We start from the raw sequence: 72089 nt of genomic DNA on the forward strand, positions 1-72089 counted from the left end.
TGTGATAGTAAAGCCTAAATAAGAATGCAATTTGCTGAATTTCTGAATCCAATGAGGACTATATTGTAAATCCCATTCATATGCTGCGGAAACACGAAAAATATTCTTGTCATAGATTCCACATAGAAAAGCTGTGGATTGGTGAATTTGATTTCTGATGTGCCAGCCTCATGTTTCTGCTACAGATCCTCTTGTAAATACACATACTGTACACAATTCAGCCTTACACCTCTGCCTTAGATGATCCAATCCCAACTAAATGATAAGAAAATGCCTCTCCCTTCTCTGGTGGATCCCATCCCAGTGCTCGAAAGCTTTACTACTTTTCCATTATAGATCTATATCTGTATCACAATGGTGCATGCAGGATGGATACTTATATCTTTACGAAAAAGAGATTCACATAAATACATTAAACCCTTAAATTCAAAGCACTGAAAAATGAAAGGATCAAGATGTAAAACATAGGGTGTAAATAATTGTACTTTCTCATTATGCTGTTAGAAAGGGATAAGATGCAATGAACAATAAACTACACGCATGGAATTAAACCATTAGCGTCAAAGGGACATTTAATGCTCTGGAACTGAAGGGATTATCTTTTCTGTATTATAGGTTCAGCAGAAATATGAAAAAGATAAAGACAGCAGTGTTGAGGATGCTGAACGCATGTAAAGTAACTTTAGGCTGTAAGAGACGCGGAGAAGAGTTTGTCAAAATTGTACTTGCTATTGTACATAGATTAGTTGCTAGTACGCTCCTGTCGCCAATAGAGTTGAGCGACCTTGACCTTTTTAGAGTCGAGCCGGGTTTCGCGAAACCCGACTATCTCAAAAGTCGGGTCGAGTGAAATCGGCCGATTATGACGTAAAGTCGGGATCGACCGAAACACGAAACCCAATGCAAGTCAATGGGGCAGCATAGTCGGCAGTGAGTGGGGGCCAGGAAAACACCTAGAGTGCCCATTTTAATGTCAAAACCATCCATTCTTCTTAATGAAGCTTGTCAAGCGTAATTTACCTTATAATAATTGGAAGGCATTTGAAATTGGGGGTCATTTGGCTAAAGTTGTGGTGGGTAGGGCTGGTTCAAGTAATTAGTGGGCCCAGGAAATCTGGACCAAGTCACGGCAGTGGAGCAGGGAGAGGTAAGTATTTCAACTTTGCAAGTGCTGTGAACCTGAGCAAGCAGGGGGGGCCCACTCGTTGGCATTGGCACTGGCACAGGGCCCCTCAAAGTACAGCGGTGTGTTTGCACGGTGGGGGCGCCTCCCACCGGCAGCAACACTTTTGCGTACTATGAGAGGCCCTGTGCCAGTGACGTCGCCAACTAGTATTCCTCCCCCCACCTGATGAAGGAACCTGCACTTTCATCTGCACCTTCCTCTTTGTCCCCGTGTAAGGTGGTATGGTATGCGGGAAGAGCAACCTGACTTTCAGCAGGGTCACAATGTTGTTGTGTAGCGTGCATGGGGAATGTTGCATTATGGGTCAATGTACCAGCAGACTCATCTATCACTGGCTGGGCAATGGGCAGGATGAGGAGGAAACACAGATATAGGCCCAAAGAATAAAGTGGGCTAAATGCAGTTCAAAATTGGTAACACAGGAATAACCAGGGGGCATTGCAGTGGAGGACAACTGGAATGAGAGGCTGACACAGAGAGTAGGCCCAAATCAGTAAGTAGTCGAAATGCAGTTCAAAATTGGCAACCGTAGTAAACAGGCGGCACAGCTTTGTTCAGTGGAGGAGAACAGCAAGGAGTGGCAGACACCGATAGTAGGCCCCAACCCAACTAGTAGGCCAAATGCAGTCTAACATTAACAACTACTTAACGAGCGCCTGAAAACGGAATTTCAGGACAGGAAACCAGGAGAACAGCAAGGAGCGGCAGACACTGTTAGTAGGCCCCAAACCAACTAGTACGCCAAATGCAGTTGTTCCATTTAACCACAATTTAACGAGAGCCTGAAGATAGTAGCTCAGGAAAGGCAACCTGGAGAACACCTTGGAGTGGAACACACCATCTCTCTCCACCCCATACCCATTTTGTAGGCCTAATGCTGTGTAGTTTTCTACAACTACTAAACGAGAGTCGGAAGACCGAAGCAATGGCAAGGCAACCTGGGGAACACCTTGGAGTGTAACACACCATCTCTCAACACCCGATACCCATTTTGTAGGCCTAATGCAGTGTAGTTTTCTACAACTACTAAACGAGAGTCGGAAGATCGAAGCAATGGCGAGGAAACCTGGAGAACACCTTGGAGTGTAACACACCATCTCTCTCCACCCCATACCCATTTTGTAGGCCTAATGCTGTGTAGTTTTCTACAACTACTAAACGAGAGTCGGAAGACCGAAGCAATGGCAAGGCAACCTGGGGAACACCTTGGAGTGTAACACACCATCTCTCTCCACCCGATACCCATTTTGTAGGCCTAATGCAGTGTAGTTTTCTACAACTACTAAACGAGAGTCGGAAGACCGAAGCAATGGCAAGGCAACCTGGGGAACACCTTGGAGTGTAACACACCATCTCTCTACACCCCATACCCAATTTGTAGGCCTAATGCAGTGTAGTTTCCAAGAACTACTAAACGAGAGCCGGAAGATCGAAGCTCAGGAAAGGCAACCTGGAGAACACCTTGGAGTGGAACACACCATCTCTCTACACCCCATACCTAATTTGTAGGCCTAATGCAGTGTAGTTTCCAACAACTACTAAACGAGAGCCGGAAGATCGAAGCTCAGGAAAGGCAACCTGGAGAACACCTTGGAGTGGAACACACCATCTCTCTACACCCCATACCCAATTTGTAGGCCTAATGCAGTGTAGTTTCCAACAACTACTAAACGAGAGCCGGAAGATCGAAGCTCAGGAAAGGCAACCTGGAGAACACCTTGGAGTGGAACACACCATCTCTCTACACCCCATACCCAATTTGTAGGCCTAATGCAGCCTACTTTCCGACAACTACTAAACGAGAGTCGGAAGACCGAAGCAATGGCAAGGCAACCTGGGGAACACCTTGGAGTGTAACACACCATCTCTCTCCACCCGATACCCATTTTGTAGGCCTAATGCAGTGTAGTTTTCTACAACTACTAAACGAGAGTCGGAAGACCGAAGCAATGGCAAGGCAACCTGGGGAACACCTTGGAGTGTAACACACCATCTCTCTCCACCCGATACCCATTTTGTAGGCCTAATGCAGTGTAGTTTTCTACAACTACTAAACGAGAGTCGGAAGACCAAAGCAATGGCAAGGCAACCTGGGGAACACCTTGGAGTGTAACACACCATCTCTCTCCACCCGATACCCATTTTGTAGGCCTAATGCAGTGTAGTTTTCTACAACTACTAAACGAGAGTCGGAAGATCGAAGCAATGGCGAGGAAACCTGGAGAACACCTTGGAGTGTAACACACCATCTCTCTCCACCCCATACCCATTTTGTAGGCCTAATGCTGTGTAGTTTTCTACAACTACTAAACGAGAGTCGGAAGACCGAAGCAATGGCAAGGCAACCTGGGGAACGCCTTGGAGTGTAACACACCATCTCTCTCCACCCGATACCCATTTTGTAGGCCTAATGCAGTGTAGTTTTCTACAACTACTAAACGAGAGTCGGAAGACCGAAGCAATGGCAAGGCAACCTGGGGAACACCTTGGAGTATAACACACCATCTCTCTCCACCCGATACCCATTTTGTAGGCCTAATGCAGTGTAGTTTTCTACAACTACTAAACGAGAGTCGGAAGATCGAAGCAATGGCGAGGAAACCTGGAGAACACCTTGGAGTGTAACACACCATCTCTCTCCACCCCATACCCATTTTGTAGGCCTAATGCTGTGTAGTTTTCTACAACTACTAAACGAGAGTCGGAAGACCGAAGCAATGGTAAGGCAACCTGGGGAACCCCTTGGAGTGTAACACACCATCTCTCTCCACCCGATACCCATTTTGTAGGCCTAATGCAGTGTAGTTTTCTACAACTACTAAACGAGAGTCGGAAGACCGAAGCAATGGCAAGGCAACCTGGGGAACACCTTGGAGTGTAACACACCATCTCTCTCCACCCGATACCCATTTTGTAGGCCTAATGCAGTGTAGTTTTCTACAACTACTAAACGAGAGTCGGAAGGACGAAGCAATGGCGAGGAAACCTGGGGAACACCTTGGAGTGTAACACACCATCTCTCTCCACCCGATACCCATTTTGTAGGCCTAATGCAGTGTAGTTTTCTACAACTACTAAACGAGAGTCGGAAGATCGAAGCAATGGCGAGGAAACCTGGGGAACACCTTGGAGTGTAACACACCATCTCTCTCCACCCCATACCCATTTTGTAGGCCTAATGCTGTGTAGTTTTCTACAACTACTAAACGAGAGTCGGAAGACCGAAGCAATGGCAAGGCAACCTGGGGAACACCTTGGAGTGTAACACACCATCTCTCTCCACCCGATACCCATTTTGTAGGCCTAATGCAGTGTAGTTTTCTACAACTACTAAACGAGAGTCGGAAGACCGAAGCAATGGCAAGGCAACCTGGGGAACACCTTGGAGTGTAACACACCATCTCTCTCCACCCGATACCCATTTTGTAGGCCTAATGCAGTGTAGTTTTCTACAACTACTAAACGAGAGTCGGAAGACCGAAGCAATGGCAAGGCAACCTGGGGAACACCTTGGAGTGTAACACACCATCTCTCTCCACCCGATACCCATTTTGTAGGCCTAATGCAGTGTAGTTTTCTACAACTACTAAACGAGAGTCGGAAGATCGAAGCAATGGTGAGGAAACCTGGAGAACACCTTGGAGTGTAACACACCATCTCTCTCCACCCCATACCCATTTTGTAGGCCTAATGCTGTGTAGTTTTGCTACAACTACTAAACGAGAGTCGGAAGACCGAAGCAATGGCAAGGCAACCTGGGGAACACCTTGGAGTGTAACACACCATCTCTCTCCACCCGATACCCATTTTGTAGGCCTAATGCAGTGTAGTTTTCTACAACTACTAAACGAGAGTCGGAAGACCGAAGCAATGGCAAGGCAACCTGGGGAACACCTTGGAGTGTAACACACCATCTCTCTCCACCCGATACCCATTTTGTAGGCCTAATGCAGTGTAGTTTTCTACAACTACTAAACGAGAGTCGGAAGATCGAAGCAATGGCGAGGAAACCTGGAGAACACCTTGGAGTGGAACACACCATCTCTCTCCACCCCATACCCAATTTGTAGGCCTAATGCAGCCTACTTTCCGACAACTACTAAACGAGAGCATGAAGATCGAAGCTCAGGAAAGGCAACCTGGGGAACACCTTGGAGTGTAACACACCCTCTCTCTACATCACGGAAGGGCTGATTCTTAGGAAGGAAGGCTGTTGGAAAGAAGCAGGGCGCGTCCGAGGGTGATTATATTCTTATTAGGTATATACTCACCCTCGGACGCGCCCTGCTTCTTTATTTGTAATGAATGTTTATTTGCAATGTGGTTTTGACTTACTCTATTTTTTTGGTAAATAATGATTTTATTATTTTCATTGTTTTGCATCTTCTTGGCAATAATATAAAGAAGACGCGACAGGACAACACTCGGTGGATGCCATATCTGTGTTTTAAATTGAAAAAAACTTTCAGTTAACTACTTGCAGGAGAAAGTTATTGTAGCTGGTGGCCATTTTTAGTACTGTACCAGATTTTTGTTGTATGTGTTTGTTTTTAATGTTAAAATGTCTGCATTTGATATCTCTCCAGTATTTTCTTTTTTATAAGCAAAATACTTATTTTTATATTTTCTGATGTTGGTTCAAGGGGTACACGGGCAGCAGTAGACAGGTCAGTGGAGGCCTAGTGGAAGGAGGGACCGCAGACAGGCTTCGAAGCCCTAACATAATAAATTGGGCTGGCTGTAGGCAATTTAAAATTGGTTCCAGGGGATCCCGGGCAGCAGTAGACAGGTCAGTGGAGGCCTAGTGGAAGGAGGGACCGCAGACAGGCTTCAAGCCCTAACATAATAAATTGGGCTGGCTGTAGGCAATTTAAAATTGGTTCCAGGGGAACCCGGGCAGCAGTAGACAGGTCAGTGGAGGCCTAGTGGAAGGAGGGACCGCAGACAGGCTTCGAAGCCCTAACATAATAAATTGGGCTGGCTGTAGGCAATTTAAAATTGGTTCCAGGGGAACCCGGGCAGCAGTAGACAGGTCAGTGGAGGCCTAGTGGAAGGAGGGACCGCAGACAGGCTTCGAAGCCCTAACATAATAAATTGGGCTGGCTGTAGGCAATTTAAAATTGGTTCCAGGGGAACCCGGGCAGCAGTAGACAGGTCAGTGGAGGCCTAGTGGAAGGAGGGACCGCAGACAGGCTTCGAAGCCCTAACATAATAAATTGGCCTGGCTGTAGGCAATTTACAATTGGTTCCAGGGGAACACGGGCGGCAGTAGACAGGTCAGTGGAGGCCTAGTGGAAGGAGGGACCGCAGACAGGCTTCGAAGCCCTAACATAATAAATTGGGCTGGCTGTAGGCAATTTAAAATTGGTTCCAGGGGAACCCGGGCAGCAGTAGACAGGTCAGTGGAGGCCTAGTGGAAGGAGGGACCGCAGACAGGCTTCGAAGCCCTAACATAATAAATTGGGCTGGCTGTAGGCAATTTAAAATTGGTTCCAGGGGAACACGGGCAGCAGTGGCCTGGTCAGTGTAGTAGTAGTGGAAAAACGGGCCGCAGACAGGCTTCGAAGGCCTAACATAACAAAAATTGGGATGTAGGCAATTTACAATTGGTTCCAGGGGAACACGGGCAGCAGTAGACAGGTCAGTGGAGGCCTAGTGGAAGGAGGGACCGCAGACAGGCTTCGAAGCCCTAACATAATAAATTGGCCTGGCTGTAGGCAATTTACAATTGGTTCCAGGGGAACACGGGCGGCAGTAGACAGGTCAGTGGAGGCCTAGTGGAAGGAGGGACCGCAGACAGGCTTCGAAGCCCTAACATAATAAATTGGGCTGGCTGTAGGCAATTTAAAATTGGTTCCAGGGGAACCCGGGCAGCAGTAGACAGGTCAGTGGAGGCCTAGTGGAAGGAGGGACCGCAGACAGGCTTCGAAGCCCTAACATAATAAATTGGGCTGGCTGTAGGCAATTTAAAATTGGTTCCAGGGGAACCCGGGCAGCAGTAGATAGGTCAGTGGAGGCCTAGTGGAAGGAGTGACCGCAGACAGGCTTCGAAGGCCTAACATAACAAAAATGTCAATACAATGGTATTGACAGTGCCAGGCATTGAAGGATGTCAGCGCATAGACTAAACATTGGTGGAGCTGTGAGAGAAAATTTTGCAAGTGGTAGAGCACTGTTTGACCTGGGGGGGGGACTGTCTTGTGGCCGGCGGTACAGGCCCAGGGCCCATCATATTACAACGGTGTGTCTGACATTGGGTGCGCACCACCACCGCCAGACACTTTATTGTACTATGAGGGACCTAGTGGCAGTGCCGTCGACCAAAAGCGGGCACACCCACCTCTTCAGACAAACAGTACTCTCACGGGTGCTGGCGCCAAGTGGCGATACCACGGCCCCGTGTGGGGACTTTGGCCATTTAGGGAGGTGTTAACATGTCGGATGCTGGACAATCAGGTGCTGCAAATTACGAGATTGGAAAAGTCGTTCAGAATAGTCCACAGGCAAGACCTTTACATAGGAAACCTAGGTGTCAGCCGGGCAAGGTGGGGCAAAAGATTTCGAAATCCAGTTGTGGTTCATTTTTAATGAAGGTTAGATCATCTACATTTTGGGTAGCCAGACGAGTCCTTTTTTCTGTTAGTATTGAACCTGCAGCACTGAATACTCTTTCTGATAGGACACTAGCTGCCGGGCAAGCAAGCTCCTGCAATGCATATTCTGCCAATTCTGGCCAGGTGTCTAATTTTGATGCCCAGTAATCAAATGGGAATGACGGTTGAGGGAGAACGTCGATAAGGGATGAAAAATAGTTAGTAACCATACTGGACAAATGTTGTCTCCTGTCACTTTGAATTGATGCTGCAGTACCTGTCCTGTCTGCGGTCATAGCAAAATCACTCCACAACCTGGTCAGAAAACCCCTCTGGCCAACGACACTTCTGATTTCTGCCCCTCTAACACCTCTGGTCTGCTGGCCCCTGCAGCTCGTGTTAGAACGATCACGGGCGCTGTGTGCAGGGAATGCCAGAAGCAAACGGTCAACAAGAGTTGATTGTTTGGTTGCTAATATTAGTTCCAAGTTCTCATGTGGCATTATATTTTGCAATTTGCCTTTATAGCGAGGATCAAGGAGGCAGGCCAACCAGTAATCGTCATCGTTCATCATTTTTGTTATGCGTGTGTCCCTTTTGAGGATACGTAAGGCATAATCCGCCATGTGGGCCAAAGTTCCAGTTCTCAAATCTGTGGTTGTGCTTGGTTGAGGGGCAGTTTCAGGCAAATCCACGTCACTTGTGTCCCTCCAAGAACCAGAACCCGGCCTTGCCGCGCCAACAATTTCCACTGGCCCCAGAAAAGCTTCCTCATTAAAAATATAATCATCCTCCTCGTCCTCCTCCTCCTCTTCGCCCGCTACCTCGTCCTGTACACTGCCCTGGCCAGACAATGGCTGACTGTCATCAAGGCTTTCCTCTTCCTCAGCTGCAGACGCCTGATCCTTTATGTGCGTCAAACTTTGCATCAGCAGACGCATTAGGGGGATGCTCATGCTTATTATGGCGTTGTCTGCACTAACCAGCCGTGTGCATTCCTCAAAACACTGAAGGACTTGACACATGTCTTGAATCTTCGACCACTGCACACCTGACAACTCCATGTCTGCCATCCTACTGCCTGCCCGTGTATGTGTATCCTCCCACAAAAACATAACAGCCCGCCTCTGTTCACACAGTCTCTGAAGCATGTGCAGTGTTGAGTTCCACCTTGTTGCAACGTCTATGATTAGGCGATGCTGGGGAAGGTTCAAAGAACGCTGATAGGTCTGCATACGGCTGGAGTGTACGGGCGAACGGCGGATATGTGAGCAAAGTCCACGCACTTTGAGGAGCAGGTCGGATAACCCCGGATAACTTTTCAGGAAGCACTGCACCACCAGGTTTAAGGTGTGAGCCAGGCAAGGAATGTGTTTCAGTTGGGAAATGGAGATGGCAGCCATGAAATTCCTTCCGTTATCACTCACTACCTTGCCTGCCTCAAGATCTACAGTGCTCAGCCACGACTGGGTTTCATTCTGCAAGAACTCGGACAGAACTTCAGCGATGTGTCTGTTGTCGCCCAAACACTTCATAGCCAATACAGCCTGCTGACGTTTGCCAGTAGCTGCCCCATAATGGGAGACCTGGTGTGCAACAGTGGCAGCTGCGGATGGAGTGGTTGTGCGACTGCGGTCTGTGGACGAGGTCTCGCTTCTGCAGGAGGACGAGGAGGAGGAGGAGGGGGTGCGAATGGCTACAGCCAACTGTTTCCTAGACCGTGGGCTAGGCAGAACTGTCCCAAACTTGCTGTCCCCTGTGGACCCTGCATCCACCACATTTACCCAGTGTGCCGTGATGGACACGTAACGTCCCTGGCCATGCCTACTGGTCCATGCATCTGTTGTCAGGTGCACCTTTGTGCTCACAGATTGCCTGAGTGCATGGACGATGCGCTCTTTAACATGCTGGTGGAGGGCTGGGATGGCTTTTCTGGAAAAAAAGTGTCGACTGGGTAGCTCGTAGCGTGGTACAGCGTAGTCCATCAGGGCTTTGAAAGCTTTGCTTTCAACTAACCGGTAGGGCATCATCTCTAACGAGATTAGTCTAGCTATGTGGGCGTTCAAACCCTGTGTACGTGGATGCGAGGCTAAGTACTTCCTTTTTCTAACCATAGTCTCATGTAGGGTGAGCTGGACTGGAGAGCTGGAGATCGTGGAACTAGCGGGGGTGCCGGTGGACATGGCAGACTGAGAGACGGTGGGAGATGGTATTGTTGCCACCGGTGCCCTAGATGCAGTGTTTCCTACTACGAAACTGGTGATTCCCTGACCCTGACTTCTTTGGCCTGGCAAAGAAACCTGCACAGATACTGCAGGTGGTGCAGAAAATGGTGGCCCTACACTGCCGGAAGGGATGTTGCGTTGATGACTAGCTTCATTGGCCGAGGGTGCTACAACCTTAAGGGACGTTTGGTAGTTAGTCCAAGCTTGCAAATGCATGGTGGTTAAATGTCTATGCATGCAACTTGTATTGAGACTTTTCAGATTCTGCCCTCTGCTTAAGGTAGTTGAACATTTTTGACAGATGACTTTGCGCTGATCAATTGGATGTTGTTTAAAAAAATGCCAGACTGCACTCTTTCTAGCATCGGATACCTTTTCAGGCATTGCAGACTGAGCTTTAACCGGATGGCCACGCTGTCCTCCAACAGGTTTTGACTTTGCCACGCGTTTTGGGCAAGATACGGGCCCGGCAGATGGAACCTGTTGTGATGTTGATGCCTGCTGCGGCCCTTCCTCCTCCGCTTCAGAACTGCTGCCGCCTGCACCCTGTTCCCCCAATGGCTGCCAATCGGGGTCAAGAACTGGGTCATCTATTACCTCTTCTTGTAGCTCGTGTGCAACTTTGTCTGTGTCACCTTGTCGGTCGGTGGTATAGCGTTCGTGATGGGGCAACATAGTCTCATCAGGGTCTGATTCTTGATCAGCACCCTGCGAGGGCAATGTTGTGGTCTGAGTCAAAGGACCAGCATAGTAGTCTGGCTGTGGCTGTGCATCAGTGCACTCCATGTCAGATTCAACTTGTAATGGGCATGGACTGTTAACTGCTTCACTTTCTAAGCCAGGGACGGTATGTGTAAAGAGCTCCATGGAGTAACCCGTTGTGTCGCCTGCTGCATTCTTCTCTGTTGTTGTTTTTGCTGAAGAGGACAAGGAAGCGACTTGTCCCTGACTGTGAACATCCACTAACGACGCGCTGCTTTTACTTTTACCAGTTTCACGAGAGGAGGCAAAAGAGCTAGAGGCTGAGTCAGCAAGATAAGCCAAAACTTGCTCTTGCTGCTCCGGCTTTAAAAGCGGTTTTCCTACTCCCAGAAAAGGGAGCGTTCGAGGCCTTGTGTAGCCAGACGACGAACCTGGCTCCACAGCTCCAGACTTAGGTGCAATATTTTTTTTCCCACGACCACCTGATGCTCCACCACTACCACTACCCTCATTACCAGCTGACAATGAACGCCCCCGGCCACGACCTCTTCCACCAGACTTCCTCATTGTTTTAAAAACGTTACCAAACTAACGGTATTTGTTGCAGTCACACAACTTACACGGTGAGCTATAACTTCAGTATGATTTAGCTACCCCTTTACAGGTGGGTGAGACCACAACGAAAATCAGGCACAATGTTACACACTCTGTTGTTGGTGGCAACAAATGAGAGAGATGCCACACACGCAGGACTGTCACTGAAGCGCAAATGTAAATATTAATCTCCCACTGATTTGTGTTTTTTTTTTAAAAAGGAGACTTTAGAAAAAAAAAAAAAAATGATTTTTTAAGGAAGAATTTATAAACCAAATAAAATGAAATGATTTTTTCAGGGAGAATTTAGAAAACAAATAAAACATAAAATAGCCTTTCTAGGGCCTAGTGAGTGAGAGAGGACGCACACAGGAGTCAGGAGTGGCACACAAGCCCAGAGGCCAATATTTATCTCCCACTGATTGATTTAGTGATTTTTTCAGGTAGATTTTGGAACCCAAATCAAGCAAAAAAATTAATAGGCTTTCTATGGCCCACAATTGGAGAGAGAGAGATGGCACACCCAGGAGTCAAGACTGGCACACAAGCAGAAAGGGCAATATTAATCTCCCACTGATTTGATTTTTTTTTTTTTTTTCAGGGAGACTTTAGAAAAAAAAATACAAAAAAATGAATTTTTCAGGAAGAATTTAGAAACAAAATAAAATAAAATGATTGTTTCAGGGAGAATTTAGAAAACAAATTAAAAAAAATAGGCTTTGTAGGGCCCACTGAGTGAGAGAGGACGCACACAGGAGTCAGGAGTGGCACACAAGCCCAGAGGCCAATATTTTTCTCCCACTGATTGATTTAGTGATTTTTTCAGGTAGATTTTGGAACCCAAATCAAGCAAAAAAATTAATAGGCTTTCTATGGCCCACAATTGGAGAGAGAGAGATGGCACACCCAGGAGTCAAGACTGGCACACAAGCAGAAAGGGCAATATTAATCTCCCACTGATTTGTTTTTTTTTGTTTTTTTCAGGGAGACTTTAGAAAAAAAAAATACAAAAAAATGATTTTTTTTCAGGAATAATTTAGAAACCAAATAAAATGAAATGATTTTTTCAGGGAGAATTTAGAAAACAAATAAAAAAAAAATAGGCTTTCTAGGGCCCACTGAGTGAGAGAGGACGCACACAGGAGTCAGGAGTGGCACACAAGCCCAGAGGCCAATATTTATCTCCCACTGATTGATTTAGTGATTTTTTCAGGTAGATTTTGGAACCCAAATCAAGCAAAAAAATTAATAGGCTTTCTATGGCCCACAATTGGAGAGAGAGAGATGGCACACCCAGGAGTCAAGACTGGCACACAAGCAGAAAGGGCAATATTAATCTCCCACTGATTTGATTTTTTTTTTTTTTTTCAGGGAGACTTTAGAAAAAAAAATACAAAAAAATGATTTTTTTCAGGAATAATTTAGAAACCAAATAAAATAAAATGATTTTTTCAGGGAGAATTTAGAAAACAAATAAAACAAAAAATAGGCTTTCTAGGGCCCACTGAGTGAGAGAGGACGCACACAGGAGTCAGGAGTGGCACACAAGCCCAGAGGCCAATATTTATCTCCCACTGATTGATTAAGTGATTTTTTCAGGTAGATTTTGGAACCCAAATCAAGCAAAAAAATTAATAGGCTTTCTATGGCCCACAATTGGAGAGAGAGAGATGGCACTCCCAGGAGTCAAGACTGGCATACAAGCAGAAAGGGCAATATTAATCTCCCACTGATTTGTTTTTGTTTTTTTTTTCAGGGAGACTTTAGAAAACAAAATACAAAAAAAAATGATTTTTTTCAGGAATAATTTAGAAACCAAATAAAATAAAATGATTTTTTCAGGGAGAATTTAGAAAACAAATAAAACAAAAAATAGGCTTTCTAGGGCCCACTGAGTGAGAGAGGACGCACACAGGAGTCAGGAGTGGCACACAAGCCCAGAGGCCAATATTTATCTCCCACTGATTGATTTAGTGATTTTTTCAGGTAGATTTTGGAACCCAAATCAAGCAAAAAAATTAATAGGCTTTCTATGGCCCACAATTGGAGAGAGAGAGATGGCACACCCAGGAGTCAAGACTGGCACACAAGCAGAAAGGGCAATATTAATCTCCCACTGATTTGTTTGTTTTTTTTTTTTTTCAGGGAGACTTTAGAAAAAAAAAATACAAAAAAAATGATTTTTTTTCAGGAATAATTTAGAAACCAAATAAAATAAAATGATTTTTTCAGGGAGAATTTAGAAAACAAATAAAACAAAAAATAGGCTTTCTAGGGCCCACTGAGTGAGAGAGGACGCACACAGGAGTCAGGAGTGGCACACAAGCCCAGAGGCCAATATTAATCTCCCACTGATTGATTTATTGATTTTTTCAGGTAGATTTTGGAACCCAAATCAAGCAAAAAAATAAATAGGCTTTCTATGGCCCACTGAGAGATGGCACACACAGGAGTAAGGAGTGGCACACAAGCCCTGAGGCCAATATTTTTCTCCCACTGATTGATGTAGTGATTTTTTCAGGTAGATTTTAGAACCCAAATCAAGCAAAAAAATAAATAGGCTTTCTATGGCCCACTGAGTGAGAGATGACACAGACAGGGATGGCACTCTAGCAGCCAATCTTAATCTCCCACAAAAGAAAAAAAAAAAGGAACTGTCCTTCAATTACTATCTCCCTGCAGTAATCTCAGCCAGGTATGGCAGGCAGCAATAAGGAGTGGACTGATGCACAAATTAAATAAAAAGTGTGGACAAACAAACAAGATAGCTGTGCAGAAAGGAAGGAACAAGAGGATTTGTGCTTTGAAAAAAGCAGTTGGTTTGCACAGCGGCGTACACACAGCAATGCAGCTATCAGGGAGCCTTCTAGGGCAGCCCAATGAGCTACAGCGCTGAGGGAAAAAAAAAAATTTAGCTTCCACTGTCCCTGCACACCGAAGGTGGTGTTGGACAGTGCAAATCGCTACAGCACAAGCGGTTTGGTGGTTAATGGACCCTGCCTAACGCTATCCCTGCTTCTGACGAAGCGGCAGCAACCTCTCCCTAGGCTCAGATCAGCAGCAGTAACATGGCGGTCGGCGGGAACGCCCCTTTATAGCCCCTGTGACGCCGCGGACAGCAAGCCAATCACTGCAATGCCCTTCTCTAAGATGGTGGGGACCAGGACCTATGTCATCACGCTGCCCACACTCTGCGTTTACCTTCATTGGCTGAGAAATGGCGCTTTTCGCGTCATTGAAACGCGACTTTGGCGCGAAAGTCGCGTACCGCATGGCCGACCCCACACAGGGGTCGGATCGGGTTTCATGAAACCCGACTTTGTCAAAAGTCGGCGACTTTTGAAAATGTTCGACCCGTTTCGCTCAACCCTAGTCGCCAATATTTACTCATTCATCCTGGAAAAGATTTTTAAAATACAGTATAATAAATAAGCACACTATAGAATTCTACGAGGAGTGTAATCATATGCACGCCGGACGCATGAGCAAAAGGAAATCCGGTGCAAATGAAGAAAAAAGACAGGAAAGTAAAAACCAAATGTAATTGCTCAATGCATGTGTCCATTCGCTCCATTGCAGTGATGTGACTGCCCTAAATAGTCCACGCCTATCATATGTGACCTGTGGAATAGAGGATCCATCACAAAACATCCCTTTCTCCGCTGTAGTTAAACTCCATGCTTTTATCTCCTCTCTCCTACAGGGGTATTCTTAAGTTTGACTGCTTGAAACTGCACCAATCCTAAAGACACCATGTGAATGGAGCAATTGTCAATCATGTGCACTGCCGCTCCATTTATTCTTACGGGACAGCTGTGCTCGGAAATCTCCGGTAGTCCCTTTAAGAATGAAAGGAGCAGCACTGTGCATGATGGACCACTGATTCATTCACAGAGCCCAAGTTTTTTGAATGGGTGCATCCCCAGCAGTTAAACACCCAGTGATCATGAAGTTATACCTTATCCCATGGATAGGGAATAACTTTCAGACTTGAGAATACTCCGGATTAGATTGTACCAACTATTAAGTAATTATCTATCAACAGAATAGGAAAGGCTTACGATTGGTTGTCCCACTGCTAGAACCTTTACTGATCCTAATAAAAGGGCTCAGAAATGCTTAGGTTGTGCTTGTGTGGCACCAGTCTATATATTGTCTATGGAACTGTGCTACGTAGACTTGGCTATCTTCAGCAGTCACACTTCAGAGCCCTGTTTTCATGATTGGTGTTTGTCTCACCGGTGGGATCCCAAGCCTCCAGCAACTTATCACATACCCTGTTAATATGTGACCAATTGCTAATTTGGGAAATCTTTAGGTTTGCTAGAGGCCCGCAGCCTACCCTTTGGCTCATGGAACCTATCTGATTCCTATGAAAACCACATTCAGGAGAGAATCCAGTATATTTCAGTGGTCCGACTCCTCACCACTAAAGCCTATGGGAGGTGTAAGAGCAGCCATGATGAAGGCTTCCTTAATGGGTTGTCCAATATCTATAATGACCTTTGTAATTATCTATCTTTAAGCGCTAAAGGCTTATATAATTTGCTTTATTATAAAACTCCCTACTATTCTCCCTGATGTGCTTTTTATCTTAACCTTTTGTGATGTTTCTTTTGAAGCGAGTCTCAAAAGGGATGTCAAAGGAGGATGGGCCTGCAAGCCGCTTCTCTGTAGCTGCTATCATCCCCCTGACACAGAATATCATCAGGGGTGGTGGTGCGGTCACTTACCATAACTTCTGTCCCCTCATGATGTCCTGTTTTTCAGGGTTGCTAATGGAGAACCACAGCTTCTGTCCCCATTGCCTGCTGCTTCAGTGGACTCTGCCACAGTCCCTGCTTCTGACACTGCCTCCTCTTTCTCTGAAACAAACCAACAGTGAAAGAAGCAAGGTGAGTGACAGCAGCACCGCTCCACAGCTTTTATAACCACCATCAACAAAATAGTCATTAGGCAGCGGTGGTAGTAGCAGGATGAGTGACCATAGTGCAGCCCCATGGTAATGATCTGGTTTGAGGGCTGTGATAGCAGGTGTGGATCACTGCCAGAGTCACTCACCCTGCTTCTATCACTGCACCTGTTTGATGAAACATTTCAGAAAAAGGGGCAGATGATGTTACCAATGAAGATGAGGGCGACGGAGACAGAAATCACTTCTTCATCACCCTAGATGAAACATGCCCTGTTTCAGAGGAGGTGATAGAAGCTGCAGAAAAGCAGGACCATCCATCCACCTGTTACATCCCATTTGAGACTGCCCTCAAATGAAACATTACAGGAAGTAAAGAAGATAAAGCACCTATAGGAATTAGTAGGATAAGGCGAATGGTAGGGAATTTTATAATTACATTAATTCCAAAACTGGTTAAGAATTACATTAATTAATTAATACACCTTGGAGTAAAAATAAGTTCCACAATTGGATATGTTAAAAAAAATGCTCCTGCACTGAGATAATCTTATCAATGTTCCCCTGCTATGTACTATGTAATAGCTTTGTCTCTCCCTGCACAGCCCCTCCACTTCATGGTCTGGGAAGAAGGAAACAAATATACAGACAGAACAGCACAGGATAGCAAATTATTCTTTCTGTGAGGTAAAACAAGTTTTTTTACAGTCAGGAAAATGTTTTACCTCACAGAAAGCAGCATCCTCGATCATTGAGCACTCATTTGCTTCCTCTCGTGGCCAGGAGATGTGGTATGATCAGACCATGTTTCTGCAAGGTCAGACACAGCTATTACACAGTACATAGCAGGGGCACATTTATAAGAGAATCTCAGCAAAAGAACAGGTTTGTTTTTTTTAACAAATCCAGTTGGGGAACTTTTTTTTATTCTGATATCTTTTGATTTAAAGTTTACTTTGTGAGACAACCAATATATATACTTATAAAAGACATTAGAGGTATTGAACCACCCCTTCAAGACTGAAAAAGAGATTATTTTTGTTTTGCACAAGCCATTGAACATTATATTAATTCCATATAAAATAACATATTATCATGGTTTTGCCAAAGTATATAGTGCAAAAAAATTGTGTGCTAAGTGCTAACATATTATGCAACTCGACTACAAGAAGATATTTTCCCAACAGGAGCTTACAATGTTCTGTAAATATGAGCATAGAACATGTACAGGTACACAAATAATGTATATTTAAGTTAAAATGTGTCTTTTCATCTGGAATAGACTGCTGTAAACTAGAAGTAAAATCTTTTAAAGCTTCCATTTAACTATCTCTGTATGTCAACTTTCCAATATATTTCTTGATCGGTTGCTGTTTGACAGTCAAGACATCAAGGTAAAGTATTAATAGATGTCTTTTCTAAACACACTTATCCAGGCCACTTAGGAATAGTGCTACACAAGCAGATTTCAGGCTGAAGTATATTCATTACATCAAAGATCCACAAATTGAGGTGCTGACAAGATAATGTATTTAAGACTAAAAAAGTATTTTCCAGAAAGCACATGGGAATATGTTTTTATATTTTCATTAAAATAAACATTTTGACTCCAATATAATTTATTACATCTTTTTACCATCAGGCATGTGAAATAAATTGCATATTGAAGGACAAGCAGAAGGTTTAGCATTATATGAATAGCTGCTAGCTCTTAAATTATAAGAGAACATGCAAATAATTCTCATTGAAAAGGAAGGACGCCGCTTCTAAAGGTACCGTCACACTAGACGATATCGCTAGCGATCCGTGACGTTGCAGCGTCCTCGCTAGCGATATCGTCCAGTGTGACAGGCAGCAGCGATCAGGCCCCTGCTGTGCTGTCGCTGGTCGGGGAAGAAAGTCCAGAACTTTATTTGGTCACTGGACTCCCCGCAGACATCGCTGAATCGGCATGTGTGACACCGATTCAGCGATGTCTTCGCTGGTAACCAGGGTAAACATCGGGTAACTAAGCGCAGGGCCGCGCTTAGTAACCCGATGTTTACCCTGGTTACCATCCTAAAAGTAAAAAAACAACACTACATACTTACCTACAGCCGTCTGTCCTCCAGCGCTGTGCTCTGCACTCCTCCTGTACTGGCTGTGAGCGTCGGTCAGCCGGAAAGCAGAGCGGTGACGTCACCGCTCTGCTTTCCGGCCGCTGTGCTCACACAGACAGTACAGGAGGAGAGCAGAGCACAGCGCTGGAGGACAGACGGCCGTAGGTAAGTATGTACTGTTTGGTTTTTTTACTTTTAGGATGGTAACCAGGGTAAACATCGGGTTACTAAGCGCGGCCCTGCGCTTAGTTACCCGATGTTTACCCTGGTTACCGGCATTGTTGGTCGCTGGAGAGCGGTCTGTGTGACAGCTCTCCAGCGACCAAACAGCGACGCTGCAGCGATCCGGATCGTTGTCGGTATCGCTGCAGCGTCGCTAAGTGTGACGGTACCTTAAGGTGCCATCCTCAATAAATACTTTATATAGCTCTTGGAGCTATTTTATAACATAATTCAGGTGCCTCCAAACCAGAGAAGAAGAATGCAGCTAGACATGTAAGGTACAGGGATGAGCAGATGATGCAAATTTGAATTTGCCTGTTCACACATTTTTTTTCATGGAAAATTCAATTCATGGGGAAGTTGTTCTCTCTGAATGTAGTAACCCTCACTATGCTGTGGGGTCTTTCCAGACACCAGAGTATAATAAACATAAGATGTAACAAATAAGGAAATACTTATATTCAACTCACCTTCACCCTCCAAGGCCCTCGAAACATCTTTACATCACCACCTCTGAAATCACCAGGCCTCTTACGCTAATGTTGATGAGATCCAAAATACTGAAACAGTCTGTTAGGTGTCGAGTTCCCGCCTCTGCACAGGGGGGGATCTCAAACCATCTCTGCTGCGGTCTCCCATTCTTCTCCAGCCACAGTGGAGCCTGCTCAGTGGAGACGTCGGTCCCAGCGTTTTGCTCAGTCCCACTCTGTACAAAGAGTTACTGCTGCTTTTCCGGCTTCTGCCATTGAAGTCAGTGCTGGGCAGCAGCGAGCAGACGCTTCTGGGACTAAGTCCTGCTTTTCTCGTTCTGAGGATGCCCTGAGTAAGATCTCTCAGTGGAGATCGAGGGTCACATGGTCAGATACTGCAGCTAAGTCCATTGGTCCTTTCAGGAAGGTCCTTTAAGTGCTAGGACTAAGTCCTGCTTTGCACACACTGAGCATGCCCAGGGCAAGATCTCTCAGTGGAGATTTAGGGTCACATGCTCAGGTATGGCAGTCTCTCATTGGTCCTTCTAGGAAGGTCTTTTACTTGCTGCAGCTATATAAGGCTCGCATGGCCGCACGGCCATGCGCTAGTGTACATTTGTATACGTGTGTTTGTTGTGAGTGCAAGTCGTTCATTAAATACCCCTACCCTATTGTATGACTGTTCGCGTAAGGAGTATGGCTGCTACCTAGCGCCCGACTAACCACTCAACGTGTTACACACGAAACAGCGCCTACTGCTGTGACCGCCAGTACGGTGCCACGTGCCATTAGAGCGCTTCTTTAACCCTAGTCAGGGTGGTTAGTGGCGTCCGCCAGTATGGCACAGCTCGCACTCTCGTGCTATTCAATTATTAGTTTTGTTACGTGCGGTACTGCGGCCCTGTGACTCAACAGGGTTTGCTTCCTTCACACAGGGAGAAGTTAACCCGTGTGTGTATTTACATTGTACCGCCATATAGTCCGTCATTACTTGGCAGCAGGTTCCATCTCTGCACGGTGGACCCCGGGCTGCGAACGCACCTTTCTCTATCTGTCTTATTATTTGGTGCGTTCCGCTAGCCCTAACACAGTCTGTTAATATCTACCATTAATGTACTCCTATGAAGAAAACACTTGTGAAAGCGTAAAAGCCATCCCAACAGTGCCAAGGTGTATCCAATCGAGACGGTCCTAACCTCTCTATTATTAAAACCTCACCATGTGTCCCATGTTCTTATTGAGGTCAATTTTGACACATGGTAAGGCTTTAATACTAGAGGTTAGGACCGTCCCGATTGGGTACACCCAGGCACTGATGGGATGACTTTTATTAGTTTTTCTTCAAAAATATTGTTTACTAAGTCCCCTATGTTATGTCTATGCACTATTGTTTGGTACTTAATTACAGCAGGGTATATGTTCATTTTGTTTCTATCGTAGGTTTTTTTATGTTTAAGGAGAGACTTTTCAGTCACTGGCAAAGGCACCGGGAAACTATCTGTCCGATTAGTCTCCAGGGCGTTCATTTATTTTTCCCAGGAAACATTTTTTCAAATCGACTTTACCTTCCTACGACTTCTAACTTGCTAATCCTGTGAGCTTAAAAGGTTATAATAAGTAAACTTTATAGGCAAGTATTACATCATTCAGACAGTACTTCTCATTTCTTTCTTATGTTCAGTATGTAACTTAGGTATTTGGTATGCACAAGTAGTTTTATGTTTAATTTATTTAACTTTGGGTCTTCAATCATTAGTTCTCTGCTTTTTCTATCTTGTTAGCCTACCTCAGCAGTTCTCCTCTTGCATACAGCACACTAATTATAGCTGCAAATAAAAGAAGTGACATCACAAACGAGCGAGATTGTGCAGCCAGAACTATAGAAGTCATGATTAGGTAGGAGCTCGAAACAGTGCTTTAATAAGGAGAGGTGAAAACAACATTGGAGCTCAATAAAGAGCACGGTATAAAGGACAAGCACGTCATGCCAATAGTCAACATGATGATACAGGGTTTTTTAAGTTTGGTTATTTTAATTTAATGTTATAGATGTGAGGAATAAATACAGTATAATACATGCACGTCACAGCGGAGATCATATGGGAAAATTATTGTGGAATCCAAGTAAATCCTATGATATAAAACTTAAAATCAAGAAAATTTATAACATATGGGGACACTTGTTTGTTCTTCTTACTGAAAAGGAATCTGTCAGCAGGATCCAACCAATCCAATTTATGTGGTCTGAATGATAATGTTATCCCCATTTTACTTTTACAATCTGGTGATTTGAGTGAGAAATCGTTGTTTTAATTCCTATGCAAATGAAGCTTAAGTGCTCTGGGAGTGTCAAAGCACTTATAAAACCTTTGCCTCCACGGTTCTATTCTCCACAGAACCCTACATTTCTGTGCTTAACAGCTCACAGGGGTCATGCTGGTGAGCTGTCCATCATACAGAGGAAGGTAGGGCTGGGCGGGGAATAGAGCTGGGGAGACAGAGGGTTGGAAAGTGCTTTGACACTCCCAGCCTTATTGTATATTAATTAAAACCAGTGTTTTCTTTCATTCAGATGTGGATTGCATTATCTTTCATAGAGCAACATGACCATATGAGAAGTTGTGGGGATTAAATCATGCTGACAAATTCCCTTTAAATAAATGTTTTTGTCTATGCAAATTGCCTCTTCTGAGAAAAAGAGGACTTAACTCTATAGAGCCACCTGTTGGAAGTAGCGATCCTACAAGTCACAATCAACTCTTTAACGAGTCGTGCAATATGACTTAGGATAAAAGCCAAATTAGTATCTCAATTTGCAGACAATGTTTTTGTCTAGTGTTTTTGTCTAGTGTTTCACAATAATTATGCTCTTAGTGTGAAAAACAAGATAATCAACAAAAAATGCAAGAAGTGATCAAAATGTCATATCTATCACTAAAATGATTTCAATGAAAATGTTTCAATTGCAAAAAAAAAGCTCTCGCATAGCTTTATCAACAAATAAATGATATCATTATGCGTCTTGGAAAAATGGAACACAATAAAAAATATTTTATTTTTATTTTGTTTACAAATTTCAGATTTTTTTTTTTACTGCTAAAATAATAAAACCATAATCGTACTGAAGAGCAGAATCATATTGCCAGGTCATTTTTACCACACAATGTATGCTGTAAAAGAAGTTCCCAAAAAACAATGTCATAATTGCGTTTGTTTTGGCTTTTTTTTTCTTCTTCACAATTTCACTACACTTATAAATTTTTCCAGGACACCATGTGGACAAAAAAAGGTATGATTCTAAAGTACAATTCATCCTGCAAAAAAGGATCTAGTTTATTATTTTTATATTTTGATAATTCAGACTTTTCTGAACTTGGCAATACCACATAAGTGTATTTTTTTATATCTTTTTTTTTATGGGGAAAAGGGTGATGATTCAAACTTTATTTTTTTAATATATTTTTTAAAATTATTATTTTTTATATACTTTTCACCTGTTAGTCCCCTTTGGGGACTTAAAGCTGCGATCATCTGATCGCTTGTAGAGTATACAACTGTGCCACAGCATCTCTGAATATACCGGGGGAATAAGTATTTGATCCCTTGCTTATTTTGTAAGTTTGACAAAGACATGAACAGTCTATAATTTTAAGGGTAGGTTAATTTTAACATTGAGAGATGGAATATCAAAAATAAAATCCAGAAAATCACATTGCATGGACTATATAAATTTATTTGCATTTTGCAGTGAGAAATAAGTATTTGATCCTCTACCAACCGTTAAGAGTTCTGGCTCCTACAGACCAGTTATAGATGCTCCTAATCAAATCGTTACCTGCATTAAAGACAGCTGTCTTACATAGTTACCTTTATAAAAGACTCCAGTCCACAGACTCAATCAGTCAGACTCTAACCTCTACAACACGGGCAAAACCAAAGAGCTTTATAAGGATGTCGGGGACCTGCACAAAGAAGGAATGGGCTACAAAACCATAAGTAATATGCTGGGTGAGAAGGAAACATCTGTTGGTGCAATAGTAAGAAAATGGAAGAAACACAAAATGACTGTCAATCAACATCAATCTGGGGCACCATGCAAAATCTCACCTTGTGGGGTATCCTTGATCATGAGGAAGGTGAGAGATCAGCCTTAAACTACACGGGGGAACTTGTTAATGATCTCAAGCTGGGTCCACAGTCACCACGAAAACAATTGGTAATGCATTACGCTGTAAAGGATTAAAATCCTGCAGTGCCCGCAAGGTCTTCCTACTCAAGAAGGCACGTGTGCAGGCCGTCTGAAGTTTGCCAATGGATGATTCTGTGAGTGATTGGGAGAAGGTGATGTGGTCAGATGAGACAAAAATTGTCTTTGGTATTAACTCAACTCACCGAGTTTGGAAGAAGAGAAATGCTGCCTATGATGCAAAGAGCACCATCCCCACTGTCAAGCATGGAGGTGGAAACATTATGTTAAGGAGGTGTGTCTCTGCTAAGGGCAAAGGAATCATTCACTGCATTAATAGGAGAATGGATGGAGCCGTGTACCATAAAATCCTGAGTGACAACTTCCTTCCCTCTGCCAGGACATTAAAAATGGGTCATGGCTGGGTCTTTCAGCAAGACAATGACACAAAACATACAGCCAAGGCAACAAAGGAGAGGCTCAAAAAGAAGCACATTAAGGTCATGGAGGGGCCTAGCCAGTCTCCAGACCTTAATCCCATAGAAAACTTATGGAGGGAGTTGAAGCTCCGAGTTGCTAAAACGACAGCCTCAATCTTAATGATTTAGAGATGATCTGCAAAGAGAAGTGGACTGAAATTCCTCCTGACATGGGCGCAAACCTCATCATCAACTGCAAAAACCGTCTGACTGCTGTGCTTGCCAAGGGTTTTGCCAACAAGTATTAATTCTTGTTTGCCAGAGGTATCAAATACTTATTTCTCACTGCAAAATGCAAATAAATTTATATAATTCATACAATGTGATTTTCTCAGTTTTGTTTTTGATATTCTATCTCTCAATGTTAAAATTAACCTACCCTTAAAGTTATAGACTGTTTATGTCTTTGTCAGTGGACAAACTTAAAAAAATCAGCAAGGAGTCAAATACTTATTTCGCCCACTATAGCAAGAATGACGGTGTCCTTTGAAGCCCGGTCACAGGCAGAGTTTCACTTGAGCTCCATAATGACAAGCAAGGGGGACTTCAGCAGATCCCCATCTGTCATAGCAACACATCTACAATCACATCATGGGCAAGCTGATGGGGCATGGAATAAGGTGCCTTCATGCCGCCGCATGTTAAATGCCTCTGTCAGAACTTAACAGCAGCATATAACAGGCTCATAATTGCAGCCTCCACTCTACCCACTCTACCCACGATTGTCAGAGGCAGGTCCGGGCTGTAACACACAGCCATGATCTGCCAGGCTTGCTCCATACACCCACTTCCGACTTGCACCGTACATGTATGTGGGATGTTGTGAAGGGGTTAATAATCTCTTTATCCTGATGATGCAGATCCTGTTAAAATTGATAAGTACCCAAATGACCCACTGTTGGACTGACCCTTCTGCCATTTGCCAGATGGCCTGTCCGGAACTAAATATGGCAGTATAGCAGTTTTGTGCACATTTATTTGACTGATATACTTAGACTCTGATTGGGTATATCCATGGGCAAGTATTTTTTTTTATTCATATACATGATATTTGTCATTAAATCGCTTATCATTAATAGTCCTGTTACAAATATGTATACATTATTTATTCTGGTATATAATATTTATGCCATTTTGTATTTTATAAACATAAGGATGAATGACCTCGGGGAGATCAAAACATCCAACACCACGGAGACACCATCACGTGTTTCTCAACGATGTGATCCAGAACACTGCTCCCATCCCTTATGGGAAATATGCAAATGCATGTAGAAAAGCCGCGGAGACACCATCACGTGTTTCTCAACGCAAGCAATAAATAGCCAGGTCTTTCACCGGGAAGGAACAACCACGGGAAGGGCAGCATCCAAAAAGGAAAACCACCTCTGCCAAAACATGGTATCCATCCACAGACAGCTGTTTCAGGGTATTTGCCCCTCATCAGTGTGGAGTAAGAAACTGGCTATTAGGAGCAGTGCCTAGTAAAAGGACTATAAACATAAGGATGAATGACCTCGGGGAGATCAAACATCCAACACAACAGAGACACCATCATGTGTTTCTCAACGCTGTGATCCAGAACACTGCTCCCATCCCTTATGGGAAATATGCAAATGCATGTAGAAAAGCCGCGGAGACACCATCACGTGTTTCTCAACGCAAGCAATAAATAGCCAGGTCTTTCACCGGGAAGGAACAACCACGGGAAGGGCAGCATCCAAAAAGGAAAACCACCTCTGCCAAAACATGGTATCCATCCACAGACAGCTGTTTCAGGGTATTTGCCCCTCATCAGTGTGGAGTAGGAAACTGGCTATTAGGAGCAGTGCCTAGTAAAAGGACTATAAACATAAGGATGAATGACCTCGGGGAGATCAAACATCCAACACCACGGAGACACCATCACGTGTTTCTCAACTCTGTGATCCAGAACACTGCTCCCATCCCTTATGGGAAATATGCAAATGCATGTAGAAAAGCCGCGGAGACACCATCACGTGTTTCTCAACGCAAGCAATAAATAGCCAGGTCTTTCACCGGGAAGGAACAACCACGGTAAGGGCAGCATCCAAAAAGGAAAACCACCTCTGCCAAAACATGGTATCCATCCACAGACAGCTGTTTCAGGGTATTTGCCCCTCATCAGTGTGGAGTAGGAAACTGGCTATTAGGAGCAGTGCCTAGTAAAAGGACTATAAACATAAGGATGAATGACCTCGGGGAGATCAAAACATCCAACACCACGGAGACACCATCACGTGTTTCTCAACGCAGTGATCCAGAACACTGCTCCCATCCCTTATGGGAAATATGCAAATGCATGTAGAAAAGCCGTGGAGACACCATCACGTGTTTCTCAACGCAAGCAATAAATAGCCAGGTCTTTCACCGGGAAGGAACAACCACGGGAAGGGCAGCATCCAAAAAGTGTTTCTTACAATGTTCTGCTGGAATTTTAGACCATTCTTCTTTGGCAGACTGCTCCAGGTCCCTGATATTTGAAGGGTACCTTCTCCAAACTGCTATTTTTAGATCTCTCCGCAGGTGTTCTGTGGGATTCAGGTATGGACTCATTGCTGGCCACCATAGAAATCTCCAGTGCTTTCTCTCAAACCATTTTCTAGTGCTTTTTGAAGTGTGTTTTGGGCCATTGTCCTGGTGGAAGACCCAGCTTTCTCACACTGGTCCCTACATTATGCTGCAAAATTTGTTGGTAGTCTTCAGACTTCATAATGCCATGCACACGGTCAAGCAGTCCAGTGCCAGAGGCAGAAAAAGCAACCCCAAAACATCAGGGAACCTCCACCATGTTTGACTGTAGGGACTGTGTTCTTTTCTTTGAATGCCTCTTTTTTTCTCCTGTAAATTCTATGTTGGTGCCTTTGCCCAAAAAGCTCTACTTTTGTCTCATCTGACCAGAGAACATTCTTCCAAAACATTTTAGGCTTTTTTTTAGGCAAACTCCAGCCTGGCTTTTTTGTGTCTCGGGTAAGAAGTGGGGTCTTCCTGGGTCTCCTACCATACAGTCCCTTTTTGTTCAGACGCCGACGGATAGTACGAGTTGACACTTTTGTACCCTCGGACTGCAGTGCAGCTTGAACTTGTTTGGATCTTAGTCGAGGTTCTTTATCCAACATCCACACAATTTTGCGTTGAAATCTCTTGTCAATTTTTCTTTTCCGTCTACATCTAGGGAGGTTAGCCACAGTGCCATGGGCTTTAAACTTCTTGATGACACTGCACACGGTAGACACAGGAACATTCAGGTCTTTAGAGATGGACTTGTAGCCTTGAGATTGCTCATGCTTCCTCACAATTTGGTTTCTCAAGTCCTCAGACAGTTCTTTGGTCTTCTTTCTTTTCTCCATGCTCAATGTGGTACACACAAGGACACAGGACAGAGGTTGAGTCAACTGTAATCCATGTCAACTTGCTGCAAGTGTGATTTAGTTATTGCCAACACCTGTTAGGTGCCACAGGTAAGTTACAGGTGCTGTTAATTACACAAATTAGAGAAGCATCACATGATCTTTTGAACAGTGCCAATACTTTTGTCCACCCCCTTTTTTATGTTTGGTGTGGAATTATATCCAATTTGGCTTTAGGACAATTCTTTTTGTGTTTTTTCATTTAAGACATATTAAAAGAAGATAATAATAACAAAGAATTTGTGTTTGCAATCATTTTCACAAAGAAACTGAGTATTATCTGACAGAATTGCAGGGGTGTCAATACTTTTGGCCACAACAGTATATATATTGGTTGAATTACATGTTCAGAAAAGTTTAACTTTGGAAAGACCTGCATAACAGAGCCAAATAGTAAATACCGTAATTGCTGTACTGATGTGACATTGCAACTATTAGGCAATATTCCCACGTTTTTTACTGCTTTTTTGTGCAGAAAATTTGCTTTGTCTTAACTGTCCAAATAAAGCTGATGTGTTTCCATGCAAACTCCCCTGCCCACTGTACATTTATAGACATTGCTGAACTGTGTTTTTGCCACATTTTCTCTCTACAGGCTTCTATTGACACCCTGACGAAGCTGTATGCGAAACGTGCATCGTGGTACTGGCCAGTGAAGACCATTAATTGGTGCACTTATGATGGCACATGTTGGTGGGTATTGGTACAATTACACTAATGCACATTATTTGGAGCTTTGGTTTTGAGGGCTTTTTTAGGATTCAGTTTCATATTTATCAGTGGGGCAGAAAAAGCTCTCTGTTTCTGTCACAACATCATTAGACCCTACAGTGCCAGGACTACACACTTGGGGCTATGGGTGAAGTTTTAAAAAAATGAAAGTATATTACTAAGTAAAAATTATTATACATTTTCAAAACATTCAATTTTTTGTCATTGGGTATCTTCATTAGCTGGGGTGTACATGGAAAATTTGACCACGAAAACTATAATGAGACCAAAGTTCATAAATATTACTGCTACCTAGCTGTGCAATAAATCAATAAAAGTGATTGGTTACAAGAAGTCCAGCAGCATCAGATTTTGGTGACATACTAATCGAGGTAGCAGTACCCTTGGGGATTGCAATAGAACCCCATTCACTTGTATTGCACTGAGAAGTAACAGCAACACCTGGAGAACTTTGGTTGCGCACCAGAGATCACACCAGGGATAGAGTTTAGCTCCAGCCTTCAAGGGACTCTTTCAGCTGAGTCAATCATTTAAATACGCCTTCTTACCTACTTGTTTTCCCTCAATCTCCTGTATTTGGGTTGAACAGTCCTTCTGTGCTGACAAAGTCCCTTTAATCTATCAAGCAGACCAGAAGCAAAGCATGACCGCCGAGACCCGAGCCAACCACCGGAAGCTCCCATGCAATGACTGACGCAACAACCATCAACTTGAAACTCTGTAATTTTATTTTCTTTTAACATCAGTAAACAAAACTTAATTTTCTTTTTTGGCAGGAGCCGGTCACAGCATGAAACATACGGCCCAAGGGGCCTATTAACTTGCCATGAAGCACTTTGCCCCCAGGCAAGATTGCTTTTGAAAGGATTATTGGCACCATCAAACCGCTGTATCTTTTAACTTATGCAAACAAACGAAGACCTATTTGAACCTGCTCCGGCTCTCAGATGACGAGAGAGACTGGAAGCCAGGTTGCTGCAGCTTTATAAGGAGGGGGAGGGTCCCATGCTGGGAAGAGGGAGCACACCAGACACACATGTCACTGCAATGAGTTAACCCCAGCATGACCAGGACAGGCCCGGCGGTCAGGGGTGCATTGGCAAATATAGCCGAAGTGCCCCACAAAGGAGCCAATCTCATTTTGGAGGATTCAAAACAACCATGCATATCATTAAAGAATGATGATGCAGCTTTCTCTCCGTGTTGGATTTGCTGTCAGATGTCCCCACATATTATTGCTTATTTAGTAAAATCCGCAGTTTATTATGAGGGAGCCCTGTTGCAAAAGCGTATTGGCCAAAGTTGGAATTTCTCTTTAAAAAAAGATGGCCTTAGTGTCTATGTGACTAGAGCACAAAAGTCACAAATTCTAAATGTACTATTATGTACAATAAATCACAAGAAAAAGATATTTACAACTTGCCGTGGTAGAGTTGTGTAGAATACTTATGCAGCAAGGTGCTGTACATTGGGACCAATTTAATATCTTTACCTACAGGGGTTTCAGGCTATGACTGAAGTGCTCCCGAGTGGCCTACAAACTGCTGCTTCCTGTCTACACCGCCTGCAGCAATAACTATCCACTCCAGCTATGACACTAATATCTGTATTATCGCTGGAACTGAACCCTATTTAATGCAGCCAAATTCACTTTTTAGAAATTAACTGACTATGATGTAATTGATGCTGGTTAAAAGTATTATTTAGTGTAAAATTCTGTTCTTCTGTAATTGAATATTCACATATAATCCTTAAATGTCGAATCTAGGCTGACTGCTTCGTGTTTGATATGAAAATACAATGAAATCTTGATAAAAGTATTATTTCATCTTCAAATGACTTTTAATTTAATGACTAATTAGCTCCTGAAACATTTTACAAAATTTACATTTCTTTTTTTTGTTTGTGTTGTCCTAGTTATGTCATATGGCATAATTGTATTTCTCTGCCCTTGGACTTGACACAATATTCCTCATAGGATATACTTGTATTCTGTACAAAGGGGACACTGGAGCAATGTCATAGCTGACGGCCTAGTTTTAATGCGGCAGTCAAGTTTATGACGACTTTTATGTGCCCACTGTGATACAGTACTTGGCAGTCAGCCGGAACTTCTGCCATATTCTAGAATATGGTGGACAGGACATAGGTGGATACATATGTCAAAAGCAAGAAACTTGACATAACTTCTCTATCACTAGATTCTTTAGCAAATCCTTCACTGGAGTGCCAGCATCTCAGTATTTCTAGATCAGTAATAATGAGCCATGGGAATCATTAATACAGTCTCTTTCATGTAGTCTAGTAGTAGAAAATTGAAACCCTTGCTATTTTCTATTTAAGGTGATGAAAGGGGGTCTTGCCTGCAGGGACCCTGTGCAGCTGCCTAGGGTGCACACATGATATGACCGCCCTACAGGAATCACATTTTACCAAATTTATAAATGTGCTGCAGTTTTGACCCAAACAAAATACATAACAAAAATGCTGGTTGATTTTTTTTTTCTGCTGCTTTATATCTGCATTATTCATGTAGGTATCCACTTCAAAATATGCAATAACAATCTGCTTTTATTGTTGCATAAATGCTCATTTTTTAATGTTTATTCCTTTTTACTTGATGTGTGTTTACTAGAAGCAATGTTTTTAATGTGTTTTTTTTTTAATGCACAAAAGCTTTGATTTTGTGCATAAAAATTTGATTGCATTTTTGCATGTGTTTTTTTTAGTTTCCCCATAGTAACCTATAGATCTATAAAGGACTCACCAAAAAGAATATTCAAATAAAAAATAAATAAATGCCAAAAATCCATATACATAAAGTATAAATTTTATTAATTACAATAAATTATATACACAATAATTAGAAGGAAAAAAGTAAATTAAAAACACCCAAAAAAAACAGAGTAAAAAAAGCAAAAAGTATTGTGGACATGGGTGTATCGCATCATGACTAAAAACAAATAATAAATTAATATCAAACACAATAACTTAATCGTAGAAGAAGTCACAAATTAAGTGTAGTCAGACACAGTGTCGGACTGGTTTGCCAAGGGCCCACCAATAACCAACTCCAGGGCCCCACTTTTTAGCTACATGCAAATATAACATTATCCTCAATCACAAAAATATGTAACATTGAACTGGGTAGATTAAATGAATGAGATGCTGCCTAATTAGTGATTCAAGTATATTGTGCCAAGTACTGTTCATATAAGAGGGTGGTGGCCCATTCTTGCACAGGGGCCCACCAGAGGATTTTACAGGCCTCCTGTGGCCCAGTCCAAGCCTGGAAAGGTATGATTGCGCAAATAAATAGCATAACCATTATATAAAGGACACAATTCATACATTGATTAATCAAAGGGACTTGGAGCAAAATAGGATAATAAATAATTATTGTTATTGTTCACTGTTCTACATATTTTCAAAATTTGCCAGGTTCAGTTATGAAATGAGCCATTTTTTATGATTTTGACCTACTTAATTCAAATCTGACAATGAAAATGTTTAATTGTCTCTTCTTTCTATGATATCAAAGAGTTTTCCTTTTACTGCTACATGTAATTAATGCATAAAAGTTTAATTTCTTTGAAACATTATTATTATTTCATTATAAAGATCCAGACTATTTTGCTATTCTGATATTTATTTAGAGGAAGCTGAAACTGAATCTGAGGTCCAATAAAGACGCCTTCATTTTTCTTTGCATCACTCAGCCTTGGAGAATTATCAATGAGATACTTGAATGCTGTTACATTTGGATCCATTCCATTTACAAAGTTCTTCATTAGGCCCAACTTTATATGCGATGGCGGTAACAAAATCTTATGTGGGTCAACAAGTGCTGGATGCAGAACATTTTTACATCCTGGCTGAAGTGAATGTCAGAGAGGCTAGTCTCTTCTGTTGTAGTGATATTCTCTTGCATGACTATCCCACTCACACAGAAAGCAGCAGTACTGTGTGTATCCACCCTGGAGATCAAGTAAGACGGCCACCACCTTTAAGTCACCACAGAGGGGCTACAAACATTGGTCATAGTTCAGGAACCTCAATAGCTGCTTTATGTTGTCATAGGTTTCTTTCATGTGGACTGCATAACCAACTGGAATGTAAGGTAGCACATTGCCATTATGAAGCAATACGGCTTTTTGGGTTATTTTGGATGAATCGATGTAAAGCTTCCATTCCTCTGGATTACAACTTATCTTCCGAGCTTCCATTAAACTGCTGATCTTGTTGCATGCCACAAGATTACCCTCCATAAAAGAAGTATTGGACAAGATCTTTATCACGGTTGTGTAGCAAAGAAATCCGAACATTGCCCGCTAGGAGATTCCACTGCTATATCCTGGAACCTAAGAGCTCAGCTTTAGGGCTTGTTTTCACTGTGAGAAACACGTCCGTATCTCGCATGTGAAAACCAAGCTCTGGCGCCGGCATTTGGGAGCGGAGCGTGCGGCTCCATGTGTTGCTATGCAGCCGCACTCTCCGTTCTGGAGTGCCGGCGCCACAGCTTGGTTTTCACAAGCGAGATACGGACATGTTTCTCGCAAGTGGAAACAAGCCCTTAGGGTACCGTCACACTATATGATTTACCTACGATCACGACCAGCGATATGACCTGGCCGTGATCGTAGGTAAATCGTAGTGTGGTCGCTGGGGAGCTGTCACACAGACAGCTCTCCAGCGACCAACGATGCCGAGGTCCCTGGGTAACCAGGGTAAACATCGGGTAACTAAGCGCAGGACCGCGCTTAGTTACCCGATGTTTACCCTGGTTACAAGCGTTAAACTAAAAAAGACCAAACAGCTCATACTTACATTCTGGTGTCCGTCAGGTCCCTTGCCGTCTGCTTCCCGCACTCAGTGACTGCCGGCCGTAAAGTGAAAATGAAAGCACAGCCGCTGTGCTCTGCTTTGCTGCTGAAGCGGAGAAAAGTATTCTCATTGTTAATGCAAGAACGAGGCATATCTGAAAAAAAACAAATAGAAGCTTGTCAATATGCTAAGTAACTAAGCTAAGAAATCCTAAAACTGTATACCTTACACAGAGAGCATTTAAAAAAAGTAGGTGAAGCAACTGTAATTGGGATTACATCATCAGAGCTGAGTTGGTGTTTTTTGATTGGTCATCCTAAGATGATAAAATACTGAAGGCTCATTCACTGTGAATCCATTCCAGCTGCTGGAGACAGACAGATTAAAAAACAGATAACAGTGGCTGTCCCATAGTAGGTTGCTCCCAGCTGCTACTCCTTTTCCAAGTGGGCCATCCCTGCCCTGCACAGACATGTGGCAAATCAAATAAGGTGTACACTGCGCAACGCCATCAGTAACAAGGTCCCCATAACCACTGACAGGTGGACCAGTAAGCAAGGGCAGGGACGTTACATCTCCTAACTGCTCACTGGGTAAATGTAGTGGTGGCTGAGCCAGAGGCAGAAGGGATTGTAGCACATGCTATACCACCAAGGAGGGTTGCTGGACATTCCTCTGTCCAGGTTGCCTCTTCCTCCTACTCTGCTCCCTCCATCACCTCCTCATCCAGTCACAGTGAGACCTGCAAATGAAATAATTATACAAAGGGTGCACTACTCTAAATATTTTCTATATTCTCTAAAGCTATTCAGTGGGGTGCAATACCTAGCCTGTAGAAAATAGAACCATGAACGAAGAGAGAAAAGACTAGACTAATATGGTATGCACATCCACATGATAAAATTAAAGAAACCTTTATTACACCTTGAACACAATAATTTTAAAAACATTTAAAATGCAACACACAACCCAATAACCATCACCCCCACAACAGTAATGGACTAAACGGACCTATAAATAGAGCCCATACATGCAACTAACCCACAAATATGATGAGTCATGCCCATAACATATATAAAGTGCACTATAGCGATCATAAATGTTCCATCTCAATCATGGAATATTAATAGAGCTGAATGATATATGGAAAACAAGAAACATACATACATATGTGTGTCCCTACACAAAACCAGACCTGAGTTGACCCATGAGATATACTCATATTGCTACAAAGAAAGAGGATACATATTCCCCAAGACCGAACTAATTAGGCAGAATTAAAAAATAAACCCAAAGAGTCTCCTAATCTAATATAGCCCCAAATGAGAAGGGGGGAGAAACATTATAAGTATGTAGCCTAGTATCTAAAACAGGGTCCTGCAAGGAAAGGGCACTATAAGATCTAAAATAGCTATAAGGTCACAAGTACAATCACCACATAGTCACCATATCACCAGCTCTGCACGAGCAAAAAAGAAGCGGTCATAAGTGGAAGCGCATGGATAAAATGTCCTGATAGAAAAGAAGGGGGGTGAGGCGACAGCCCTACGTGTATCGCTGCTAAAGGAGCATCTTCGTCAGGAGAAGTAAGTCCAAGGAGAAATAAACTGGTTTTATATAGACACATTGGACACATACTGGTGTGTGGACATAATGCGAATTGGTGGATGCAAGGCCTGGCCACCTGGAACTGATGAGCATGCAAAGGCACAGTCTTTGGGACTGGATGTAAACACTGTTGCCATGGCAACCATCGCACAGGCGTTGCCGCTTGACACGCCATGCACCGCTAATGCGCAGCGTCACCGTGAAAACAGCAAAACAAAGCAAAAGCGCCCGTTCTGGTACCAGCTGTCAGCAGATCCAAAGTGCAGGATCTGCCAGCGTCTTCTGAATTGCACATGTGCAGCCAGGATCTTCAACAAAAGAGGGGAGAGAGGAAGGGAGGAACCAGTGATGATCCCAGTATAGCATACCCATGTCTCTCAAAGATAAATGGCAGATTAGAAAAACATGTACAGATGAACGTCACAGTGAGACCTGCAACACCAGCTTCAGCTGAGACGGGATAAATAGCAGCAGTTTTTTCTAAAACTGATCTGTTTGAGGGAAAAATCCCACACCACGCAGGACCTATGGATGGGGATCAAAGAGAAGACAGATGAGTGGTTGGTGACGCTGAACCTCAAGCCCGGCCTGGTGGTGGGCGATAAAGGGTTAAGTTTCATAGCAGCACTGGGCCTAGCTGGTTTGATGCACATCCCTTGCCTAGCACATGTGCTGAATTTGGGTGACTTCAACATCCCCAATGACACTTCCCTCTCAGCTGCCACTAAACTTCTATCTCTCACTTCCTCCTTTGGCCTCGCTCAATGGTCTTCTGCAGCCACTCACAAAGATGGCCACACATTGGAACTCATCTTCACCTGCCTCTGCTTCCTTTGTAGCCTCTCTAACTCATCCCTTCCTCTTTTTGACCACAACCTACTCACATTTTCTTCCCTCTCCACTCGCCCCATATCACTTCACCCCATGCCTCAAAACTACTGGAACAACACATCCATCTTGAACTGTCCTCCCACCTCTCTTCCTGCTCACTCTTCGACCGCTTTCAATCTGGCTTCCGGACGCATCACTCCACTGAAACTGCCCTAACTAAAGTCACCAATGACCTATCAACTGCCAAAGGCAAGTGACACTATTCTGTCCTCCTCCTCCTAGACCTATCTTCTGCCTTTAACACAGTGGACCATTCCCTACTATTACAGACCCTCTCATCTCTTGGCATCACTGACTCGGCCCTATCTTGGATTTTGTCATACCGAACAGACCGGTTATGAGAAGAAAAAAAGGCGCACTCTCACTTAAATCAATAAAACAATAATGAAACCATAGATAACATATTAGGGTGCAGGGCCGGACTGGCATTTGCTAGCGCATTCAACTATACCGGCGTCCATGATGCCGGTACAGTTGAATGCAATGATGGAGGAGAGAGCGTCTGCTGTCGCTCCCTCTCCCATCATTCCCCGCTCTGCCTATGACACTGCGAGTGCGCGATGATGTCATATCATCGCGCACCTGCTGTGTGTCGGCGGGCAGACTGCAGCTGCTGAGACCGGAGCCGGGAGCAGCGCGGGGCACGAGGAGAAGTGAGGAGAATTATATATTTAAAAAAAAAGAATGAGTGATAACTGTATGTGGGGCTATTGGGGGGGCTGTATTACATTCTATGGGGGCTGTGCTGTATTGCATTCTATGGGGGGATTTATTACATTCTATGGGGGCAGGCTGCATTATATTCTATGGGCGCTGGCTGCATTATATTCTATGGGGGCTGAGCTGCATTATATTCTATGGGGGCTGTGCTGCATTACATTCTAAGGGGGTTGTGCTGCATTGCATTCTATGGGGGCTGTGCTGCATTACATTATATGGGGGCTGTGCTGCCTTACATTCTATGGGGGCTGTGCTGCATTACATTCTATGGGGGCTGGCTGCATTACATTCTATTGGGGCTGTGCTGCATTACATTCTATGGGGGCTGTGCTGCATTACATTCTATGGGGGCTGTGCTGCATTACATTCTATGGGGGCTGTTCTGCATTACATTCTATGGGGGCTGTTCTGCATTACATTCTATGGGGGCTGTTCTGCATTACATTCTATGGGGGCTGTCCTGCATTTCATTTTATGGGGGCTGGCTGCATTACATTCTATGGGAGCTGTGCTGCATTACATTCTATGGGGGATGTGCTGCATTACATTCTATGTGGGTTGGCTGCACTACATTCTATGTGGGCTGGCTGCATTACATTCTATTGGGGCTGTGCTACATTACATTCTATGGGGGCTGTTCTGCATTACATTCTATGTGGGCTGGCTGCATTACATTCTATGGGGGCTGGCTGCATTACATTCTATGGCGGCTGGCTGCATTACATTCTAAGGGGGCTGGCTGTGTTACATTCTATGGGGGCTGCCTGCATTACATTCTATGGGGGGCTGGCTGCATTACATTCTATGGGGGCTGGCTGCATTACATTCTATGGGGGCTGGCTGCATTACATTCTATGGGGGCTGGATGCATTAAATTCTATGAGGGCTGGATGCATTAAATTCTATGGGGGCTGGCTGCATTACATTCTATGGGGGCTGGCTGCATTACATTCTATGGGGCTGGCTGCATTACATTCTATGGGGGCTGGCTGCATTAGATTCTATGGGGGCTGGCTGCACTACATTCTATGGAGGCTGGATGCACTACATTCTATGGGGGCTGTGCTGCGTTACATTCTATGGGCGCTGTGCTGCGTTACATTCTATGGGCGCTGTGCTGCGTTATATTCTATGGGGCTGTGCTGCATTACATTCTATGGGGCTTGTGCTGCATTACATTCTATGGGGGTTGTGCTGCATTACATTCTATGGGGGCTGTGCTGCGTTACATTCTATGGGGGCTGTGCTGCGTTACATTCTATGGGGGCTGTGCTGCGTTATATTCTGTGGGGGCTGGCTGCATTACATTCTAAGGGGGCTGGCTGCATTACATTCTATGGGGGCTGGCTGCGTTACATTCTATGGGTGGCTGGCTGCATTACATTCTATGGGTGGCTGGCTGCATTACATTCTATGGGTGGCTGGCTGCATTACATTCTATGGGTGGCTGGCTGCATTACATTCTATGGGGGGCTGGCCGCATTACATTCTATGGGGGCTGGCTGCATTACATTCTATGGGGACTGACTGCGTTACATTCTATGGATGCTGTGCTGCGTTATATTCTATGGGGCTGTGCTGCATTACATTCTATGGGGCTTGTGCTGCATTACATTCTATGGGGGTTGTGCTGCATTACATTCTATGGGGGCTGTGCTGCGTTACATTCTATGGGGGCTGTGCTGCGTTACATTCTATGGGGGCTGTGCTGCGTTATATTCTGTGGGGGCTGGCTGCATTACATTCTATGGGGGCTGGCTGCGTTACATTCTATGGGTGGCTGGCTGCATTACATTCTATGGGTGGCTGGCTGCATTACATTCTATGGGGGCTGGCTGCATTACATTCTATGGGTGGCTGGCTGCATTACATTCTATGGGGGGCTGGCCGCATTACATTCTATGGGGGCTGGCTGCATTACATTCTATGGGGACTGACTGCATTACATTCTATGGGGGCTGGCTGCATTACATTCTATGGGGCTGGCTGCATTACATTCTATAGGGGAGGGTTTTATTACATTCTATGGGGGCTGTATTACATTCTATGAGGGCTATATGACATTCTCTGGGGCTACATTATATTCTATGGGGGCTGTATTATTATGTTCTATGGGGAGGTGGGCTGTATTACATTCTATGGGGGGCTGTATTACATTCTATGGGGTGCTGTTTTATATTCTTTGGAGGGGCTACATTATATTCTATGGGGGACAGCATTATGTTCTATGAGGGGGCTATCATATATTATATATGAAGGGGCTGCATTATACTATATGAGGGGGCTGCATTATATTTTCTGGGGGTTACATTATACTAAGGGGGCTACAATATATTCTGTGGGGTGGCTGCATTATACTCTGGGGTGCCATCATTATACTATATGTGGGCTGCATTATACTGTATCGAGGACTATGGGGAATACATTACACTATGAAGAACTATGGGGTGCATTATACTATGAGAAGTGAATTGTACTACATGGATGACAATGGCGGGGAATTATACTGTTTGGAGCACTATGAGGAATGTTTTATACTATTTGGAGGACTGAGGAGTGTATCATACCATATGGAGGACTGTGGCAGTACATTATACTATATGAAGGACTGAAGAGTGTATTATACTATATGGAGGAATTGCAGTGTATTTTAATATATGGAAGACTATGAGGAATGTATTATACTATATGGAGGACTATGGGGAGTGTATTATACTATATGGAGGACTGAGGAGTGTATTATACTATGTGGAGGACTGAGTAGTGTATTATACTATATTGAGGACTGAGGTGCGCATTATAATATATGGAGGACTACGGGGTGTATTATACTAAACAAGCAAAATGCTGCCTATTCATCGAGTGATTGGATTGTTTATTTGCGAACAGAAATCCTTGTTCTCAGCAGCACATCGCCGGTGTAAACTGTAGTTGTGCTGCTGATAACATGATACTGTATGAGCACAGATTGATCTAATTGTGATTGTTCTGTTCCCGTCTTTCTTTCTCAGTTGGTGTAAAGAGGTCGGGAAACAAGAAAACTTCAGTATTGTCATCACACTCGTTTAGTGGCCTGAGATCAGTGCATGTAAATACAGCAGAAGCACCCGACGCCTGGGAATAGTGCTAACTCTACTGCTTTTCCCAGCCACCAGAGCATTTAATTCTGGTATGTGTAATGATTTTTAGGGTTGATGTCAGCTGCGTAATGTCAGCTGCTATCAATCCCTGGTGTATTGTAAGTAATGGAGAGGAGTCTATCAGACACCCCCACTACTAGCCCAGACCTGGCGAGACCCAGGGACTCTGAAGAGCGGTGAGGTGACGGTAGTAACAATACCGCTCTTCACAGTCGCCGAGCTCAAACGTTTGTGCTCATCACATCTCATTAAAGGTATCAACCACTGAGGACTCTCAATTCTAAATATTTTTCTATCTACTGGCTAACATGGTACCGAGAGATATATCTTTCCTGTGCTCATCACAGAAGCCAGATTCACGTGCTACTGTCAATGTATTCCAGCTGACATGCTGAGCAGTCTCATTACTGATGTCACTGCTCAGCACTGCATCTGGATGTAGCAAAGTTTGGGACTGTTGTGGAATGTGGGATGGATTTAAGGAGGACCCCTTTGGATTATTTTATTTTTTAAAAGGTGATAAATGGGTAAAAGAGGGTCAGGGAATGTTTTGTACAATTGAAGGACTTTTCTCTGTATGTGTGTTTATTACTTTTGACTACGGTGTTAGTAATGGGTGTGTATGATAGATGCTTCTCCATTACTAACCCCTGGGCTTGATGTCAGCAAATCCCCTTGGCTTGATGTCAGCAGGCATTACGCAGCTAACATCAACCTTAATGCCATTACCTTGCTTGCCAATGCACCAAGGCAAGTGGGAAGAGCCAAGACTAAGCATCAGAATTGTTGCATCTAATATATGCGCCTTTTCTGGGGTGGCTGAGAGCTGGTGTTATTAATCTGGGAGTGGGGCAAGATCCATGGCTTCTTTCCAGCCTATTAATATCAGCCAGCAGCTGTCTGCATATCCTATGCTGGCTATTAAACATAGGGGGGGCACCACCTCATTTTTTCCAGGATGCCTACTTTTTAATAACCAGTAAAGGCTATGCAGACAGCTGTGAGTCACTTGTGGGGGTTGCTGCTGTTTTGGTACCTCAGGGGCTCTGCAAATGAGACATGGTGTCTGCAATTTATTCCAGCTAAATTTACATTCCAAACACCAAATGTCACGACATCCCTTCCGAACCCTGCCAGGTGTTCAAGCAGAACTTTTTGACTACATGTGGGGTATTTCCACTCTCAGAAGGACATCGGTAGCAAGCTATGCGGTCCACTTCATGTGTTACTTCTTGAAAAAGTGAAAAATTTGGCACTAAAGCAACACTTTCATGAAACAATAATTGAATTTTTTTTCAATATGATGACCTAGTATTTACAAATTTTGTATAGTACCTGTGGGTTCACAATGCTCACTATAACCACGGGTAAAATCCTTGAGAGTTGTAGCTTCCAAAATGGGATGAGTTGTGGGGTATTTTATTGCGGTTTGAGAACCTTAAGGGTCCTGCAAATTTGACGTGGCATTCATAGAATATTTCAGCCATATTTGTGTTTCATAATTCATCTGGTGCTCCTTCCAGCTGGTGCTCTTTCCCTTTCCAAGCCCTGACGTTTGTTCAAACCCCACATGTGGGGTATCAACACACTCAGAATTAACTGGTTAACAAATTGTGGGTTTCATTTTCTCATGCTATGCCTTGCAAAAGTGAAAAATTTGGTGCTAAAGTAACATTTTAGAAGGAAAAGAACATTTTTTCTTTTTTTCATCTCAAATTGCATTATTTACTGTGTAGCACCTGAAGGGCTAACAAATTTCCTCACAGCAGTTTTGAAGTATCTGAATGTGCGTTTTTTTAAAATGGTATTACTTTTGAGGTGTAACCAATATATAGGCCCCTTGAAGTTAATTTAAATAGGTCCCTAAAGAAATAGGTTTTTATAAATTTCTTGGGAAAAAATAAAAAAAATTGCTGCTAAACTTTTAACCTTCTAATATCCTAACAAAATAAAAAGATGTTTGATACAAATGTAAAGTAGACATGTGGGAAATGTTATTTTTTAATAATTTTTGTGCCTTATGACAAACTGGTTTAGGGATCTAAAAATTGACAATTGCGAATTATTCAACATTTTCCTAAAAATGCAGATATTTTCACTTATAAGTGCGAAACATATCAACCTAAATTTAGCACTAACATAAAGTACAATGTGTCACAAATAAAATCTCAGAATCACTAGGATATGTTGAAGAGCTCCAGAGTTATTACCACATTGATTGTCCCTGGTTAGAATTGCAAAATTTGGCTGTCCCTAAAGGGGTTAAACAAGTCAGGCATTGCAGTGGTCTTTCTGAAGTGAATGGTCTTGAGGAAAAATATTTAGAATTGAGAGTCCTCAGTTACATATTTTTCTATCTACTGGCTAACACTGTACCAAGATATATTTCTTTCCTGTATCAATATGGTCTTGAGGAACACATGCTCTTCTGTCAGGTTAGAGCTGACCATACCATTAAATTTGGAGGAGCAGCATGCACAGTCAAATCCAAATAACAGAATGTATGACATTTTGTGACAGTGAACTGAATCATAAGATGACAAATATAATACGGAACTTAAAATTGAATGGATAAATTATTAATTGTTGGACATTTTCTTTTAATAAAACTTTACTGTCAGCCATAACGACACATTCATAGCTCATAGTCTATAAGGCTTTAAGCTAACGTCAGCTAGAAAAACAGGCCGATTTTCAGGACAGTTCATCCACTGACAACAAGCAGAGCATTTCAACCCCTCCACCCGCTACGACAACCTTCCAGCTGCTTGTGGCTTTGTTGTGCTCTCTTAATGACATCTCTGAGGACTCGATTGTGCGAGCGATCCTCATATTCTCCTGCAGCTGCTAACCCACACAATAAATAAATAAAAATATTGTTCTGAATCTTTCTTCCTGTGCCTATAGATAAACCGTATCCATAAGCTGCCTGTGTGTGCCTGACTTCTTACGTAGCACAGTTAAGCATGCAGTAGAACTTTGGATACTTCCCCAGAGCTAAAGTCTATTTATACAGCTACATGAAAACCTCTTTACAAAGCAGTATCTGCCCTCATAGATTAACGGGCCACTTTAAATTTAAGTGAATTTTAAATGTCACCGTACAAAATTCCGAAACATTTCCGATGTATTAACTTGCGGATTCACAAATTCATCCTCATTAAATGGCAAAATTTAAATTAGTGCATAATTTAGGGGTTGTTTTAATGGTTGTTCCCATATGCCTCTGGGAATCACGTGCTTATTTACTTCAATTAGAAAAAGGAAAAAAATAATCCACATTTCATGATATTTTCCTACTAAAGTAAACTGCTTTTTTTTAATTATTATTATTTTCACCAAAGACATTGCAAGGTAATTATTTGTGCACAAAATAAACCCAGAATTGGGGAAAGATAATTATTTATACAGCTATATTTAGTCGCTCTTAGCATTTGTGATGCTGATGTGTAACACGGGTTAAGGCAGGCACCTTGCATTATTACAGGGACTTACCAATTAATGTTGTAAAGCAGATGACGCTGAGGCTCAAATCCTGTTAAGAACTTCATATCTGTCAATCATTAACCCCTCTGTGACCTTAGACGTACTATCCCGTCGAGGTGCCCTGGGCTTATCTGACCCTGGACGGGATAGTACGTCATAGCCGATCGGCCGCGCTCACGGGGGGAGCGCGGCCGATCGCGGCCGGGTGTCAGCTGCTTATCGCAGCTGACATCCGGCACTATGTGCCAGGAGCGGTCACGGACCGCCCCCGGCACATTAACCCCTGGCACACCGCGATCAAAGATGATCGCGATGTGCCGGCGGTGCAGGGAAGCACCGCGCAGGGAGGGGGCTCCCTGCGGGCTTCCCTGAGCCCCCCGCAGCAACGCGATGTGATCGCGTTGCTGCGAGGGTCTCCTCACCTCCCTCCCTGCTCGAGCCCCGGATCCAAGATGGCCGCGGATCCAGGTCCTGCAGGGAGGGAGGTGGCTTCACAGAGCCTGCTTAGAGCAGGCACTGTGAAGTCTGCAGCGCTGCATGTCAGATCAGTGATCTGACAGAGTGCTGTGCAAACTGTCAGATCACTGATCTGTGATGTCCCCCCCTGGGACAAAGTAAAAAAGTAAAAAAAAATTTTTCCAAATATGTAAAAAAAAATAAAAAAAAATATTCCAAAATAATGAAAAAAAAAAAAAATATTATTCCCATAAATACATTTCTTCATCTAAATAAAAAAAAAAAAACAATAAAAGTACACATATTTAGTATCGCCGCGTCCGTAACGACCCGACCTATAAAACTGTCCCACTAGTTAACCCCTTCAGTAAACACCGTAAGAAAAAAAAAAAAAAACGAGGCAAAAAACAACGCTTTATTATCATACCGCCGAACAAAAAGTGGAATAACACGCGATCAAAAGGACAGATATAAATAACCATGGTACCGCTGAAAGCGTCATATTGTCCCGCAAAAAAAGAGCCGCCATACAGCATCATCAGCAAAAAAATAAAAAAGTTATAGTCCTGAGAATAAAGCGATGCAAAAATAATTATTTTTTCTGTAAAATAGTTTTTATCATATAAAAGCACCAAACCATAAAAAAATGATATAAATGAGGTATCGCTGTAATCGTACTGACCCGAAGAATAAAACTGATTTATCAATTTTACCAAACGCGGAACGGTATAAACGCCTCCCCCAATAGAAATTCATGAATAGCTGGCTTTTGGTCATTCTTCCTCACAAAAATCGGAATAAAAAGCGATAAAAAAATGTCACGTGCCCAAAAATGTTTTCAATAAAAACGTCAACTCGTCCCGCAAAAAACAAGACCTCACATGACTCTGTGGACCAAAATATGGAAAAATTATAGCTCTCAAAATGTGGTATTGCAAAAAATATTTTTTGCAATAAAAAGGGTCTTTCAGTGTGTGACGGCTGCCAATCATAAAAATCCGCTAACAAACTCGCTATAAAAGTAAATCAAACCCCCCTTCATCACCCCCTTAGTTAGGGAAAAATAAAAAAAAATGTATTTATTTCCATTTTCCCATTAGGGCTAGGGTTAGGGCTAGGGTTAGGGCTAGGGCTAGGGTTAGGGCTAGGGTTAGGGCTAGGGTTAGGGCTAGGGCTAGGGTTAGGGCTAGGGTTAGGGCTAGGGCTAGGGTTAGGGTTAGGGCTAGGGTTAGGGCTAGGGTTAGGGCTAGGGTTAGGGTTAGGGCTAGGGTTAGGGCTAGGGTTAGGGTTAGGGCTAGGGTTAGGGCTAGGGTTAGGGCTAGGGTTAGGGTTAGGGCTAGGGTTAGGGCTAGGGTTAGGGCTAGGGTTGGGGCTACAGTTAGGGTTGGGGCTAAAGTTAGGGTTAGGGTTTAGATTACATTTACAGTTGGGAATAGGGTTGGGATTAGGGTTAGGGGTGTGTCAGGGTTAGAGGTGTGGTTAGGGTTACCGTTGGAATTAGGGTTAGGGGTGTGTTTAGATTAGGGTTTCAGTTATAATTGGGGGGTTTCCACTGTTTCGGCACATCAGGGGCTCTCCAAACACGACATGGCGTCCGATCTCAATTCCAGCCAATTCTGCGTTGAAAAAGTAAAACAGTGCTCCTTCCCTTCCGAGCTCTCCTGTGTGCCCAAACAGGGGTTTACCCCAACATATGGGGTATCAGCGTACTCAGGACAAATTGGACAACAACTTTTGTGGACCAATTTCTCCTGTTACCCTTGGGAAAATACAAAACTGGGGGCTAAAAAATAATTTTTGTGGGAAAACAAAAAGATTTTTTATTTTCACGGCTCTGCGTTATAAACTGTAGTGAAACACTTGGGGGTTCAAAGTTCTCACAACACATCTAGATAAGTTCATTGAGGGGTCTAGTTTCCAATATGGGGTCACTTGTGGGGGGTTTCTACTGTTTAGGTACATTAGGGGCTCTGCAAACGCAATGTGACGCCTGCAGACCAATCCATCTAAGTCTGCATTCCAAATGATGCTCCTTCCCTTCCGAGCCCTCCCATGCGCCCAAACGGTGGTTCCCCCCCACATATCGGGTATCAGCGTACTCAGAACAAATTGGACAACAACATTTAGGGTCCAATTTCTCCTGCTAACCTTGGAAAAATACAAAACTGGGGGCTAAAATATAATTTTTGTGGAAAAAAAAATATTTATTTGCATGGCTCTGCGTTATAAACTGTAGTGAAATACTTGGGGTTCAAAGCTCTCACAACACATCAAGATGAGTTCCTTAGGGGGTCTACTTTCCAAAATGGTGTCACTTGTGGGGGGTTTCTACTGTTTAGGTACATTAGGGGCTCTGCAAACGCAATGTGACGCCTGCAGACCATTCCATCTAAGTCTGCATTCCAAATGGCGCTCCTTCCCTTCCGAACCCTCCCATGCGCCCAAACGGTGGTTCCCCCCCACATATGGGGTATCAGCGTACTCAGGACAAATTGGACAACAACTTTTGGGGTCCAATTTCTCCTGTTACCCTAGGGAAAATACAAAACTGGGGGCTAAAAAATAATTTTTGTGGGAAAAAAATTTTGTTTTATTTTTATGGCTCTGCATTATAAACTTCTGTGAAGCCCTTGGTGGGTCAAAGTGCTCACCACACATCCAGATAAGTTCCTTAGGGGGTCTACTTTCCAAAATGGTGTCACTTGTGGGGGGTTTCAATGTTTAGGCACATCAGTGGCTCTCCAAACGCAACATGGCGTCCCATCTCAATTCCTGTCAATTTTGCATTGAAAAGTCAAACGGCGCTCCTTCCCTTCCGAGCTCTCCCATGCGCCCAAACAGTGGTTTACTGCCACATATGGGGTATCAGCGTACTCGGGACAAATTGGACAACAACTTTTGAGGTCCAATTTCTTCTCTTACCCTTGGAAAAATAAAAAATTGGGGGCAAAAATATAATTTTTGTGAAAAAATATGATTTTTTATTTTTACGGTTCTGCATTATAAACTTCTGTGAAGCACTTGGTGGGTCAAAGTGCTCACCACACCTCTAGATAAGTTCCTTAGGGGGTCTACTTTCCAAAATCGTGTCACTTGTGGGGGGTTTCTACTGTTTAGGTACATTAGGGGCTCTGCAAACGCAGTGTGACGCCTGCAGACCATTCCATCTAAGTCTGCATTCCAAATGGCGCTCCTTCCCTTCCGAACCCTCCCATGCGCCCAAACGGTGGTTCCCCCCCACATATGGGGTATCAGCGTACTCAGGACAAATTGGACAACAACTTTTGGGGTCCAATTTCTCCTGTTACCCTAGGGAAAATACAAAACTGGGGGCTAAAAAATAATTTTTGTGGGAAAAAAATTTTGTTTTATTTTTATGGCTCTGCATTATAAACTTCTGTGAAGCCCTTGGTGGGTCAAAGTGCTCACCACACATCCAGATAAGTTCCTTAGGGGGTCTACTTTCCAAAATGGTGTCACTTGTGGGGGGTTTCAATGTTTAGGCACATCAGTGGCTCTCCAAACGCAACATGGCGTCCCATCTCAATTCCTGTCAATTTTGCATTGAAAAGTCAAACGGCGCTCCTTCCCTTCCGAGCTCTCCCATGCGCCCAAACAGTGGTTTACTGCCACATATGGGGTATCAGCGTACTCAGGACAAATTGGACAACAACTTTTGAGGTCCAATTTCTTCTCTTACCCTTGGAAAAATAAAAAATTGGGGGCAAAAATATAATTTTTGTGAAAAAATATGATTTTTTATTTTTACGGTTCTGCATTATAAACTTCTGTGAAGCATTTGGTGGGTCAAAGTGCTCACCACACATCCAGATAAGTTCCTTAGGGGGTCTACTTTCCAAAATGGTGTCACTTGTGGGGGGTTTCAATGTTTAGGCACATCAGTGGCTCTCCAAACGCAACATGGCGTCCCATCTCAATTCCTGTCAATTTTGCATTGAAAAGTCAAATAGCGCTCCTTCCCTTCCGAGCTCTCCCATGCGCCCAAACAGTGGTTTACTGCCACATATGGGGTATCAGCGTACTCAGGACAAATTGGACAACAACTTTTTGGGTCCAATTTCTCCTGTTACCCTTGGTAAAATAAAACAAATTGGAGCTGAAGTAAATTTTTTGTGTAAAAAAGTTAAATGTTCATTTTTATTTAAACATTCCAAAAATTCCTATTAAACACCTGAAGGGTTAATAAACTTCTTGAATGTGGTTTTGAGCACCTTGAGGGGTGCAGTTTTTAGAATGGTGTCACACTTGGGCATTTTCTATCATATAGACCCCTCAAAATGACTTCAAATGAGACGTGGTCCCTAAAAAAAAATGGTGTTGTAAAAATGAGAAATTGCTGGTCAACTTTTAACCCTTATAACTCCCTAACAAAAAAAAAAATTGGTTCCAAAATTATGCTGATGTAAAGGAGACATGTGGGAAATGTTACTTATTAAGTGTTTTGTGTGACATATCTCTGTGATTTAATTGCATAAAAATTCAAAGTTTGAAAATTGCGAAATTTTCAAAACTTTCGCCAAATTTCCGTTTTTTTCACAAATAAACGCAGGTACTATCAAAGAAATTTTACCACTATCATGAAGTACAATATGTCACGAGAAAACAATGTCAGAATCACCAGGATCCGTTGAAGCGTTTCGGAGTTATAACCTCATAAAGGGACAGTGGTCAGAATTGTAAAAATTGGCCTGGTCATTAACGTGCAAACCACCCTTGGGGGTAAAGGGGTTAAGTGAACATCAGGGCTTTATGCGTCTTCTGGCTTCCAGCAGTTTTCAAAAACTCCATTGGATTCTCAAACTATTTTGAAGAATTAAACTATTCATAAGCCTTGAATATGATTGACAGACTATTGTTCATCTGCCAGAGTAATTTAAAGAAAGTATCTTTTCACGCTGCTATACTTCAGATTTACATGCAGCACTCGTGGTTCTCTACGGGATCAAATGAATTTCACTTGTCAATTTGGGTTTTTGTATCCACGGTAATGTAGATTGACCATATTAAATTTAGAGCAGTATTCTAATAAAAGTATTATTTGTATCATAACTTTAAAATATTAACAAATGCATGCACTAAAGACTATGGGAATGATTAATCATTGGCGGGTGGAGGGTGGGGGTTAACGCTCTTTTCATTTTTTTAACTTGTTAAATTCGCTGACTTTTTTTCTTTGCACCAAAATTCATCAAAATGGTGCACATGCTTGGTTTATGCATTTTGCAGACAATCAAATACGGTCTCTTTTAGATCTTTAACCATTTTGTGGCCTTTTAGGGCAAAAAGTCATGTTTTGCAAAATGTCACAACAAAAATGATAAAACATTGGTGCAAAATACATAAAATCAATACAGGGAGAGATGGAAATACATCGGCAACAAATTTTGTGACTTTTGAAAAAAGTTGCAAATGATGAATGAGGCTAAGACATTTGAAAACCATAAATCACACAACAATTGGACTTAAAAGAAAGGCAAAGGAAAGATGAATTTGGTGCAAACAAAAAAACACGTACAAATGCAATAATGAGTCAGGCCCTAAATGCAAGTACTATTTAAAGAGGACCTTTCACCAGTTTTAACATGTTAAACTGGACATCATGGAATAGTGGCTGCAGAGATGAACCAAAGGTAATTTTTATTTCCTAATTTCGCATCTGCATTGTAAATATACTAGCTTCTAAAGTTTAGATTCTATCTTTTAACCCCTTAATCCCATATGACGTACTATCCCGTCAAGGTGACCTGGGACTTAATTCCCAGTGATGGGATAGTACGTCATATGCGATGGTCCGCAAGCTGAAAAAATGCACATTGATATAACTCGCATAGGACGCCAGTCACACAGATAAGAGTGATGCACAGTGTTTGGTATGCAGCCTATTAATGACGCCCCTGAAAAACCTGGTATCATTTACTCTGCTGCTGTGGAGCATAGCAGCAGATTCTGAGCTGAGTTGTATCCTTTCTGTCAGTCCCTTGTTTGTCTTTTCAACTGTGTTATATTACCTGCAGTTGCAAAGCCAGCATCCTTGCCGGCCAGTACACTAGCCATGGTTAGCAGAGGTGACAGCCAGGCACTAAGCACATGATGGTGGTGGGGGACGGACCCATTTAGAGCACTAGGGGGAGCTATGGGACAGACACAGGCTGGTGTCAGGAGGTATCCTATTCCCCGCTCCCTACTAAGACCTTCATCTCCCTTTATCATCTCATTGTACCTATATGTTGTGCCATCTACCAGACGTGTCCATGTGAAGGTATGACACATGGCTGATAGACAGGCAGGTGTATCTGAGAAATAGCAAGCGTTAAAGAAACAGACTGACAATGTTACACAGGCACCTTCCATCAGGTGGAGGTGCTTTAAATAATAAGTGTCGCCCAGCTGTTGGCTGGGGACACTTTAGGATGGCCAATGCTGGCCCTTTAAGAGGGTAGTACCTCACGTGATTCATAAGCACAGTGCCCAGGGATCTGTGACCAGTGGGCAGACTCCGGACAGGACAAAAATGGCAGGAGGCAGAGGAGGGAGTGTGGGGTGGCGGTGAATGACTCAGCGTCTCTGCCGGCAGAGGAAGGCAGAGTGCAGAGATGGTGGTGTTACAGTACCCACTTTAACTCCTCTTCTTTTGGCCTGCAAGAAATAACTCCAGGAGGAGAGAGGCATAGGTATTCTCTCTCGGCTCCCATGACCTTTCTTCAGGACCAAGTCCTCTCCAATCCATAAGAAAAAAGTTTTTTGATCTTACTCTCTTGGTGGCCAAGATGTTCTCATCCTCTAAAACGTCCTCAGAGCCTACTGGAGTAGGAGTGGAACCTGGATCTTTGAAGAGGAAACTAAGGACAACAAGCTTGAGGAGAGACACGTGAAAAGAGTTGGGGATCCGTGAAGCGGCTGAAAGTTTGAGTTTGTAAGCTATAGGATTAATTTGTTTTACAGCCTTGAATGGACTGATGAAGCGAGGATTCAGTTTATAGGAGGGTACCTACATCACATAGCAGATGCTGGGGCTCGTGTGCATGCATCACATAGGAGACATTGGGGCTGGTGTACACACGTCCCACAGGAGCAGGACAGGAGCACAGAATGTGGTAGCTTCAAGAACAAACAATGCCCTGACGCTGGAACTAGCCAGCGCCATGACATAATTCAACGTTGCGTGCACTGCAGAATTCAGTAGTGAATGCTGAGTGTGCGTGCCTACATGTTAGAGAAAAATTAAAGGGTTGGCGGACCAAACACTACAGCCCATTGCGAAACTATCTGAGAGCTAGAGCAAATGACTCCACAGGCAAGCCTGCATTAAAGACATGAGATTACTCCAGCACTGCCCCTGGCAAACTATTTCCAGCACTGCTGCAGATGATTGACAATTCTATCCCTTGTGTATACTATCGCCTGCAGTGCCACTGGGAAGAACTGGCCAGGATTCATTTAGGTAAGGGCATTAGGCTAGGGTCACATTGCGTTAGTGCAATCCGTTTAGCGCTAGCAGATTGCGCTAACGCAATGTTTTTACCGGGGCTTGTTCCGGGGTCGCGGTAACGTCCCCGCTCTCGCAGATCCCCGATCTGCGAGAGCGGGGAACGGACCACGGGCGCGCCTCGGACGCTGCAAGCAGCGTCCGCGGCACGCCACAAAACACCGGCGCGTCGCTAGCGCGTGCCGGACATGGCACGTGCTAGTGCTGCGCGTTCCCATTGCCGTGAATGGGCACGCTAACGGACGCGTTGCACGGCGTTAATTTTACCGTGCAACGCTGTCCGTTAGCGCGTTCCCATTAACGCAATGGGAACCTAGCCTTACAGAGAATAATATACCTGGCAGCAATTGTGCAACCAAGCTGTGATTCAGGCGGCTCGTGCTTTGGGCAGCATAACTTGCCTGACAACTTTCTTTTAAGAATAGAGACGTCAGCAATATTAGAAAAGAAACTAAATAGTATATCAAGTAAATAGAAAAAGGTGTATATATCCATGTAAAATGATGTATAAAAATAAAATCTTTCAAGAATTCAAAATATTTATATTATGAAAAAACACCAATTACAACTAAATAAAAGCAAAACCTATGCATATGTTCCTATGGAGACCAAGTATTGGAGATGTTTATATGACAAGAGACTGCTGGTTACTGATATATCAACAATGTAAAGTAATGCTAAATAGAGATCTTGTAGTCAAAATGTAGCTATTTTTATTTCAAACGTGTATAATTATTACTCATTTTCCAATACAGAATTTAAAACCTTGCATTTGAACAGATGCCGAGCCACACTGTCCATGGAACTAACTAACATGTAAAGGAAGCTAAAAAGCATATCTACAAGAATAGTAATAGATAAAAAAAATTTGACATACACCGCTTCACACCTAATTTCTTTTCAGCTGAAAAACTGAACGTTTGGAAATCCAGCACAAGTATTTGAAATGTCTAGAGATATTTTTTTTACTCTATCACTAACAGAAAAGTAGTAGCAGCTTAGAACAGAAAGGAAGAAACCATTGGAATTTCAGACTATTTTAAACGTCTCTAGGGCAACCCATTGTTGATCCAATCATTAAAGATGAACGGATTGATGCACGGAGGACCCAGTTGAGTTCGAAACAATTTTCCTGAAATTGACGATTTCATGCAAGTTTACCCAGTGTAAAATTCGATTTGCAGAGAAAAAAAAACAGTAAAACACAGTTTGTGCGACAGTCGTTTTCACTGAGTTAGTCTCTCCCTCCTATAGAGTGTAAGCTCTTATGGTCAGTGGGGTCCTCTCTCTCCTGTAGAGTGTAAGCTCTTATGGTCAGTGGGGTCCTCTCTCTCCTGTAGAGTGTAAACTCTTATGGTCAGTGGGGTCCTCTCTCTCCTGTAGAGTGTAAACTCTTATGGTCAGTGGGGTCCTCTCTCTCCTGTAGAGTGTAAGCTCTTATGGTCAGTGGGGTCCTCTCCCTCCTATAGAGTGTAAGCTCTTATGGTCAGTGGGGTCCTCTCTCTCCTGTAGAGTGTAAGCTCTTATGGTCAGTGGGGTCCTCTCTCTCCTGTAGAGTGTAAGCTCTTATGGTCAGTGGGGTCCTCTCTCTCCTGTAGAGTGTAAGATCTTATGGTCAGTTGGGTCCTCTCTCTCCTGTAGAGTGTAAGCTCTTATGGTCAGTGGGGTCCTCTCTCTCCTGTAGAGTGTAAGCTCTTATGGTCAGTGGTGTCCTCTCTCTCCTGTAGAGTGTAAGCTCTTATGGTCAGTGGGGTCCTCTCTCTCCTGTAGAGTGTAAGCTCTTATGGTCAGTGGGGTCCTCTCTCTCTCCTGTAGAGTGTAAGCTCTTATAGTCAGTGGGGTCCTCTCTCTCCTGTAGAGTGTAAGCTCTTACGGTCAGTGGGGTCCTCTCTCTCCTGTAGAGTGTAAGCTCTTACGGTCAGTGGGGTTCTCTCTCTCCTGTAAAGAGTAAGCTCTTATGGTCAGTTGGACTCTCGCTCTACTGTAAAGTGTAAGCTCTTATGGTCAGTGGGTTCTCTCTTTCCTGTACAGTGTAAACTCTTATGCTAAATGGGGTCCTCCCTCTACTGTAAAGTGTAAGCTCTTATGGTCAGTGGGGTCCTCGCTCTGCTGTAGAGTGTAAGCTCTTATGGTCAGTGGGGTCCTCTCTCTCCTGTAGAGTGTAAGCTCTTATGGTCAGTGGGGTCCTCTCTCTCTCCTGTAGAGTGTAAGCTCTTATGGTCAGTAGGGTCCTCTCTCTCCTGTAGAGTGTAAGCTCTTATGGTCAGTGGGGTTCTCTCTCTCCTGTAGAGTGTAAGCTCTTACGGTCAGTGGGGTCCTCTCTCTCCTGTAGAGTGTAAGCTCTTATGGTCAGTTGGGTTCTCACTCTCCTGTACAGTGTAAGCTCCTATGGTCAGTGCGTTCTCTCTCTCCTGTACAGTGTAAGCTCTTATGCTAAGTGGGGTCCTCTCTCTACTGTAAAGTGTAAGCTCTTATGGTTAGTGGGGCTTCCTATTTCAGCTGCTGTTTGGCATTGAGAATTACAGCAGTTACTGTTTCTGGAATGCAGACGCATGTTTCAACACAAAATGGACGATTGCACCTCCGGCATGCTCCCTTATCCTACCTGCTATTTAATCCTTTTAAGGCCACATTCACACATTCAGGTCAGTATTTTACTTCAGTATTTGTAAGTCATTTTTAAGTGGGTGATAAATACAGAAGTGGTGACGTGTTTCTATAAGGCTATGTTCACACATAGCGTCCTGTCCCTGCGGGTTCTCCTGCAGCGGATTTGATAAATCTGCAGGGCAAACCCACTGCGGTTATCCCTGCAGATTTATCACGGTTTGTCCTGCGGGTTCCGCTGCAGGATTTTACACCTACTATTGATGCTGCATATGCAGCAATATGCAGCATCAATAGTAATGTTAAAAATAATAAAATCATGATATACTCACCCTCTGACGTCCCGATCTCCTCGGCGCTGCAGGTGGCGGTCCGGTTCCAAAGATGCTGTGCGAGAAGGACCTTCGTGACGTCACGGTCATGTGACCGCTAGGGTTGAGCGAAATGGGTCGAACATTTTCAAAAGTCGCCGACTTTTGGCGAAGTCGAGTTTCATGAAACCCGATCCGACCCCTGTGCGTGGTCGGCCATGCGGTACGCGACTTTCGCGCCAAAGTCGCGTTTCAATGGCGTGAAAAGCGCCATTTCTCAGCCAATGAAGGTAAACGCAGAGTGTGGGCAGCGTGATGACATAGGTCCTGGTCCCCACCATCTTAGAGAAGGGCATTGCAGTGATTGGCTTGCTGTCTGCGGCGTCACAGGGGCTATAAAGGGGAGTTCCCGCCGACCGCCATGTTACTGCTGCTGATCTGAGCTTAGGGAGAGGTTGCTGCCGCTTCGTCAGAAGCAGGGATAGCGTTAGGCAGGGTCCATTAACCACAAAACCGCTTGTGCTGTAGCGATTTCCACTGCCCAACACCACCTTCGGTGTGCAGGGACAGTGGAAGCTCCTTTTTTTTTTTTTTTCCCTCAGCGCTGTAGCTCATTGGGCTGCCCTAGAAGGCTCCCTGATAGCTGCATTGCTGTGTGTACGCCGCTGTGCAAACCAACTGCTTTTTTCAAAGCACAAATCCTCTTGTTCCTTCCTTTCTGCACAGCTATCTTGTTTGTTTGTCCACACTTTTTATTTAATTTGTGCATCAGTCCACTCCTTATTGCTGCCTGCCATACCTGGCTGAGATTACTGCAGGGAGATAGTAATTGAAGGACAGTTCCTTTTTTTTTTTTTTTGGTGGGAGATTAAGATTGACATTTCTGCTAGAGTGCCATCTCTGTCTGTGTCATCTCTCACTCAGTGGGCCATAGAAAGCCTATTTATTTTTTTGCTTGATTTGGGTTCCAAAATCTACCAGAAAAAATCACAACATCAATCAGTGGGAGAAAAATATTGGCCTCAGGGCTTGTGTGCCACTCCTTACTCCTGTGTGTGCCATCTCTCACTCAGTGGGCCATAGAAAGCCTATTAATTTTTTTGCTTGATTTGGGTTCTAAATTCTACCTGAAAAAATCAATAAATCAATCAGTGGGAGATTAGTATTGGCCTTTGGGCTTGTGTGCCAGTCCTAAGCGTGCCATCTCTCTCTCTCAGATAGTGGGCCATAGAAAGCCTATTTATTATTATTTTTTTTATTGGGTTTATAAATTTTCCCTGGAAAAAAAAAAAAGTGGGAGATTAATATTGGCCTCTGGGCTTGTGTGCCAGTCCTGAGCGTGCCATCTCTCTCACAAATAGTGGGCCATAGAAAGCCTATTTATTTTTTGGGTTGATTTGGGTTCCTAATTCTACCTGAAAAAATCAATCAATCAATCAGTGGGAGAAAAATATTGGCCTCAGGGCTTGTGTGCCACTCCTTACTCCTGTGTGTGCCATCTCTCACTCAGTGGGCCATAGAAAGCCTATTAATTTTTTTGCTTGATTTGGGTTCTAAATTCTACCTGAAAAAATCATTAAATCAATCAGTGGGAGATTAATATTGGGCTTTGGGCTTGTGTGCCAGTCCTAAGCGTGCCATCTCTCTCTCTCTCAGATAGTGGGCCATAGAAAGCCTATTTATTATTATTTTTTTTATTGGGTTTATAAATTTTCCCTGGAAAAAAAAAATGGGAGATTAATATTGGCCTCTGGGGTTGTGTGCCACTCCTGACTCCTGTGTGCGTCATCTGTCACTCAGTGGGCCCTAGAAAGCCTATTTTTTGTTTTATTTGTTTTCTAAATTCTCCCTGAAACAATCATTTTATTTTCTTTGGTTTCTAAATTATTCCTGAAAAAAAATCATTTTTTTTGTATTTTTTTTTCTCTCAAGTCTCCCTGAAAAAAAAAAAAAAAAAAAAATCTGTGGGAGATTCATATTGCCCCTTCTGCTTGTGTGCCAGTCTTGACTCCTGGGTGTGCCATCTCTCTCTCTCTCCCCAATTGTGGGCCATAGAAAGCCTATTATTTTTTTGCTTGATTTGGGTTCCAAAATCTACCTGAAAAAAATCACTAAATCAATCAGTGGGAGATTAATATTGGCCTCTGGGCTTGTGTGCCACTCCTGACTCCTGTGTGCGTCATCTGTCACTCAGTGGGCCCTAGAAAGCCTATTTTTTGTTTTATTTGTTTTCTAAATTCTCCCTGAAACAATCATTTTATTTTCTTTGGTTTCTAAATTATTCCTGAAAAAAATCATTTTTTTGGTATTTTTTTTTCTCTCAAGTCTCCCTGAAAAAAAAAAAAAAAAAAAAAATCTGTGGGAGATTCATATTGCCCCTTCTGCTTGTGTGCCAGTCTTGACTCCTGGGTGTGCCATCTCTCTCTCTTTCCCCAATTGTGGGCCATAGAAAGCCTAATAATTTTTTTGCTTGATTTGTGTTCCAAAATCTACCGAAAAAAATCACTAAATCAATCAGTGGGAGATTAATATTGGCCTCTGGGCTTGTGTGCCACTCCTGACTCCTGTGTGCGTCATCTGTCACTCAGTGGGCCCTAGAAAGCCTATTTTTTTTTATTTGTTTTCTAAATTCTCCCTGAAACAATCATTTTATTTTCTTTGGTTTCTAAATTATTCCTGAAAAAAATCATTTTTTTTGTATTTTTTTTTCTCTCAAGTCTCCCTGAAAAAAAAAAAAAAATCTGTGGGAGATTCATATTGCCCCTTCTGCTTGTGTGCCAGTCTTGACTCCTGGGTGTGCCATCTCTCTCTCTCTCCCCAATTGTGGGCCATAGAAAGCCTATTAATTTTTTTGCTTGATTTGCGTTCCAAAATCTACCTGAAAAAAATCACTAAATCAATCAGTGGGAGATTAATATTGGCCTCTGGGCTTGTGTGCCACTCCTGACTCCTGTGTGCATCATCTGTCACTCAGTAGGCCCTAGAAAGCCTATTTTTTGTTTTATTTGTTTTCTAAATTCTCCCTGAAACAATCATTTTATTTTCTTTGGTTTCTAAATTATTCCTGAAAAAAATCATTTTTTTTGTATTTTTTTTTCTCTCAAGTCTCCCTGAAAAAAAAAAAAAAAAAAATCTGTGGGAGATTCATGTTGCCCCTTCTGCTTGTGTGCCAGTCTTGACTCCTGGGTGTGCCATCTCTCTCTCTCTCCCCAATTGTGGGCCATAGAAAGCCTATTAATTTTTTTGCTTGATTTGGGTTCCAAAATCTACCTGAAAAAAATCACTAAATCAATCAGTGGGAGATTAATATTGGCCTCTGGGCTTGTGTGCCACTCCTGACTCCTGTGTGCGTCATCTGTCACTCAGTGGGCCCTAGAAAGCCTATTTTTTGTTTTATTTGTTTTCTAAATTCTCCCTGAAACAATCATTTTATTTTCTTTGGTTTCTAAATTATTCCTGAAAAAAATCATTTTTTTTGTATTTTTTTTTCTCTCAAGTCTCCCTGAAAAAAAAAAAAAAAAAAAATCTGTGGGAGATTCATATTGCCCCTTCTGCTTGTGTGCCAGTCTTGACTCCTGGGTGTGCCATCTCTCTCTCTCTCCCCAATTGTGGGCCATAGAAAGCCTATTAATTTTTTTGCTTGATTTGGGTTCCAAAATCTACCAAAAAAAATAACTAAATCAATCGGTGGGAGATTAATATTGGCCTCTGGGCTTGTGTGCCACTCCTGACTCCTGTGTGCGTCCTCTCTCACTCAGTGGGCCCTACAAAGCCTTTTTTTTTTTTTTCCTAAATTCTCCCTGAAACAATCATTTCATTTTATTTGTTTTATAAATTCTTCTGTAAAAAATAAATTTTTTTTAATTTTTTTTTTTCTGAAGTCTCCCTTTTAAAAAAAACAAAAACAAATCAGTGGGAGATAAATATTTACATTTGCGCTTCAGTGACAGTCCTGCATGTGTGCCATCTCATTTGTTGCCAACAACAACAGAGTGTGTAACATTGTGGCTGATTTTCGTTGTGGTCTCACCCACCTGTAAAGGGGTAGCTAAATCATACTGAAGTTATAGCTCACCGTGTAAGTTGTGTGACAGCAACAAATACCGTTCGTTTGTTAACATTTTAAAACAATGAGGAAGTCTGGTGGAAGAGGTCGTGGCCGGGGGCGTTCATTGTCAGCAGGTAATGAGGGTAGTGGTAGTGGTGGAGCATCAGCTGGTCGTGGGAAAAAAAATATTGCACGTCGTCTGGCTACACAAGGCCTCGAACGCTCCCTTTTCTGGGAGTAGGAAAACCGCTTTTAAAGCCGGAGCAGCAAGAGCAAGTTTTGGCTTATCTTGCTGACTCAGCCTCTAGCTCTTTTGCCTCCTCTCGTGAAACTGGTAAATGTCAAAGCAGCGCGTCGTTAGTGGATGTTCACGGTCAGGGACAAGTCGCTTCCTTGTCCTCTTCAGCAAAAACAACAACAGAGAAGAATGCAGCAGGCGACACAACGGGTTACTCCATGGAGCTCTTTACACATACCGTCCCTGGCTTAGAAAGTGAAGCAGTTAACAGTCCATGCCCATTACAAGTTGAATCTGACATGGAGTGCACTGATGCACAGCCACAGCCAGACTACTATCCTGGTCCTTTGACTCAGACCACAACATTGCCATCGCAGGGTGCTGATCAAGAATCAGACCCTGATGAGACTATGTTGCCCCATCACGAACGCTATACCACCGACCGCCACGGTGACACAGACGAAGTTGCACACGAGCTACAAGAAGAGGTAATAGATGACCCAGTTCTTGACCCCGATTGGCAGCCATTGGGGGAACAGGGTGCAGGCGGCAGCAGTTCTGAAGCGGAGGAGGAGGGGCCGCAGCAGGCATCAACATCGCAACAGGTTCCATCTGCCGGGCCCGTATCTTGCCCAAAACGCGTGGCAAAGCTAAAACCTGTTGGAGGACAGCGTGGCCATCCGGTTAAAGCTCAGTCTGCAATGCCTGAAAAGGTATCCGATGCTAGAAAGAGTGCAGTCTGGCATTTTTTTAAACAACATCCAATTGATCAGCGCAAAGTCATCTGTCAAAAATGTTCAACTACCTTAAGCAGAGGACAGAATCTGAAAAGTCTCAATACAAGTTGCATGCATAGACATTTAACCACCATGCATTTGCAAGCCTGGACTAACTACCAAACGTCCCTTAAGGTTGTAGCACCCTCGGCCAATGAAGCTAGTCAGCAACGCAACATCCCTTCCGGCAGTGTAGGGCCACCATTTTCCGCACCACCTGCAGTATCTGTGCAGGTTTCTTTGCCAGGCCAAAGCCGTCAGGGTCAGGGAATCACCAGTTTCGTAGTAGGAAACACTGCATCTAGGGCACCGGTGGCAACAATACCATCTCCCACCGTCTCTCAGTCTGCCATGTCCACCGGCACCCCCGCTAGTTCCACGATCTCCAGCTCTCCAGTCCAGCTCACCCTACATGAGACTATGGTTAGAAAAAGGAAGTACTTAGCCTCGCATCCGCGTACACAGGGTTTGAACGCACACATAGCTAGACTAATCTCGTTAGAGATGATGCCCTACCGGTTAGTTGAAAGCGAAGCTTTCAAAGCCCTGATGGACTACGCTGTACCACGCTACGAGCTACCCAGTCGACACTTTTTTTCCAGAAAAGCCATCCCAGCCCTCCACCAGCATGTTAAAGAGCACATCGTCCATGCACTCAGGCAATCTGTGAGCACAAAGGTGCACCTGACAACAGATGCATGGACCAGTAGGCATGGCCAGGGACGTTACGTGTCCATCACGGCACACTGGGTAAATGTGGTGGATGCAGGGTCCACAGGGGACAGCAAGTTTGGGACAGTTCTGCCTAGCCCACGGTCTAGGAAACAATTGGCTGTAGCCGTTCGCACCCCCTCCTCCTCCTCTTCGTCCTCCTGCAGAAGCGAGAGCTCGTCCACAGACCGCAGTCGCACAACCACTCCATCCGCAGCTGCCACTGTTGCACACCAGGTCTCCCATTATGGGGCAGCTACTGGCAAATGTCAGCAGGCTGTATTGGCTATGAAGTGTTTGGGCGACAACAGACACACCGCGGAAGTTCTGTCCGAGTTCTTGCAGAAAGAAACGCAGTCGTGGCTGGGCACTGTAGATCTTGAGGCAGGCAAGGTAGTGAGTGATAACGGAAGGAATTTCATGGCTGCCATCTCCCTTTCCCAACTGAAACACATTCCTTGCCTGGCTCACACCTTAAACCTGGTGGTGCAGTGCTTCCTGAAAAGTTATCCGGGGTTATCCGACCTGCTCCTCAAAGTGCGTGGACTTTGCTCACATATCCGCCGTTCGCCCGTACACTCCAGCCGTATGCAGACCTATCAGCGTTCTTTGAACCTTCCCCAGCATCGCCTAATCATAGACGTTGCAACAAGGTGGAACTCAACACTGCACATGCTTCAGAGACTGTGTGAACAGAGGCGGGCTGTTATGTTTTTGTGGGAGGATACACATACACGGGCAGGCAGTAGGATGGCAGACATGGAGTTGTCAGGTGTGCAGTGGTCGAAGATTCAAGACATGTGTCAAGTCCTTCAGTGTTTTGAGGAATGCACACGGCTGGTTAGTGCAGACAATGCCATAATAAGCATGAGCATCCCCCTAATGCGTCTGCTGATGCAAAGTTTGACGCACATAAAGGATCAGGCGTCTGCAGCTGAGGAAGAGGAAAGCCTTGATGACAGTCAGCCATTGTCTGGCCAGGGCAGTGTACAGGACGAGGTAGCGGGCGAAGAGGAGGACGAGGAGGATGATGGGGATGATTATATTTTTAATGAGGAAGCTTTTCCGGGGCCACTGGAAATTGGTGGCGCGGCAAGGCCGGGTTCTGGTTTTTTGAGGGACACAAGTGACGTGGATTTGCCTGAAACTGCCCCTCAACCAAGCACAACCGCAGATTTGAGAACTGGAACTTTGGCCCACATGGCGGATTATGCCTTACGTATCCTCAAAAGGGACACACGCATAACTAAAATGATGAATGATGACGATTACTGGTTGGCCTGCCTCCTTGATCCTCGCTATAAAGGCAAATTGCAAAATATAATGCCACATGAGAACTTGGAACTAATATTAGCAACCAAACAATCAACTCTTGTTGACCGTTTGCTTCTGGCATTCCCTGCAAACAGCGCCCGTGATCGTTCTCACACGAGCTGCAGGGGCCAGCAGACCAGAGGAGTTAGAGGGGCAGAAATCAGAAGTGGCGTTGGCCAGAGGGGTTTTCTGACCAGGTTGTGGAGTGATTTTGCTATGACCGCAGACAGGACAGGTACTGCAGCATCAATTCAAAGTGACAGGAGACAACATTTGTCCAGTATGGTTACAAACTATTTTTCATCCCTTATCGATGTTCTCCCTCAACCGTCATTCCCATTTGATTACTGGGCATCAAAATTAGACACCTGGCCAGAATTGGCAGAATATGCATTGCAGGAGCTTGCTTGCCCGGCAGCTAGTGTCCTATCAGAAAGAGTATTCAGTGCTGCAGGTTCAATACTAACAGAAAAAAGGACTCGTCTGGCTACCCAAAATGTAGATGATCTAACCTTCATTAAAATGAACCACAACTGGATTTCGAAATCTTTTGCCCCACCTTGCCCGGCTGACACCTAGCTTTCCTATGAAAAGGTCTTGCCTGTGGACTATTCTGAATGCCTTTTCCAATCTCGTAATTTTCAGCACCTGATTGTCCAGCATACGACATGTTTACACCTCACTAAATGGCCAAACTCCCCACACGGGGCCGTGGTATCGACACTTGGCGACAGCACCCGTGAGAGTGCAGTTTGTCTGAAGAGGTGGGTGAGCCCGCTTTTGGTCGACGGCACTGCCACTGGGTCCCTCCTAGTACAATAAAGTGTCTCTGGCGGTGGTGGTGCGCACCCAACGTCAGACACACCGTTGTAATATGAGGGGCCCTGGGCCTGTACCGCCGGCCACAAGACAGTTTCCCCCCACCCCAGCTCAAACAGTGCTCTACCACTTGCAAAATTATCTCACAGCTCCACCAATGTTTAGTCTATGCGCTGACATCCTTCAATGCCTGCCACTGACAATACCATTGTATTGACATTTTTGTTATGTTAGGCCTTCGATGCCTGTCTGTGGTCACTCCTTCCACTAGGCCTCCACTGACCACACCACTGCTGCCTGTGTACCCCTGGAACCAATTTAAAATTGCCTACAGCCATGTGTTATTATTTTAGGCCTTCGATGCCTGTCTGCGGTCACTCCTTCCACTAGGCCTCCACTGACCACTGCTGCCCGTGTACCCCTGTAACCAATTTAAAATTGCCTACAGCCATGTGTTATTATTTTAGGCCTTCGATGCCTGTCTGCGGTGACTCCTTCCACTAGGCCTCCACTGACCACACCACTGCTGCCCGTGTACCCCTGGAACCAATTTAAAATTGCCTACAGCCATGTGTTATTATTTTAGGCCTTCGATGCCTGTCTGCGGTCACTCCTTCCACTAGGCCTCCACTGACCACACCACTGCTGCCCGTGTACCCCTGGAACCAATTTAAAATTGCCTACAGCCAGCCCAATTTTTTTATTTTAGGCCTTCGATGCCTGTCTGCGGTCCATTCTTTCAACTACTACTACACTGACCAGGGCACTGCTGCCCGTGTACCCCTGGAACCAACATCAGAAAATATAAAAATAAGTATTTTGCTTACAAAAAAGAAAATACTGGAGAGATATCAAATGCAGATATTTTAACATTAAAAACAAACACACAACTAAAATCTGGTACAGTACTAAAAATGGCCACCAGCTACAATTACTTTCTCCTGCAAGTAGTTAACTGAAAGGTTTTTTCAATTGAAAACACACATATGGCATCCACCGAGTGTTGTCCTGTCGCGTCTTCTTTATATTATTGCCGAGAAGATGCAAAACAATGAAAATAATAAAATCATTAATTACCAAAATAATAGAGAAAGTCAACACCACATTGCAAATAAACATTCATTCCAAATAAAGAAGCAGGGCGCGTCCGAGGGTGAGTATATACCTAATAAGAATATAATCACCCTCGGACGCGCAATGCTTATTTCCAACAGCCTTCCTTCCTAAGAATCAGCCCTTCCGTGGTGTAGAGAGACGTTGTGTTACACTCCAAGGTGTTCCCCAGGTTGCCTTTCCTGAGCTTCGATCTTCCGGCTCTCGTTTAGTAGTTGTTGGAAACTACGCTGCATTAGGCCTTCAAATTGGGTATGGGGTGTAGAGAGATGGTGTGTTCCACTCCAAGGTGTTCCCCAGGTTGCCTTTCCTGAGCTTCGATCTTCCGGCTCTCGTTTAGTAGTTGTTGGAAACTACGCTGCATTAGGCCTTCAAATTGGGTATGGGGTGTAGAGAGATGGTGTGTTCCACTCCAAGGTGTTCCCCAGGTTGCCTTTCCTGAGCTTCGATCTTCCGGCTCTCGTTTAGCAGTTGTTGGAAACTACGCTGCATTAGGCCTTCAAATTGGGTATGGGGTGTAGAGAGATGGTGTGTTCCACTCCAAGGTGTTCCCCAGGTTGCCTTTCCTGAGCTTCGATCTTCCGGCTCTCGTTTAGTAGTTCTTGGAAACTACACTGCATTAGGCCTTCAAATTGGGTATGGGGTGTGTTATGGCTGGCAATCAGGCAACACAGCGTGCAGTAATCAGCGCACATACAGAGATCTGGCAAAAACCCAAAACAATAGGACGAGCTCTGAGACGTGGAATCTCTGTAGACTGCAGTACCTGAACTGTCCTCACACAACTGGAAGCAGCAGTGGATTGCGCCTATCACTACCTATGCAACTCGGCACTGCCTGAGGAGCTGACTAGCCTGAAGATAGAAATACAAGCCTGACTTACCTCAGAGAAATACCCCAAAGGAATAGGCAGCCCCCACATATAATGACTGTTAGCAAGATGAAAAGACAAACGTAGGAATAAAATAGATTCAGCAAAGTGAGGCCCGATATTCTAGACAGAGCGAGGATAGCAAAGAGAACTATGCAGTCTACAAAAAACCCTAAAACGAAAACCACGCAAAGGGGCAAAAAAGACCCACCGTGCCGAACTAACAGCACGGCGGTGCACCCCTTTGCTTCTCAGAGCTTCCAGCAAAAGATAATAACAAGCTGGACAGAAAAAACAGAAAACAAACTAGAAGCACTTATCTAGCAGAGCAGCAGGCCCAAGGAAAGATGCAGTAGCTCAGATCCAACACTGGAACATTGACAAGGAGCAAGGAAGACAGACTCAGGTGGAGCTAAATAGCAAGGCAGCCAACGAGCTCACTAAAACACCTGAGGGAGGACGCCCAGAGACTGCAATACCACTTGTGACCACAGAATTCACAACAGTACCCCCCCCTTGAGGAGGGGTCACCGAACCCTCACCAGAACCCCCAGGCCGACCAGGATGAGCCACATGAAAGGCACGAACAAGATCTGGGGCATGGACATCAGAGGCAAAAACCCAGGAATTATCTTCCTGAGCATAACCCTTCCATTTGACCAGATACTGGAGTTTCCGTCTAGAGACACGAGAATCCAAAATCTTCTCCACAATATACTCCAATTCCCCCTCCACCAAAACAGGGGCAGGAGGCTCCACAGATGGAACCATAGGTGCCACGTATCTCCTCAACAACGACCTATGGAATACATTATGTATGGAAAAGGAGTCTGGGAGGGTCAGACGAAAAGACACCGGATTGAGAATCTCAGAAATCCTATACGGACCAATAAAACGAGGTTTAAATTTAGGAGAGGAAACCTTCATAGGTATATGAAGAGAAGATAACCAAACCAGATCCCCAACACGAAGTCGGGGTCCCACACGGCGTCTGCGATTAGCGAAAAGCTGAGCCTTCTCCTGGGACAAGGTCAAATTGTCCACTACCTGAGTCCAGATCTGCTGCAACCTGTCCACCACATAATCCACACCAGGACAGTCCGAAGACTCAACCTGTCCTGAAGAGAAACGAGGATGGAACCCAGAATTGCAGAAAAATGGAGAGACCAAGGTAGCCGAGCTGGCCCGATTATTAAGGGCGAACTCAGCCAACGGCAAAAATGACACCCAATCATCCTGGTCAGCGGAAACAAAACATCTCAGATATGTTTCCAAGGTCTGATTGGTTCGTTCGGTCTGGCCATTAGTCTGAGGATGGAAGGCCGAGGAAAAAGATAGGTCAATGCCCATCCTACCACAAAAGGCTCGCCAGAACCTTGAGACAAACTGGGAACCTCTGTCAGAAACAATATTCTCAGGAATGCCATGTAAACGAACCACATGCTGGAAGAACAAAGGCACCAAATCAGAGGAGGAAGGCAATTTAACCAAGGGCACCAGATGGACCATTTTAGAAAAGCGATCACAGACCACCCAAATGACAGACATCTTTTGAGAAACGGGAAGGTCAGAAATGAAATCCATCGAAATATGTGTCCAAGGCCTCTTCGGGACCGGCAAGGGCAAAAGCAACCCACTGGCACGTGAACAGCAGGGCTTAGCCCTAGCACAAATTCCACAGGACTGCACAAAAGCACGCACATCCCGCGACAGAGACGGCCACCAAAAGGATCTAGCAACCAACTCCCTGGTACCAAAGATTCCTGGATGACCGGCCAGCACCGAACAATGAAGTTCAGAGATAACTTTACTAGTCCACCTATCAGGGACGAACAGTTTCTCGGCCGGACAACGATCAGGTTTATTAGCCTGAAATTTCTGCAACACTCTCCGCAAATCAGGGGAGATGGCAGACACAATGACTCCTTCCTTGAGGATACTCGCCGGCTCAGATAACCCCGGAGAGTCGGGCACAAAACTCCTAGACAGAGCATCCGCCTTCACATTTTTAGAGCCCGGAAGGTATGAAATCACAAAATCAAAACGAGCAAAAAATAACGACCAACGGGCCTGTCTAGGATTCAAGCGCTTGGCAGACTCAAGATAAGTAAGGTTCTTATGATCAGTCAAAACCACCACGCGATGCTTAGCACCCTCAAGCCAATGACGCCACTCCTCGAATGCCCACTTCATGGCCAGCAACTCTCGGTTGCCCACATCATAATTACGCTCAGCAGCAGAAAATTTCCTGGAAAAGAAAGCACATGGTTTGAACACTGAGCAACCAGAACCTCTCTGTGACAAAACCGCCCCTGCACCAATCTCAGAAGCATCAACCTCGACCTGGAACGGAAGAGAAACATCAGGTTGACACAACACAGGGGCACAGCAAAAACGACGCTTCAACTCCTGAAAAGCTTCCACGGCAGCAGAAGACCAATTAACCAAATCAGCACCCTTCTTGGTCAAATCGGTCAATGGTCTGGCAATGCTAGAAAAATTACAGATGAAGCGACGATAAAAATTAGCAAAGCCCAGGAATTTCTGCAAACTTTTTAGAGATGTCGGCTGAGTCCAATCCTGGATGGCCTGAACCTTAACCGGATCCATCTCGATAGTAGAAGGGGAAAAGATGAACCCCAAAAATGAAACTTTCTGCACACCGAAGAGACACTTTGATCCCTTCACAAACAAGGAATTAGCACGCAGTACCTGGAAAACCATTCTGACTTGCTTTACATGAGACTCCCAATCATCTGAGAAGATCAAAATGTCATCCAAGTAAACAATCAAGAATTTATCCAGATACTCACGAAAAATGTCATGCATAAAAGACTGAAAAACAGATGGAGCATTGGCAAGTCCGAACGGCATCACCAGATACTCAAAATGACCCTCGGGCGTATTAAATGCCGTTTTCCATTCATCTCCCTGCCTGATTCTCACCAGATTATACGCACCACGAAGATCAATCTTAGTAAACCAACTAGCCCCCTTAATCCGAGCAAACAAGTCAGAAATCAATGGCAAGGGATACTGAAACTTAACAGTGATCTTATTAAGAAGGCGGTAATCAATACACGGTCTTAGCGAACCATCCTTCTTGGCTACAAAAAAGAACCCTGCTCCCAATGGTGACGACGATGGGCGAATATGTCCCTTCTCCAGGGACTCCTTCACATAACTGCGCATAGCGGTGTGTTCAGGTACGGACAAATTAAATAAACGACCCTTAGGGAATTTACTACCAGGAATCAAATCGATAGCACAATCACAATTCCTATGCGGAGGAAGGGCATCAGACTTGGACTCTTCAAATACATCCTGAAAGTCCGACAAGAACTCTGGGATGTCAGAAGGAATGGATGACGAAATAGACAAAAATGGAACATCACCATGTACTCCCTGACAACCCCAGCTGGTTACCGACATAGAGTTCCAATCCAATACTGGATTATGGGTTTGTAGCCATGGCAACCCCAACACGACCACATCATGCAAATTATGCAGTACCAAAAAGCGAATAACTTCCTGATGTGCAGGAGCCATGCACATGGTCAGCTGGGCCCAGTACTGAGGCTTATTCTTGGCCAGAGGTGTAGCATCAATTCCTCTCAACGGAATAGGACACCGCAAAGGCTCCAAGAAAAATCCACAACGTTTAGCATAATCCAAATCCATCAGATTCAGGGCAGCGCCTGAATCCACAAACGCCATGACAGAATATGATGACAAAGAGCACATTAAGGTAATGGACAAAAGGAATTTGGACTGTACAGTACCAATAACGGCAGAGCTATCGAACCGTCTAGTGCGTTTAGGACAATTAGAAATAGCATGAGTAGAATCACCACAATAGAAACACAGTCTGTTCAGACGTCTGTGTTCGTGCCGTTCTACTTTAGTCATAGTCCTGTTGCACTGCATAGGCTCAGGCTTACTCTCAGACAATACCGCCAGATGGTGCACAGATTTACGCTCGCGCAAGCGACGACCGATCTGAATGGCCAAGGACATAGACTCATTCAAACCAGCAGGCATAGGAAATCCCACCATTACATCCTTAAGAGCTTCAGAGAGACCCTTTCTGAACAAAGCCGCTAGTGCAGATTCATTCCACAGAGTGAGTACTGACCATTTTCTAAATTTCTGACAATATAGTTCTACATCATCCTGACCCTGGCATAAAGCCAGCAGATTTTTCTCAGCTTGATCCACTGAATTAGGCTCATCGTAAAGCAATCCCAGCGCCTGGAAAAATGCATCAATATTACTCAATGCAGAATCTCCTGGTGCAAGAGAAAACGCCCAGTCCTGTGGGTCGCCGCGCAAAAAAGAAATAATAATCAAAACCTGTTGAATAGGATTACCAGAAGAATGAGGTTTCAAGGCCAAAAATAGCTTACAATTATTTCTGAAGCTCAGGAACTTAGTTCTGTCACCAAAAAACAAATCAGGAATCGGAATTCTTGGTTCTAGCATCGATTTCTGATCAATAGTATCTTGAATCTTTTGTACATTTACAACGAGATTATCCATTGAGGAGCACAGAGCCTGAATATCCATGTCCACAGCTGTGTCCTGAAGCACTCTAATGTCTAGGGGAAAAAAAAGACTGAAGACAGAGCTAAGAAAAAAAAATGATGTCAGGATTTCTTTTTTCCCTCTATTGGAAATCATTGAATTGGCTCCTTGTACTGTTATGGCTGGCAATCAGGCAACACAGCGTGCAGTAATCAGCGCACATACAGAGATCTGGCAAAAACCCAAAACAATAGGACGAGCTCTGAGACGTGGAATCTCTGTAGACTGCAGTACCTGAACTGTCCTCACACAACTGGAAGCAGCAGTGGATTGCGCCTATCACTACCTATGCAACTCGGCACTGCCTGAGGAGCTGACTAGCCTGAAGATAGAAATACAAGCCTGACTTACCTCAGAGAAATACCCCAAAGGAATAGGCAGCCCCCACATATAATGACTGTTAGCAAGATGAAAAGACAAACGTAGGAATAAAATAGATTCAGCAAAGTGAGGCCCGATATTCTAGACAGAGCGAGGATAGCAAAGAGAACTATGCAGTCTACAAAAAACCCTAAAACGAAAACCACGCAAAGGGGCAAAAAAGACCCACCGTGCCGAACTAACAGCACGGCGGTGCACCCCTTTGCTTCTCAGAGCTTCCAGCAAAAGATAATAACAAGCTGGACAGAAAAAACAGAAAACAAACTAGAAGCACTTATCTAGCAGAGCAGCAGGCCCAAGGAAAGATGCAGTAGCTCAGATCCAACACTGGAACATTGACAAGGAGCAAGGAAGACAGACTCAGGTGGAGCTAAATAGCAAGGCAGCCAACGAGCTCACTAAAACACCTGAGGGAGGACGCCCAGAGACTGCAATACCACTTGTGACCACAGAATTCACAACAGGGGTGTAGAGAGAGGGTGTGTTACACTCCAAGGTGTTCCCCAGGTTGCCTTTCCTGAGCTTCGATCTTCCGGCTCTCGTTTAGTAGTTCTTGGAAACTACACTGCATTAGGCCTTCAAATTGGGTATGGGGTGTAGAGAGAGGGTGTGTTACACTCCAAGGTGTTCCCCAGGTTGCCTTTCCTGAGCTTCGATATTCCGGCTCTCGTTTAGTAGTTGTTGGAAACTACACTGCATTACGCCTACAAATTTGGTATGGGGGAAACATTGGCGCATCTGCGGTCCCTCCTTCCTCTAGGCCTCCACTGACCTGTCTACTGCTGCCCGTGTTCCCCTGGAACCAATTTTAAATTGCCTACAGGCAGCCCAATTTATTATGTTAGGGCTTCGAAGCCTGTCTGCGGTCCCTCCTTCCACTAGGCCTCCACTGACCTGTCTACTGCTGCCCGTGTACCCCTTGAACCAACATCATAAAATAAAAAAAAAAGTATTTTGCTTATAAAAAAGAAAATACTGGTGAGATATCAAATGCAGACATTTTAACATTAAAAACAAACACACAACTAAAATCTGGTACAGTACTAAAAATGGCCACCAGCTACAATTACTTTCTCCTGCAAGTAGTTAACTGAAAGGTTTTTTCAATTGAAAACACACATATGGCATCCACCGAGTGTTGTCCTGTCGCGTCTTCTTTATATTATTGCCGAGAAGATGCAAAACAATGAAAATAATAAAATCATTAATTACCAAAATAATAGAGAAAGTCAACACCACATTGCAAATAAACATTCATTCCAAATAAAGAAGCAGGGCGCGTCCGAGGGTGAGTATATACCTAATAAGAATATAATCACCCTCGGACGCGCAATGCTTATTTCCAACAGCCTTCCTTCCTAAGAATCAGCCCTTCCGTGGTGTAGAGAGACGTTGTGTTACACTCCAAGGTGTTCCCCAGGTTGCCTTTCCTGAGCTTCGATCTTCCGGCTCTCGTTTAGTAGTTCTTGGAAACTACACTGCATTAGGCCTTCAAATTGGGTATGGGGTGTAGAGAGAGGGTGTGTTCCACTCCAAGGTGTTCCCCAGGTTGCCTTTCCTGAGCTTCGATCTTCCGGCTCTCGTTTAGTAGTTGTTGGAAACTACGCTGCATTAGGCCTTCAAATTGGGTATGGGGTGTAGAGAGAGGGTGTGTTACACTCCAAGGTGTTCCCCAGGTTGCCTTTCCTGAGCTTCGATCTTCCGGCTCTTGTTTAGTAGTTCTTGGAAACTACACTGCATTAGGCCTACAAATTGGGTATGGGGTGGAGAGAGATGGTGTGTTACACTCCAAGGTGTTCCCCAGGTTTCCTTGCCATTGCTTCGGTCTTCCGACTCTCGTTTAGTAGTTGTAGAAAAGTACACTGCATTAGGCCTACAAAATGGGTATGGGGTGGAGAGAGATGGTGTGTTACACTCCAAGGTGTTCCCCAGGTTTCCTTTCCTGAGCTTCTATCTTCAGGCTCTCATTAAATTGTGGTTAAATGGAACAACTGCATTTGGCGTACTAGTTGGTTTGGGGCCTACTATCGGTGTCTGCCACTCCTTGCTGTTCTCCTGGTTTCCTGTCCTGAAATTCCATTTTCAGGCTCTCGTTAAGTAGTTGTTAATGTTAGACTGCATTTGGCCTACTAGTTGGGTTGGGGCCTACTATCGGTGTCTGCCACTCCTTGCTGTTCTCCTCCACTGAACAAAGCTGTGCCGCCTGTTTACTACGGTTGCCAATTTTGAACTGCATTTCGACTACTTACTGATTTGGCCCTACTCTCTGTGTCAGCCTCTCATTCCAGTTGTCCTCCACTGCAATGCCCCCTGGTTATTCCTGTGTTACCAATTTTGAACTGCATTTAGCCCACTTTATTCTTTGGGCCTATATCTGTGTTTCCACTTCATCGTGCCCATTGCCCAGCCAGTGATAGATGAGTCTGCTGGTACATTGACCCATAACGCAACATTCCCTGTGCATGCTACACAACAACATTGTGACCCTGCTGAAAGTCAGGTTGCTCTTCCCGCATACCATACCACCTTACACGGGGACAAAGAGGAAGGTGCAGATGAAAGTGCAGGTTCCTTCATCAGGTGGGGGGAGGAATACTAGTTGGCGACGTCACTGGCACAGGGCCTCTCATAGTACGCAAAAGTGTTGCTGCCGGTGGGAGGCGCCCCCGCCGTGCAAACACACCGCTGTACTTTGAGGGGCCCTGTGCCAGTGCCAATGCCAACAAGTGGGCCCCCCCTGCTTGCTCAGGATCACAGCACTTGCAAAGTTGAAATACTTACCTCTCCCTGCTCCACTGCCGTGACGTGGTCCAGATTTCCTGGGCCCACTAATTACTTAAACCAGCCCTACCCCACACAACTTTAGCCAAATGACCCCCAATTTCAAATGCCTTCCAATTATTATAAGGTAAATTACGCTTGACAAGCTTCATTAAGAAGAATGGATGGTTTTTACATTAAAATGGGCACTCTAGGTGTTTTCCTGGCCCCCACTCACTGCCGACTATGCTGCCCCATTGACTTGCATTGGGTTTCGTGTTTCGGTCGATCCCGACTTTACGTCATAATCGGCCGATTTCACTCGACCCGACTTTTGAGATAGTCGGGTTTCGCGAAACCCGGCTCGACTCTAAAAAGGTCAAGGTCGCTCAACTCTAGTGACCGCGACGTCACCGCAGGTCCTGGTCGCATAGCAAACCTGAGACCGGACGGCCGCGTGCAGCGCTGAGACTTCAGAGGTGAGTATATCATGATTTTTTATTTAAATTTTTTTTTTTACTCAAATATGGTTCCCGGAGCCCGGAGCCTGGAGGAGAGTCTCCTCTCCTCCACCCCGGGTACCACCCGCACATTATCCGCTTACTTCCCGCATGGTGTGCACAGCCCCATGCGGGAAGCAGCGGATCAATGTATTTCTATGGGTGCAGAATCGCTGCAATTCTGCACAGAGAAGTGACATGCTGCGGGTTGTAAACCGCTGCGTTCCTGCGCGGTTTTTCCCGCAGCATATGCACAGCAGTTTGCAGTTTCCATAGGGTTTACATGTTACTGTAAATTTATCACCCCCAGACACAGGGCCACGTGTTTCGGTACCGGGCCTCTCTGGTTCGGATCTGAGGCTGTCACGGTGGCTAGACCCGGTCCGCGACCCTGCTAAGGGGCGTCCAATAAAGGTGGTACAGTTTGTCAGGGGTTCGTGACGCCACCTGTGCTGTTCGGTCAGGGTGACCAACGCTGCTGTGGGGTCCGCTGGGGTGATGGAATGGCAGCTGGATGGTATACCTTCCCACAGGTGAAGTATGTCCCCAGGGCTTCCAAGTCGTATAGGTGGTGATGGTGTGAGGTGCAGGCA

This window comes from Ranitomeya imitator, chromosome 2 (assembly GCF_032444005.1).
Source record: "Ranitomeya imitator isolate aRanImi1 chromosome 2, aRanImi1.pri, whole genome shotgun sequence".
In the NCBI taxonomy this organism is placed as follows: Eukaryota; Metazoa; Chordata; class Amphibia; order Anura; family Dendrobatidae; genus Ranitomeya; species Ranitomeya imitator.